General features: G+C 41.3%; 1 protein-coding gene across 3 annotated transcripts; it reads right to left on the reverse strand.

Annotated features, from left to right (window-relative positions):
* Positions 1 to 2021: 2021 nt before the first annotated feature.
* lmx1bb (LIM homeobox transcription factor 1, beta b) lies at positions 2022 to 48374 on the reverse strand. 3 transcript variants are annotated; one of them, XM_075468513.1, is made up of 9 exons: positions 48317 to 48374; positions 46314 to 46436; positions 45661 to 45847; positions 9509 to 9741; positions 7644 to 7819; positions 7056 to 7133; positions 6625 to 6691; positions 5761 to 5922; positions 2022 to 4657 (listed from the first exon to the last, which is right to left on the reverse strand). In XM_075468513.1, exons 2-9 carry the CDS (start codon positions 46381 to 46383, stop codon positions 4500 to 4502), a joined length of 1131 nt encoding a protein of 376 aa, XP_075324628.1. In that variant the 5' UTR covers positions 46384 to 46436; positions 48317 to 48374; the 3' UTR covers positions 2022 to 4499. The 3 variants fall into 3 exon arrangements, with proteins under 3 accessions (XP_075324628.1, XP_075324627.1, XP_075324626.1); XM_075468512.1 differs by lacking the exon at positions 48317 to 48374 and adding an exon at positions 46726 to 46964; XM_075468511.1 differs by lacking the exon at positions 48317 to 48374 and having other exon boundaries at positions 46314 to 46964.
* Positions 48375 to 59821: the final 11447 nt, after the last annotated feature.

Consider the following 59821-nt stretch of genomic DNA (forward strand, 5'->3'; position numbering starts at 1 on the left):
TCAGAGGTATATCCCACGCCATCTTTTCTCAGCATAGGAACAAGGATAGGAGGTGGAAAAACAGTTTCAGCAATGTTCTCAGCAATGTCTATGGAGAGGTTCAAATGGTCATTTCTTTCAAGACATGATTTCAAGAAAAATAATAAAAGATTGTACCTTAATCTTCCTTTGAGATGCAGCTTTCTTGTCTTGTTTTTTTCCTCTTCAGTATGGCACAAATAAAATCTTTCCCATAAAGCAGTGTCTAACATCTTCTAATCGGAACGCCAGCAGTTCAATTCCTGTCTTCCCCAGACCACATGTCAAAGTGTCCCAGGGAAAGACAGTGAACCCCATGTTGGCTCTGATGTGTCTATTGGTGTCTGAATTTGTGTGATAGAAAAAAAGCACTGCATATCCAATAATACTGTTCAGACAAGACGTTTTGTATGTGTGTGCATAAATGTGGCTTGTAGAGTAAAAGCGCTTTGAGTCGTCAACTACACTTGAAAAGTTCTGTATAGTTACAGTCCATTTACCTTTTACAATAACAGCCACCTTGTGTTTTTGAACTTGTAAAATGCAAATATTGCCTCATACAGTGGCAGAAATGTCTTGTGTATCTGACTGACATTGCATAGCATCCCACTGCTGTGAAGTCATGCTTGGATATTTGGCCCCAACCCCTTACTATGGCCCAAACTGTGGTAAACTCTCTGATTTGATTATACACAAGCCCACAAGGCTCAAAGAATATGTGTCAGACACTGGTTAAAAGTCTCCCCTAACAATTAACCACACGCCATGGAAAATGCCCAATGAAAACACCCAAAAGCTCCCCCCTTTCCCTCTGGAGACTGGCTGTGAACTCCTGTGAACCCTGTGAAATCATGAGAAGAAATCTAGACTGTACTGAACCCACAAGTGTCTGAGTGTCTTTGGCCTGGCAGGGCAACAATTAATTGGGTTTGGTTTCTTAAAAAATTTAATATTGGATTGTTGTAAATGCATTGTTGAGAAACGACAACTGAGAATGCCAATTACAAGTGCAATAAATCCAAAATAATAGCCATTTTATTGTTGAAGTTTTGCCTTGTTTGAATGAACCTCTGCCTGATGGAGTAAGTATGATGAAGTGAAGGTGGGATGTGCAGCCGTGTTGTTCTCTCTTCAGCAACTGTCTTAGTTCATGTTGAGTTTTATGGGACAGCTGGTCAGAAGCTTGTTTTATAGTAATATCCTCGGATAACAAACCAAACTCCATGTGTTTTTCATGAGCCAGGCAAGAGAAGTTAACAGTTAAGAGTGTAAATGAATCACAAACTTCCAATTGTGTCTCAGGTGACAAATTTCAGGATTTTGGTTATCTAATGAAAATATTGTCACTAGACTCATTTCCTATGTGGTGCCAGAACGGCAGAAGAGTAAATGTGTGAACAGGCTACTTAAGGGCCACTGTTAACTCATCGTGAGTTTGTGTGTTTCCAGCTCAGATTTCGAGGTGGCTGTTTTCATATTGAGGCCACACTTACCTCAACCTCTTTATCCCATTCACACCCAATTGCCAACGAAAAAGTGGCAACATAGCTGACATTCATCCACAGTCTTGACTGTTTGGTAAACTGGAAAGTCAAAGGTAAGTGAAAAACAGGAGGTGCATGGCCACACGGAGTGTGGAAGTAAATGGAAAAAAAACTGTAACTACTATTCTTTTTATCACATTCTGCTTTGGCTAATTCCATGGAAGCAAAATAAAGGCTTGAGCAATGTAAATGCAGTTTCTTAATTAAAAATAAATAAAAATGATAAAAAAAGATTATTTTACAAATATCTTTCTTGGGCATTGATGAAAAAAAATCAAGACTGGAGTGTTTATCTAAAAGTTCAGCTCAAAGTGTTGATGCTGTCCTATGCCAACAAGCTAGGGTCATACATAAGTGTGGCATCTAAGTTCACATCTAGAAAATGTTAATAAGTGATGATCACCACTTGTAATTAATTCATTCGTATTTTATACTGTTATATTTAGACAGTTCAGTTTAGCAGTTACATGGGCAAAAATACATTTTTATTCTCTGCAACAGTTTTGTTGAACAGTGTAATCACGTATTTACCGATAGATAAATAGATATACTTGTAAACTTCTCAAGTTTTAAAGTAAAGGTAGCAGTTAGCAGTTTAGAACAACAATACACAGTTATTTTAGCAAAATTGCCATGTAGGAGAATTTATGGTTTTCAAGGGTTTACTCGCACATGACAACAACAATGTCGGCAGAAGGACCTTCTGTCCTTCTCTTTACCTAAACACCTCTCTATAAGCTCACCTGGCCTGTCCTGAAAATTGTGTGTTGGAGCCAATTGTGCTATCTATTCCCTGCAAACACAATGTGTGCGTATCAGCCTCATCCATGTTTACTGTAAATGGGAGTCTTTGTCATGTCTGTTTACTCAGTCTTTCACACTTTAATCCACATACATACTAGAAACCTGATGCAAACACATCTATTGTCCTTATGGCTCGTGTCACATAAACACACACATGCTCCATGTTCATCCATTCATCTATCTATCTATCTATCTATCTATCTATCTATTTATTTATCTATCTATCTATCTATCTATCTATCTATCTATCTATCTATCTATCTATCTATCTACACTGTGAAATTGCCATGCCATCCTCATGTTGGACTGCAATTTTTTTTAGATATATTGTACAAGGGAGCAGTTATTCTCAGAAGCACAACACAATGACATCATCTCAGCAAGACTTTTTCATATGCTCCTTCATCTCATGGATAGCAGCAAAGATTATTAAACCCTGTTATTGGTATGATATAAGGAATATATTGAGTCACAGTTACACAGAACACCATGAATGCATTGTTTATCAATGCGTCAGGTGACTAGGCAGTGGGTGGAGGTTTGCCTGGCAACATTGAAGAGCTGCCGGAGAGATGACGCTTCCAGATGGTACTTCCAAGCAACCGCCCGACAAGCCCAGAGGTTATAGGCGGGGTTTGCTCTCTGGTTGTGCAGCTGCAATGGTATGTCACCTGAACTTATCCGACCTCATACTCTCTGCATGTGTATGTTTCTGCCTCAGTGCTCTCAATCCCTTACAGACATGTCATACACTGGAGCAGGAACACGCTGCATCATTAAGGTTATTCGCTGAAGTAAGAAACTAGATTTGGAAAAGCTCTTTGAGGGAGACTCATACTTGTTTTTTCTTAAGCACTCAGTAATTCAGATGTGTATAGGTATATATTCACCTTAGTCACAGTCCTATGCTGATTAAATCAGCAATAAACACAAGCATGATGCTAGAGAAAAAGTCAAGGAACCACCAGAATTACTACAAGTCACCCTTTTGGGACCATGAATGTCTGCTCCAGATACTTTGAAAATATAATCCAACGGCATGCTGACATTAAAAAATGAATGGGAAAACTTCAATGGGGCCGTTCTCTCAAGCAGATAATGCAGGACTGGAAATATTACTATGTAAATAGTCACCGATGGTATTTATTTAATGTTATCAGGAGAAAGACATTGTTTATTCATCACACCAGTCAACTTTGGTCAGTTAGCAACTTTAACATTTTGAGAATGCACATTGGACAATGACAACAAAAGGTTTATGGTTTGTACGAAATAAATAGCAAATTTGCTCATTTACAGCTTGGCTGAAGAAAAAAAACAAAAGGGTTAAAATTCATATTAAAAAAGGTATAGAGATGAGTTGTGATGCTCATGAACTCACTAACTGCTCAACAAAAAATGCTCTTCTTTTTAAATAAAGCTTTTCACTTTTAATATGTACCTTCAAGAGCCTGTTATAGTTAAATAAATAGAATGCTTTCCATTTTAACATGCACATCCAATTTGCCCGGGGAAAGTATTTACACGTCACTGATCCCACTCGTCCATCTAATTCTCGGCTATTTTCTCTAAACAATTCTTTCTCATCACAAACTCTCATACATACACAAATGTACAGTCACTCTTGCAGACATGCTGCACCTATTTACTATTAGCACGATATCTAAACCTATGGCAAGTGATCAAAATGCTAATGGTGAACATGGAAGTCCATGTAGTGTGAAGTAGAAACAGTTCAAACACCACATCTTAACCGAGGGTTGGGGCTTACAAAAAGTTTCAGTTTACAATTGATCATGCACTGTATAAACTCACTGTGTTATTTGGCTTGGGAGTGTGTAATCAGTGGCTTCAATATCTACTTGTTTTCTTTAAGTGAACAGAGAACTATCTCCTGTGACAAATAAGCAATCCTACCAAATAATTTCTAACAATATTTAAGTCTTCCTCCCCCCGATTCTTCACTCTCCTACAAGTGGTTTCACTATCTTTAAGTAAGCTTCCACACAACCAGGAGCTACTACAAGGGAGGTTTCTTCACTTATGTCCACTGTTGTGTAGAAACTCCTGGTCATCGTGCTTAGGTTGAGATGGGCAGTTTATTCTGTGCTGATGCTTGTCATTCCACTCTTTTCATGATGCAAAGTAAGAGTTCTGCATGGAGTAGAGGCGGTCGATGGGGTTTCCCACGCGGGCCTGCATGGAGTTGACTTCCGATGAGGCCATGAAGCAGTCACTAAGGCTGGTTAAAGATGTGTCACTGTCTATGTCATGGAATGCAGAATCATTACCTGCGGAAAGAAAGAACATGGAGATGGTTGTCAGTTTTTGTAAGGAGAGGAGACATTCAGAAAATCGCAACAACGCTACACTCTAAATCGGTGCAGTCTTGTACTTGAGATTTACAGCAGGGTTGGGAAATTATAATTACTAATAGTCACTTTGAGAAATTGCTGTTGTGTGTCATCACAATTGTGAGAACACTTTTGTTGGATATCATCAAAGCTCACTTTTTGCTGCCCTCGCTGGGACAATTGTGGTCTGTGAGGGAGCATGTAAACAAGGGGCATCCTTCTAAAAGATCTGGTTAATGGCAACTGTTTACGCCTTTCATAAAACCTCAACGTGTTATTTCTCTGGGGGGAATAGTTAACTTTATTACACTCTGGATCTTAATGATAGTGTTGCACAAAATGGGGACAGGGTTTTGAGACATATCTTTTAATGCCTTGCCAATATTGTTCTGTTCCCCAAACCAAAGGAGAGTGATGAGACGGGGGATTTGGTTTCTTACTACTGAGAAGAACTAAATGGAAGCAAATTATAAGGAAGTTATGAACTTCAGGAAATCGTCCCTCTGGGACATGTTGAGGACATCACTGAGAAATGTGTTATTCCAGTTACATCCTGTGGACTAACACTTGATTGACTGATTTCCCCCCTTCCTTGTTTGCATTTTAATTCCTTCTAGCATCAAATAGAAATTGGACACTTGTTGTTTTCCCATTCTGATTAATTAGCTCACACAGTCCTCAATCACTCTTTGGACTGCAGTTTATCTTAAGCCATCAAAACAAACCACATGTTGTTACCAACATTAGGAAACATAATCAGTAACAGGGCATGTCTTAGAAGCGGAGGCGAGGAGTTAGACCATATTAAACGGATTTGAAAATGCACTTCAAAACCCAAAAGCCCAACACTTGTGTTATCTCATGTGGGAGGAGAAGTTGCTTGGTCTTCTCTGATAGCAACTTAAATCAGGGAGTTGTAGTCTAAGCACATGTCCCACTCTATGAGGTTGATCAAGGGACAGACGTGTGGGTTTTCTGTTTTCATGTGTTGTATGAGAGTGGGGTGGGTGGGGGATGTGTAGGAGTTTCTGGATGCTCACCATATGGGTTCATATGATCCCCGGGCATCTGTGGGGGGGTGAGCCCCTGTTGGAACGGGTCTGTGCTGTAACCATTCTGATCCATGGCGACCAGCTGCTGCTGCGGCGGAGCCAGCGGTGTGAAGGAGTTCATCATCCCCTCCATTCGATTAGACATTACCTCTGCAAGACAATAAGAAAAACACTTCAGGATGAGGGAGAACTGTGAGCATTAAGGGAAGGGATGTGTTTCTCCCTGCATTTGTGCTTCAAATACCTTAACTGTATGCCTGTCTCTCTGGTGGTATTTCCATGGAAACCTACAGTAGTTCTCCCTGTGTCTTCTTCTCCCACAATTCTCTTTGCAAACACTCCTCTTACTTACTAGTGAGGGGGACACAAAGCTCTTGCAGCTTTGTCACTGAAGCCCATCCCCCTATGCTTCCTTTTGCAGCGGTTTTGCAAAACTATGTCTGCCATTTATTTTATTCAGCTTGCAAACAGAATTTCCAACTTACTTCTGAAGTGTCCGTGTTTACCCACTGGCATATTTAGAGGTTGATTTTTAAAACAGTAATAACAACACAAATTTGATTTCAGTCCAGCATAGTTTAGGGAGATGAAGCTCACATTTTCTGAGTCAGTGTTCGTTGAAGAGAATTACTCATGCACACCTTTTCACAAGCTTAATTACATTGTCATGGCCTCATTCAGACATATGTAATGACATGAAGCACGAGATACAACACAATGCACATGAGCTCAATCACTTATTCTTTATCTTTGATTGAACTATCCAAAATCTATGCTTCCACATCACACTTGTGGGCGTCGCCTGAGGTGACGAGCCTCCATTGCATGCGTTGGGCATGTGCAGCGTCGTACCTTGGCCAAGCCTTTGAGAATTCTGTTGTTCCTGTTGCTGCTGCTGTCTTCTTGCCAACTTCTTCATCTGAAACGAAGGAGTCAAAGTTGTGAGGAACTCCCAAAACTAACATACTGTTTTTAATTTAAAAATTATGCTCCTCGCTGTTCACCCTTGAATGAACTGTATGAAACCTGTATCTGAGTGCACTTCATTGTCAAATATCAAAGGTTTCGCCAGATAATCATCAGAAAAGAGGAGGATGTAGACATTAAATGCAACAGTGAGCTGGATGTGCAACTCCTAGCTTAGATCTTTGCATTTGGAAAGAATGCAGCGATTAGTTTGACACACATAGGTTTGATTTATTTGGTGGACTAAAATAAAAGGAAGCTGTTTTTTTATTTCTTTTTTAACTAAATGTAGTTAATCCTGCATTAGTAGCTCTCACCTTAGCTCTCTGGTTCTGAAACCACACCTGGACCACCCGAACACTGAGTCCTGTTTCTGCAGCCAACGTCTCCCTCACCTACAGACATCCAGGAAAAATGTTTTCAGCATCACACAAGAATACAAAACACTCCACCACACCCTGAAATACTTTGCCTCCTTAACATATCTGCCACATTTTCCAGCAGGCATACTGCCTCTTTAATTCATGTGGATTTCAGTGTACACTGAATCAGTGCAGAGGTCTTTTTGAGGATTGTAGGTTTTGCCTCTTCAAAGCATTGGATCGAGTGCAGTGCCTGTTTCAGGGCACAGGCTATGGAAGCAGTTCTCTTATCCCAGTGTGACATTTGCTGCAGACGGACTGCGTTACAGCAGTCTGTCTCAGTTAACGCAGAACAGAATGCCGCTTGCCACTTCAAAGCTCAGCTTGGAGGTGGGGGAGATTTTTTTTAATTTGAGAATTTTATTTGTCAAACTACTGTAGGGCTTGTGGTCAGCATCTAAATCTCTATTACCCCAAACCAAGGAATATAAAAAGAAAGAATTCATCGCTTTGTTGTAGCTGATTATTAACTCTTTGTCTTACCTTTCTGCAAGGTTTTGAGGACACCTCAAAGGAGGCCTTGAAGGCCCGTCTCTGTTGAGTGGTCAAGATAGTGCGTGGTCTTTTGGGCCTCCTTGGATCCTTCCCATCATCACCCTTCCCTTGGCTTCCTATGCCTTTCTCGGGCTTGATGTCCAACTCCTCATCATCACTTTTCTCTGCAGAAAGAGTATTTTTTGGGTGCCATCAGCACAAGCTTGAACCGACTATACCCTGAACTGACAGTTTGCTGATAAATATATTTTCACTCCTACCTATTTCAGGAGATTCACACAGCACAAAGGCGTAATCAAAGGAGACACATGTGTTTTTGATACTTTGTTATCAATTTATTATAAAAGGAAAAGGCCACATGTAGGATTAGACTTACAGAAGTCTGTGGAGAGCACAATGAAATTTGCCCATTTGTCACTGAACCGGACACAGTGTCATTAGTAATTTATTGCTCTCAGCTTTGTCTGATTTACACTAAATCAATCTCTGATAAAAATACAACATCAAATGTGACTTGAAAAAAAGTAAGACAGGCTCATGTGAGAAATGAATCTCCTGTAACACAGAAGGGAAATTCAACTTTTGTCCATTTTATGAATCAAAATAAATACAGAATCTACATGGGTTTGTACATTTTTCTATGATATGCAGAACATTAGAGTTCAAGATAGTAAAATCTGTGTTTCATAGCTCTATCACCCTCTCAAAAGAATTCATTACAAGTAATCAATATGTGTTTTGTAATGAAAAACAACAGCTTGGAACGTTTACAGCTCAGTTCAGTTTTCCAGTCACCAAACCCCTTAATCATTAATTACATATTATTGAATTATATCTACTTACATTTACAATTGTAAATATTTTACAGAGACTGAATTGATAAAATATATGAATTGTCACTATGTAAAGATAAAAAAAAAAAAACAATTGCTTTCAATCCTGAACCAACAGTGCTGTTAACAAAACTTAATGATTTTGGTGTTCAGTGGCTGAAAGGAGATACTCATATGTGATGCCTCACTGTCTCCTGTCATCTGGTTCTGATATGTGTCTACAATTCTCCCCTGAAAACCTTCATTTCGTCTTCCACATGCTGAGGTTAACCTCTGCTCATGTCGACATTGTCTCCATCTTTAAGATTTGGAGACGTGCACAAAAAGACGTGCCTGAGCGACGCACTGGGATGGAGGAGAACGAGACGGACGCGGAGCAAATATTCCCACAAGTTGACAAAAGTTGACATAGGCACAGATGTATTTGACAAATTCCCTGCTTTTGTGCATGTCTAAATGTGAGCCAGATGGTAGTGAACAGTAAGGCTTGGCGTGATGCCTCGTTGTGTGTGCAGTCTATAGACGAGGAACACTGGAGCTGATAAGAGAGGAGGCGCAGGCTTCGGCAGAAAGGCTCCAAATCCCTCTGTCACTCACTCTGATACAGTTTTTAATTCTTTCCAGCACCAGAATCTGCCCATGCATGGATACCTATTAATACAGAGTGGCTTGCCTGGTCCTGTTTCCTCTTCCTACTGTATTACAATATCAATATAATGTGATACAATATCAGCCTTTGAAAAGCTGCAGCTGTTAGAAGTCTTTACAGCCTCTGGTGCAGGCAAAATCTAAGGCATCTCAGCAACTAATGTAGCAACTAGAATTGTTTGTTTTTCTTAAAAATAATAATAATACAAAAATAAAGCCAGTGAGATGCGTTTTTTTATCCTTAAGGAGGACCTCTGTGTTGGCTGCCGCTGTCATGGAATAGAGCATCCAGAATACAACACCTCAGTGCCAGATGATGATAGCACCATGGTGCTGTTCTCACTCCTGTGTTAAAGGGTGCAGAGGACTCACCTGAATCTGAGTCATCCGGGCTGACCGAGCTGAGTAAGTCTTTCTCCCTCTCGTAGTCAATCTTGCAAAGCAACTGACCCTCCTTCAGGACAAACTCATCGCCCTTCCTTAGCTGGCGATCGCACACGCAGCAGCAAAAGCAGTTCAGGTGGTAGACGCACTCCAGGGCGCGCATCACAAACTCTGTGGGGGCGATCTTCTCCATGCAACCACTGCACTTGGTCGCAAACAACCTACCGAGCAAGAAAAAAGGAGGACCGTCAACAAGATTCAGCTGTTTAAAGAAACAAAATGTGAATTCTTGAGAAAGAACAGGAGCATTAATTATTCATCATTAAAACACCTGTGTTTTACATTTATTTCTATTTTTAGCATTTTTTTCCATGTAATTGTCTGTGGTCACAGTTCAGCAAAGCTTTAGCCTACCCATCAAAGTGTTTTTGAAGTTGGCTCGTTGACCCTGCGGTAAGCCAAAGAAGTGACTCCTTTGGCAACAACTCATCTGTTAAAATTTCTAGGGTGGGCCCTGCCCAGCATCATTCTAAAGTAAGCTCAGCCACTGGCAACCCCTCCCCACAAAATCTAAAAAAGAGGCTGGATTGTGTTTTAGGGCATAAATAACCATATCTGATGATCCAATCAAGCCTTTGATGGCAATTTCCACATTTCTTTCATATCCACAGTACTTTATATGCATCAGATACCATATCAGAGCGTATGATTCATTGCTGGTGACTGTTCATATCTCATCTTAGTGTCTAATATCATGCCTCTATGGTGCAACACTACCTCTATCACCATTTCCCTGACAACACCTCCATCTTCTTTTATATCCTTTCAGGGAAGATGTTTGCATTGTTTTATTGGTGACTGAGAGGCATTTAATTTGACCTCTGTTGTTCAGAAGAAGCCACATTAAATGGAGCAAGAAGGCAGGGAGTGTGGTTGATCTTGTCCAGCCGTAAAGCTGGATTTATTAGCGGCCTCTTTGTTTGCCCTGGTCTGGAAGACAGCTGGCAACCGCCTATCTATTTGTGGTGAACATCTATTTCATTGTGCAAGGCAGCGAGAGGAGCAATTGACATCATCTGCTGGTTCGGGACAGGGATGAACGATAGTGATGAATATAATGTGTAAATATGAGAGGAGGGAAACCAAAGGATGGTTTTGTTATGATAATGCGGTTATAGGTACTGATTGAGTGCTGATATTGTGTATGTGTTCACACGTGTGAGTGCCTGTGTATGAGCAGCTGTATGCGTGCTGAAAACAAGTGTGGTTTTTGTTGTCTCTGCAGCTTCCTAAAATAATTGCTCATCAGATCAGAATCAAGAGAACTGCACTTTATGTCGTTTTAATCACATTACAAGAATTAATAGGCTATTTTACCACTTTCTTGGTATCGATCCACTGTGATGAAAATTACAACCTGTATCCTTCAGCAGAGGACAGTTTGAGCGTCTTCTCTTTTTTTTCATCATATAGCTGCAACACAACAGAGATGTCAGAGCTGGCACTCTCAGGGTTCATAAAATCCTTTAATCTTTCATTTATTACAATAAGTTAAGAAGATTATTATTGAACTATGGAAAAACCTCAAGGATAATCCCTTAAAAAAGAAATGTTGGCATGTTTCTCAAACAAGCATGGTTCTCGTTGAAGTAAGCTGCCAACCTGGATTTGTCTTCTAAACAAACCACCAAGTTTGGTCACCAAAAAATAAAAGAGCAATTAAATGAAAAGATGAAGAAAATGAAAGAGAAAAACCTCCCATTGTCTCAATTCTGCAAGAACAAAAAAGAATATTCAGGGACTTGTCTCTAGTTTTTAGAAGGATTAGTGTCTTACATGCTGGTATAAAGGAAAAAGAAGTGATGAATCCGTCAAGACAAGTTCCCTGCTCAAACTCTAATGTTTAGCTAATGATTGTCGGCTTAGGCTCAGAAAGGGAGCGAAAAGTTGAGGAAATGACTTATTAGCATGGTTTTGATACGTCCAGGAGTCTGCATTCACCTACGACCACTCTCTCAAATCTTCTCATCTAGATGAAAACATTCTCATTCAGCCCTCTTTCCTTTCTTCTTTCTCCTCGCTGGGTCTAATCTTGTAAGCTATTATTTTTCTATTTCCCCTCTCTGTCACTTTGCATTATTTTTGCTGCTGTAATTCCTATTCGTCCCTTCTGGAATCTTCCTGTCCTGCTTTGTCCTCGGGTCTAATCCGGACTTTCTGCCTGTTTTCAGTCCCCGGTCTCCATTCTCAGTGGGGCTCAGATGGAATAGCCATGCATGACGCCCCTTCTATGGCAACCACACCTCCACAGGAAGGCAACGCCGACTTTTCGGATGGGCAGAGAAGGCCTTTGAGAAGCTGGCAGCAGAAGTAAATCCTTCTCTAAGGAACAAGGAGAATTAGCAGGGAGCAGTGGACTAGGGATTTAACCCTACCCCTCTCCTTTGAAAGGCACAGTCAGTCCCACTCCTGCGGCTAGCCACAATCAAACAGAGGAGGAGTGGGGAGGTGGCAGCGGGGAGAGGAGAACACAAACTCCCTGAATGACACAAGCAGTGGATTGTGGAGGAGCCTAATCCCACTTTAATACCTTTCCAAGTTCAGCTGCTAAAGAATGCTCTTTAAAACAACACCACTGTGTGAGCAGTGAAGGTTGACCAGGGGGAGGTACGCCATTCAACCTCCCCAACATTACCTGATTAGTGGTTTGAGGTCCAGACTGCTGGGCCAGCATGCCAACAGGGGACTGAGTAGATGATGTAAATTATGATTTTTATATATAGAAAAACATATGAACAGGGGTTGGTGATACCATTAGTAGCAGAGACTACACTGGCCTCTGTAAAGATCCACAGGGATATCAAAGATGCTGTATGTGTGTCTGAAATCAAACTTCAAGTGAGTTAGGTCGTCATTTACCAATTTCTCCCTCTACTTGATCCCAGAGACACTAAGCCTTGTATCCACCTACAATCAACTTTCTGGACTTTCAGCTGCTTCGGTAACATGACGCTCAGTGTTGCGTTGGCAAGCTAGTCTGTATAGAAAAGACACCACAAAGGGGACCACCAGCATGTCAACCCACATCCCGGCTTTTTCTTTTTTCTCCTCCCACACCTGAGCGCACAGATCAAGTGATGAGACCCTCCTGTGTGGATCAATGGCTGCATCTCAAGCAGAGAGACCTGTCAATATTTACCCAGGCCTCCCTGGAACAGGACTCATAAAAAAAAAAAAGAGCCCATCTCAGCACATACCTCAGTCCCGAAGGAATCATTACGTCCCTCTTTTTAATCCTGTGTTCACATACCTTTAATCCCTTGTCCACTCTTTCTTACATCATCTACGGCTGTCTCTCCCTCTCTGTGACAGATTATCACACTGTTGAGGCTTGTAACACTATAGCAAATAGACAAAAATGTGAACAGGACCAAAAAAAACAAAACAAAAAAAAAGCCTTATGAAGTAAACAAAAGCCAACAGAGTGTTGTTATGTCTGATGAACACTTTGGCTGCACAAAGTACAGCTGAGGGACATAGGCTCTTCTTCTTCCTCTCCTTTTCCAGGCACTTTGGAGACCTGTGCACTCTTCCTTTGAACAGATTACGGGCAACTTAAACTGTGACAACTTCTTAAGCTCTCACCACATGCTGCCAGTGATTCCTCTGCTACAGACATTACACTGAATGCTTCTGCCTCAGTGATAGGCATCAGGAGAACAGGGTGGGATAAAAGAAACGCAGAAGAATAAGAGAGGAGAAGGGGGGGGAGGGGAGAGAATGGGGCTGGTTATGGCTCTTGATAATCATGCCACATTTAGCAACACGTGTAACAGTCTCACCTACTCCCCTTTTGCTTTTGAACAACACTAAGAAATACCATAACAATTTAGGGGGAAGAATAGCCCGGGCCATTATGTCACCGCATCCCTTCAAAGACAGAGAGGATGATGAGGATTATCCAGGCGGCAGCTGTAAGCTATTACTTTGAAGATGGGCTCTTGTGTTTGGGGAAGAAACCTGTAGCCAAGCCAATCGAGCAGAGGTGAGAGATGAGGACTGTGGGGCAAGTCATAGATGAAGAAATTGACTGATTTTTCACAACTCTGTATTTTCTCAACAGCTAAACATGGCTGACCAAAAAGTTTTAGGGTTTCCCTTTCTTGAAAAAGCAGAACAGTAAAGCTCTAATTTTGGAGGATACGCTCACTTATTCTCTACAATGAGCTAAATAATGCAGTCAATATAATTTGCATAACAGTCTTGCTCGCTTCCATCGGCATAAAAACTGAAAATGTGTAAACATAACCTTGTTTTTAGCCAAAGGTAAAATTCACCAATCAACAAAGTGGTGGAACTAAGTACATTTGAAAAGTACCAAACATGTAGCTCAGTTGAACTTTTATGTACTTTACTTGAAACCTTATATAATCAAAATCAAATATCAGTTCTATCATTTGTTTAGAGCACTCGTGACTTAATTTAATCTATCTGTCAGTGCAGGGTGAAAATGATCAGCAGGTTAAATCATAATAGAGATTATAATTAGGTGCAGTTGGACATATTACTGTTCAAAATGAGCTGCATCTCCATCCACTACAATTGTAAAATTTAGATTTTACACTTGTGTTTTTGTTTTTCATAGATCTTCATTAAAATACTTTTGTTTGTAACAGATCATTTTTCTATTTTAATTTTAGTACCTTTACCTAACAATGTGGACAATTCAACCATGGATGCCTGTCCATGGTCATGACCTCTAAAGGTTGATACGTCACACTTTTTATGACATGTTAAATGGTGTTAAATAGTCTTTATACCGAGCTAATAAAAAACAAACAAACAAAATTTCTGTCGTAAAGTTTTTCACGTTTTGTCCTAACTACACAGATTTTTTGCCTTGAAGGTTCTACTGTATTTAAAGTAATTTTCTAATCAAGATTTTCAGGTTGAATCTTGTTCTGTTTGTTGCCTGGAAAGGCAACAAATGGCAGGGATCTCTGAACTGTCGCTAAGCCAGTTCTTAGCTCCTCCCGTGACACTCTTTGGTGTGTGGAAATTGCTTTTTAGCAACTGTATCAAGAGCTTTAGCTATAGAGGAAAACATTTGATCCCCAGATGTTTTGCTTCACATGGATGAACAAACTGTCTCAACGTCATGAAAATGAATTTGTTATGTATGGCTCTGTTGCCTTCCTCATTCGGTGGATGCTGGATGTTGACCATACAATCCCAAAAATAGCAGCTTGAATTCAGCTAATACAAGAGTGTGATTGCTTGCAGAGGCTAGGATGATAAAAGCAGATTTCAAAAAGAGAGTTGTGCTCTAATGCAACTGGTTTGTGAGTGTAAAGAAAAAAGTTTTTTCATTATTTTCATTTGACTGCTAGAAAAGCAAACTTTAAAGCCTGATTTATACTCGGAAACCAGGTCGTCTGCGTGTGTGTCGCAGTTAACGCAGACACTACGCAGACACTACGCAGACACTACGCAGACACTACGCAGACACTACGCAGACACTACGCAGACACTACGCAGACACTACGCAGACACTACGCAGACACTACGCAGACACTACGCAGACACTACGCAGACACTCTGGTGCACCTCCTCAAAATTGTAACTCACCGCAGACAGTGCCGCAGGGAGGAGAGAAAGGAGGCCTCTGATTGGTCAACTCTACATCCGCTCTACACTATGCGTATTTCCGGTTTGCTAACCGGCTGACGCTAACCGTGCTAACCGTGACGATTCTTTCCCTCTCTGCCAGCTCCAGTAGTAGCAATATTTCTTCTATTTCTAGATCGATCAGCTGCATCTCAATCAAAGTGCGCATTCGTCCAGTCGCATTGTTGTTGAATGACCTCCGTAACCGTAACACCCACAATCCTAGTTTGTTCGTGATTGTCCCTCTTGCGTTGTGGCGTGGGATTAACATAGCGCAGACAGCGCTTCAAGGCATAAATCAAAAATAACTGCGTCGTGTCTGCGACAAGCTCACTGCGACACACTGCTGCGAAGTATACACGAGCCTTAAGCTGCGTGAATAGTAAAAGACAAAAAAGGTAGTAGTGGTGATGCTGTTCGTATGAGCAATCTCACTGGCTGACCTTGTTTTATTGTATCAGCATTTCTCTTTGGAGCATAGATTCATGGAGAGTAATGAAGGCAAATAAAAAGTGCCATCCTTCTGCTCCCAAGGGCCAGCTCCAGTCAGCTCTAAAAGCTGCTTAATCACCATCCCTTGCTTACTACATTAGCATAATAATGGCCTTTAAATTGAGGCTCTTTGTTTTTTAATTAAACTCCCAGCAGGTAAAAGTAAAACACATTAACGGGAGATGTGTACACCACTAATGGCCCAAAGGTGCCGTCTTCATCACGCAGCTCTGGCCACAAGGTTCTGCTTGTTCCCTACACTGACACTCAGCATAGCCTGCCTGCGTGCCCACAGGGGAGGAATGAGACAGGCTGATTGCACTTGGCATAGCAAAGATAATCGCAGAAACGTGTTTGATGTGTTAAGAGTGTGCATATGCACCTGCCCTGCCTCTCAGAGGGAACACATTTAGTAATAGCTGCTGATCAGAGCAATACTAAATCTGTAAGACGACGCCGGTTACAGTTAGTATGGAGGGAAGTGTTTCCAGGATCATCTATACCACATGTCTGCTAGTGTGAAAATAAATATGGACACTTTATTTCTATGGCAGAATGAGCTCCTATGTGGTGGAATGTGCAGAGTCCCTGTACAGACGGACATCCCAGGCCGATCTGTGTGTTACGCTACACTGCACAGCTGCAAAAAGAAATCCTAACTTCATTCAAATGATCTCATTCTAAGGTTCACAAATTACTCAACACCTGAACCACAGCGAAGAAGAGTTATGTGTTCCAACTCACTGCAAGAGCCTAAAACATGCAAAATGTGTGTTGATTTTTAATCATTTTAACAAGTCTACATTAGATCAAATATTTCTGTTATTTAGAAGAAGGCATTGGGTATAAGTCAAACTGGTGTTGGACTAAATGAGATATAAGGCTACACACAATATAGTCAGTTCATACAAAGGCCCATACGCAACAGCAGAATGTCGAAAATTGTTTTGCAGCATCACTGCGCCTCCTTCACACATCCCTACTAATGAGTCACTACAGGAAAACAGCATGGAAATAATCCTCCCCAGCCACACAGGTAGAACAAAGCTCATGGAGTGAAAAGGACAGTGTATTGGGCAGCAGAGGAGGCTAAGTACACATTTAAATACAAGAGTAAGCAGGCAAGCACACATGATGCTGTTTGGACAGCTGCTGTTGCTGAGTATGTAAAATGAGAGCAACATCACATTTAAACTCAATTTTCAGAGCCTAGATCAAATAGTGTGACCCCATAATCTGCACAACAGCATCCCTAAAGAAATTATGACTGTCATGATTTTTTTTTGACATACACACACACGTGCGTCTAGTTTTACCTGTTCTCAAAGTGGAGTTGATCCTGAAACAAAGAAATTATAAGACTGTGCCTTACAAGGCTGTTATGGAGTTCTGTGCACTGCCCTTTATCTTTCCTGTAAGTAAAGCACTTTGTAAAGGCCATCACTGTGGATGTGACATGTTACAACACGAAACTGAGAAGCTCGGTTTGATTGGCCTCCACACAAATTTCATAAATGTTTAAGTGGCTCTCTTTGTTCTGCTTCAGTTGATCTGAATGATGAGAAGCAGAGCCGGCCACTGATGAGCCACTCTGAGTGATTATGGCTTATGAAATTGAGTGTAACAGCTCTCACGTGCTTCAGAACCTCGGTATGGCTAACTACAGCCTCCCACATATGGACAATTATTACTTTTATAATGAGAGATTGACACAGGAGTTAGCAACAAAACGTAATCCTTGCACAACTTTTGCAGCCATGCAAACAAATATGATTTGATGTCCAGTGAAAGACAAGATTAAATCATGGCGTAGTAAAGGCTTCATCCATCTCTAAGATGCTTTACTTTCTTTCTTGTAAGAAAATAAATGGACTCATCTTACAGATTCAGCGCAGGAATAGTTAAAAAACAACATTTGGATTGGAGGGCTTTATAATTACTATTGACCCAGAGGTTCTGGGTCTAAGAAATAAAACAAACAGTAATATGAGGTGTTCTAAAGCACAAGTCTGCAAATATGCAAAGACAGGGTCTGGAAGAGAGCATCACGCTTTGGCTTCTTTTCTCCACTCCCTAATCTGTGGGCCTACACAATATTAAGACGGCTTTGGAGCCACTTGTGACCCAGCTGTGCACTAATGAAAAATTCCACAGCTCTGTGCAGAGGCCAATGGAGCTTGACCCCTTTCCGTCCTGAACCAAGCAATGTCCATCTTGAGGAGTTTACCAGCACTGAAAGATACTGGATTAAAGGGTAGAACAGGAGATAGAGCGACAATCTGGGAGCGCCTTAAAAAGGCCTTGTGTGTTTCCCTCTTTTCTCTTCTTGCAATCTTTAGCATATTGGTGTGAAGTAAAGTGTTTGCTCAGGTTTTAATGGGTAGAGATGATCTGGAGATCCTTGTGACCGAGGACTGTTGAATGTGGGGGCTCTGTTTACTTAACAGAGAATCCATCTAAGCCCAAAATTAGTTTGGAGGGAGAGAATGTGAGGCAACCAGGAATTAGACGTTGTTCACAAGATCTGGATTCAAGTGTTTGTGATCTTTTCGCCCTTGATTCTCTCTGTCTGTGTCTTAACTAAGACAAAAGCCAGCACCATAGGAGATACTGAAAGAACACCAAGAGGTATATAGAGATAGCAATGTGAGTCATGTTAGCTACTCAGAAAGGTCAATAAGCAGTCATATTTTTCACACGGATGTAGATGTTTTGGTATGGTCTGTCTTTCATTATCTTCTTTTTTTTCTTGTCATTTATTTATCCAAACTTAAACATAATTTAAAGAACAACCACCCACTCATCTCCTGTACTTGCTAACATTCAGCTATGTAGATATATAAGTATCCAGATAACATCTAGGGAAAGTAGCCAAGAAATGCAGAGGAAAGAAGACAAACAGTACAGCTTGAAGGGTGCAAGAAAGGGATAGATGAGAAGAGGGAATTTTTATTGTGTTGCTTTATTCGGGACAAACGCATATCACAATATTCATAATCATATATCTAAGACTCCTGTATTCTAAGGAAACTAACTTATTTCAAGGGAGTACATTATAGGTGAATAGTTTTTTTTTTTAAACTAGTTGGCACAATGAAATTTCTCCAATTTATTATGTATTCTTGTATTCCTATAATAAGTGTTAGAAAATTGTATTATTTATTCTCATTAAACGTGTGTTAAGGCACATGAATGTCCAGTAAACAAAATGTGTAAAATAAGCACTAATGTGACTTTTGGATGTTTTATTTAAACTTCAACTTGACCAAATTACTATATAATTAGTTTAAACATAGTGGAAAATGAGAACATGGTGGCGATTGTGGTATGATAGATCAACTGACTGATACCCAGAGAAACCCCGGCAGCGACCTTCATTTTTTATAAGAATGACTGATAACAATCTGTCAAATAATCTGTCTCTCTAGGATCATCTAAATCATTCATGGTATGAAATTGTTGCATCCTTTAAAAGATGAATCCCCCATTCCTTGAGGTTACGGACAACAGAGCTAATATGCAGTGGTGGGATTGACAAGAAAATGAAAAGGAGAAAGCAAATGAAAAATAAACACTGTTATTGAAAGACAGGCTGCTTTAAGACCCGGGGGCCAGGGATTAACATTCGGCTTAGCATTCAAATAATTTATTTGAATATCTGATCAGCAATCCTCTTCAAAGAGCTAAATCCCAGGATTAGCAGGTGTTATGCTAAAAAGCTGTGTTTTTTTGTCGGGAACGTAGCTACACTAGCCAAACAAATATGTCTTTGAGTGTGAAGAGCTGGCATGGATGTATGGTTGTAACCATGGCGACTGACTGGTAGTTAGGAGCCTTGGAGAGGGGTGCGGTGTTGGAATGTGTCAAACAGACAGAGGGGCGCACACACACCGCAAAGCAAACCAAAAACCTGCTGTTTCACTAAAGACCATCGGCAACATTATTAAGACCACCTACAAATTCCAGGGAGCTTAAAGGTCATTGTGAATCATCTTTTTTTTTTTAAATATATGTTCATTTTTAGTTGGTTTGACTGAAGAGCTCCTGGCCTGGCCAAGGGAGTCAGAAATAAAAGTGATGAATCTAAACCAGACAAGTAGATGTATGCATAAGGATGAATTAAAGAATGTGCATCCCTTTTTGCCTATGAAGATTCATTCAATTACCTTTGACCTGAAGAAATTAAAGAGTTTTGAAATATATGATGTAATGCTCAGATCTGCCAGGGTACATACATAAGGCATGTTAAAAGTAACCCAATACATACATTGACTACTATTTACTTATGTTAATAGAGCTATAATACACATATAATACAACACGACACAGCTTCACAGTAGACGGAATAGCTTCAAATTCGACAGCTACAACCCTGAAATTCTGCTCATACTTAAAAGATAGAGCATATTACATGTATTGCACTGACTGGGGCAATTTCATTCTAACATGAACAGGCAACTTTTACCTGCGGGTGAGTTTCAACACAGGACTACAACATGGAAGAGTAATGTAAAAAATGCCAAAAAAAAAAAAAAAAAACTTTTACTTGTAAAGAGTGCATCCTTCATTACAACTCAAGCCAAACATGTTTATACTTGCAAGATTTGGTGGTTTCTCTGTGTATAGTCATTCACAGTCGAATACTCAGTGTTGTCTTTTTGTTGTTTTTTTGTTTTACTAAAAGAACAATAAATGGATTGTCTGTATGCTTGCTTCAACCTGCATTGTGTATGCAAGTGTTTGTGTGCTTAATCTTGAAAGTGAAATTCTCTCTCCATTGTTGCAGCTAAAGTTACTGTGAAACTATTTTGATCAAGTCTTAAAGTATTCAAGCATGCATTTTGCCCCAGGAGGTCTGGCAGAGGAGCTGTCTGATGCCCTTTTTGCTCTTTCTCTCTGCTTTCCTCTGTCTTTCCCACACACCCACACACATAGACACACATACACACGACATTTCTCTGTCATGTGGTTGGTGGAGTGTAAAATCTCATCTCTCCAGCTGGAAGAGAACAGGTTCGACAAAATTCCCTTTTCTCCACGTGGAGCCTTAAAGGCTCGGAGTGGAATGGTTGAAGCATGGCACGGCACGTCTGCTCTCTCCTCACAGACCAACTCACAGTGCATCTGCATGGCCCTGCGGCGCTTACCTCGAGTCAGCTCAGTGGCCTTAACCACAACCCTTCAGTGACTGCATTATGATCTCTAACAGAGCGCTGACACGGTTTATTTTCTTCTCTTTGGCTCTGAACTCAATAAACTGACACTGCATTGTGCTGAAGTGCACAGGGACACGTACAGATGCCTCGACTCGGATGATTCATGCATATAAGACCTGGTTAAATAGCCTGATATGAATTCTCAAGAGGGTATGATGTGCAGCAGCTGTAGTTATGCATATTTAACTGTGAACAACGCCGATCTCACTGGTGCCCCTGCTGCTCTTTGTCCAAATGACTCCGTGGATATGGATTCTTATTTGTCTTGTCTGATGACAATGTCTCCCGCCTCATTGACACCCATGGTCAGCCCTCTCAGCAAGGAAAAAGGTTTGCATTCACCCACCGATTTTACACTCTCTTTAAGTCCAGGAGTGTCTTTGTGTGCTGGGGAGCAGCCCATTCTCTGTGGCTGTCTGAAAAAAGCAGCTGTTTCTATAATGCTGTGGCAGCACTTTATGTTGTAGAATGATAAATGAAGGGGAAAAGGCAGAGCTGAGTGCAGCTGAAGCACACACACACAAAAACAATAGCATAGGAGGGCCCATGCACTACACGGATATGCTCTCTGTGCCTCCCTCTTGCTTACGCACTCTGCCTCTGTGCAGGTTAGACAACTGGAGCTCACCCATAGCTGGAGGTTATAACAGCGTGGTGGGGCAAGGGAGGGGGCTAACAGACTGACACGTCCCACCAGTCCACGTGCACACCCAGGGGAAAGAGAGGTCGTGGTCGCTGTCCCATCGAGACCTGTCGCATCTCTGTCCTCAGGGCAGTCATCTTCCTTTCCACCACCAACCTAATGACAGAACCCTGAGGCCTCATCACTCTGCCCTCCCCCACCTCCACCCCTCCCTCCCAGCTCCACGCTTCTCTCTCCCCGTTGTCTTGCACAGGTGCCTGTCAGAGGGGTGTCTGCTCCACGACTGGTGTAGCTGTCCACATAAAGGACGCCACCCCCACCTCCCGCCGTGCCTCCTCCCCATGGCCCCGGGCTCAGCCTTTCATTTTGAAGTGGCGCGGGCCAGCTCTGCACCAGCCTGGGCCCTCAGACTGCAGCCTGCTCCATTGTTTGGCCTCAGAGAAAGACTATTATTTCAACTCAATTTACTGTGAGTAAACACTGAGTGATAAGGCCCCTTGTCCTATCCCTCACACACACGCCTCTGTGATCCCTCCTTCCCTGACCGTGGGCTGTAATATACGCTGCCAACAAATCACTGCTCTCAGCCCATTTCTATCACCAGCTTCAGAATGGAGCTTACTAATTCACTTTCCAACACAGAACAGAGGACAGGCCTCATGTGTTTCAGAATATGGCTCCATTACTGAGCGGCATTTAAAGGGCTTGTGGCCCTATGGTTGACTGTTGTAAATTTTAAGCAACTGCATTCTCACATCCAAGGACACAATTCACATGCTAAACCTGTGCTAATCAGATGTAAATATGCCAAGATATCAACTGTGAAACAGTGCTGCTGCAGTTTATTAAACGAGAATTGTAATCATTTTTGGCATCAGTAATATCAAAGGCAAGCCATATGATGAATGGCTCATCTGCTCAGAGAGATCAGTTGAACTGAATAATCATGATGGTTGCTTTTTATGTGTCCTAGACAAAGGATGCGGAGTGACTCGCAGCTGCAGGAATGAGACTATGGATGAGTATAAGTAATATTGGGACTTAACATGCAGCCAAAGCAATGGACATGACTGAAGTTAAAATTCTGTACAAATAAATGTGACGCCAGGGTGATTCTTCAGTTGTGCATATTTTGCTTTAAAAGCAGCCTTATAAATGACACTACCTGCTTTGTTTTTCATTGTTTACCACAGTAAAAAGCCCTCAGCCCCTCTTCTATTCGAGGTACAGTGTTTTATCTTAATTATGCAGAATTATAAACCAGATTTAAAGAGCAGTCGTTTGCACTGTCTCTGCCTTATGTGGCTAATATAATTATTTGGGACCCACTTTGTCTTAGGCAGAAAGAGGCTGACACAGTAGCACAAACTAATGTGATAAAAGCTTAGCATATCACGGCTTGATTCAAATATTTTAAAGGTAACTGTTTATGACAAGGTAATAATGCCTCATGCAAACGGCTGGCCTGTAAATTGGTTAGTTAGGCCATGATGGATGAGGGGGAGCTTAACCTTATTTCCAATAGAGCCCCTTGATTTCTAGAGCTGAGGATAATGAATTTGATTTAATTAGACCATCCCTCATCTAATTAAGAGTGGGAGAAATCTGACCCTGTGTTTTTTCTTAAAACCCGGACTACTTTGAATCATATGGACATATCCCAACAAAGACTAAATTAACAGTTTTGATTGAAAGAAGTACCTCTGTAAAGAGCCATCACATTAGCATTGAATTATCCCAATTTATCTAAAACACCTTTTATGGAATAAGTAAACTTAATCAATTAAAGAAATTAAATATTGTGAGAAATAAAAACAAACGACCTGCCCATTAAGAATGGAGTTGAGAAGATGGGAGTAGGGATAAGGCAACAGCTATAAAGGTCCAATTGAAGTGGTGATTCATCATCAGATTATTAATGAAGCTTGTGAGGGTACCCCGCAGTATTGGTAATGGGCTGGTTGGCCTATTTCTCCCTAATTCCTGTGGGTAGACCTGCTCCTTCCTCTGCCAAGGTAATCTCTTTAAAGGCCAAGGAGATTCAGTCCACCAGGCCCCAAAAGGCACCCTTGTGTTGCGCTCACAGTGCTCTGCTTCACTTCTCGAGCTTGACAGCTCTCATTATGGTTCCAACTTTTCTAGCCTTCACCTCTAATAAAAAAAAAAGAGAGAAAAACTCTCAGCTTGATCATTCTGACAGCCACGAGTGTTGTATTTGTCATCCTCTGACTAAATGGAGAAGCTGGGAAAAATAATGGAAAGTCGGAATTGTCCAGAAGCGGATATCCAAGGTCTGATCAGCTTGAAGCTCTGATGATGTTTGTGGGTGTGGACAGCTTAAGTATCTCAAATCACCCATCACTACTGCAATTGCTGGAAAGCTTTACAATGCTTATCATTGGCAGTCCATCTCTTAGTGGCCTTTGTAAGCCAGGAAACCAAAACACAATACACCATAGATGCTTAGGTAGCCAACACACTGCAGATCCAATTACCTGTAATACACACTTTAGTTTATCTCACTCCCACTCATTATCTAAATTGCCGACATATTATTAGGGTACCTGCTTGAGAAGTGTGTGTTTCTCTTTGTCTCCTAATAGAGCCCAAAGGGAGTGTTGTTTTGTACGTAAGCCTCTGTAGCTTGTAAAGGAATGGGCTTTATAACCACTTTCCAAAACAGATACACGCGGGAAGCCCAGACCTCTTCACCATTATGCACCAAACACAAACGTATCTGTCATGACATGATGAGTGCTAGAATCAGGAGATTAATTATGTGATAGTAGAGAAAGGAGCCTGGACCTCAGTCAGAGTGGCCCCTCATTACATTACCTCTTCCTCCTGAGGAGCCCAATTGACTTCAGAGGCACAAGGCCCCTCCACAAAAGAGCTACACTGTCTGAGAACTGTGACAATTAAAAATGGCTGATAATGCAATATGTTATTAATAAGGCCCAGATGCCAGTAATAAGCAAACTATTCATGTTAGAATCATGTTTTCTTGTGATTGGGGAGTCAGATTCACTAAAGACTTTTATTGAAGCAAGGATAATCATGTGCATTACATTTGTAATGAAACTGCTTTAAATAACAATTTCATGGTGTGTGAGTTCATTGCTTTTAACCACATAGAGTCTTCTTAATATCACAGGTAGTAATAAAAATGCTCTAGTACTGGGAAATATCGTGACTTTTCTTTTTACCATCACATCTACAGTTTGTGGACAGACTCGTCCAGAATCCTTCCATTACAGTCACTGTGTTTTGTTCAGTGTGTTGGCACTCATCTAATGAGAAGACCGGTGCTGAGCCTGTCAGAAGCCCACGGAGGGAGAACTGAAGGCCAATTGCGCCTCGCATCATTCAAATCATGTCTATGCAAGTGAGACCTACTCTTGACACTGGCTGCTCCTCTGAGCCCCATATATGGAATTGCAGAATAGCTGCCGCGACTGAAAATGTCTCATCCATAGGGACGCTCACAAGCAATAACACACGATATGAGAGACAGACAGCTAGATTGAATAGAGAGACAGCTAGACAGGCAGAGATCAAGTCCAATCCCGCTCCCGTCATCTGGGTGTTCATTCACAGGTCAGGCTTAGTTAATCTAATTCCTGGGCTTTCCCACAAAAAGCCAAGTGCCACTCAGGAGAAGTGGCAGGGAGAGTAAAAGAGAGGGGCTGGGAAGTGGATGTGGAGAGGGCTGCTGGTGGCTGCGGTGGTGGGCTTGAATAATTATGAATCAGGGAGCTTAACCTTCTGGGGAGTTAATTTGAAGAGCACTGGGGATAGGGGAGTGGGACTCTTTATTTCCCTGGGGTGCCCCTAATGCCATTGTGAGGGAATGGAGAGATCAGGACACGCAGCAATATCGTGTCTGTTAGCCACCATATGACGAGCTGACCCCAGAGCTGTGCTCACAATCACACCTGCCGTCATCAGGGCTAATTTGTTAAACATATCAATAGCGCTCTGCTGGCCTTTTCTCTGCCACATTGGGCCATTGATTCAGCCGTGGTGATGAGTGACAACACCCAACCCCTTTGACTTCATTCTTTCCTTGCATCCACCGCCAGACATATTACACTTACAATGTAAAAAATATCCACGAAAAAAGCGGCCTAATTAAAGCAAAAACAGATTAATGAATTTAGTCGGGTTCACTGATAATCTTAAAATATAATACATTTATTAAATGCCTGTTTACATTCAGTACTTTTTTTCTTTGCTCCAAACTGCTAATCCCACATGCACAGCAAGCCAGGAGACACACACTAAAGGACGAAGGAAGACAAAGAGGGGATAGAGACACAAACCGATGCATAGATAAATCACAGCGTGAAGAAATTATACTTCTCAGCCCTGAGCTCTGTGAAGGCCGTGGGCTGGAATTCTTTTATTTCGAGTGGGGGGGCCTCTGTCCCTGGCTCTCACCGGGAGAGGCTCCTGTCATGTTTGCAAGCATGGAGCTTGAGAGATTGGTTGGCGGGTTGCTGGCTGGCTAGCTGGCAGAAAGAGCCTGTTGTGCGGCTGTGGCAGGAGCAGCGGCAGCAGCAGCCTATGGCGGCACAGACCTTGACATCTGGATCCTGTTTGCTGGGAGCACTCTTAGACAGGCCTTACCCTGCCAAGGAGAATCTCAGCCCTTTGATTTCTACTCCCATGGCTTGCTCTAATTGTCATTCCTCATTATTTAGTCAAAGGTGGAGGGATGAATCATAAACTATTGCAGAAAAATGACATTTTCTACTCAGAGAGAAATCCTCCTCGGCTCCGCTCCCCCTCTCATCTCAGCTGATAAGAACAATGAATTTTATACATGGCTGGAGCACAAACATCTCTCATGTGTGCTCATGTGATTAAGATTTGGCTGAGAGGGTCTATGTTCTTTTGATACCACAAGTGATGGAAGAGGAGAAGGGCAAAAGTTGCATGAGATTTGATGACAGTCCTCACTTTAGAAAAGGATTTTTTTTTTCATCAAATTAAACTCCATGTTCATACTAGAATTTAACAGAAAAAATTGCTGAGATCACTAATAAAAAAGTAAAAAAAAACAAATCTTAACCGATTTCTTTTAAAAGGGAATGTCTGATATCAGATCAAGACTAAATTAACAAAGCGTGACAAATGCTTTAAAAACCCTAATTTGTGGTTGCTTTAATCAGAACACCAACAGAGTCAAAGCTGATAATCAGGCTGGTAATGATAGATATGTGTCTGTGCTCAGTGGGCCAAGTGTGAACAGGTTTTGTTGCTCTGAAGTAAAGCATAAAGTTGACGCTCCTCTGTCTTTTATATTTCCTCTGTTTGTTTTGGAAACTCACAGATGTGTGAATATGTCGTATGCTGAAGTGTGTTTTCAGATTAACATGTGTCCTATTCATTACCCCTGAAGTGGAATGTGTGTTCTGCTTACTATGAGATATGACAGTGTCTGTCACTCATTCTATAGCAAAGAATTGCAGTGCTGACAGATCTATTTAGTCCTTTAAGCTTTTTTTTTTTTTTTATCTGAAGAGGGGAGCAAGTTGTTTTGCAGGACAAAGCGCTTAAAACTCTCCTTGCCTCTTTGTTTTCTCAGGCGAGACCAAGTTCCAGAGCAATGCACTATTTTTTTGTATATTTGCAGGAATTCAGAATGAGAAAGATGTGTATCAGCACCTTCTCTCTTACAAAGCTTTGAGTCTTGCTTTTATAGTGGCCATCATTCACTCACCAGCAGCTAGATGAGTCATTTTTCCTACTGAATGTTAAGCCCACTATCAGATTAAGCAGTCTCTGATTTCAGCGCTAATTGTGCACGTCCACTTAAGAAGCTGACAGCCCTGCGAATGAAGAGGCTTACAGGCCTCTGCAGAACGACACTCATCCATCACAGCCTAACCGATTGCATCCCTCTGAAGGCTCAACACGCTAACACCATTAGCTCTACTGCTGGGCATCTAACTAGCACATCACTCACATGGCTACATGCTAACAGAATTACAGCTAATGCTGCGCCTCTAACTAACACATCCGTCATAGGGCTAGAAATCCTACGGCTGTACGGAACCACACTGTCTCTCAGAGACAATCACCCACATTATTTTAGCTCTGTTACTTTTGTTGTTCTGTGGCTAATACCCTCATTTGTCTGTGAAGATGCTGAATGCCACTGAAAGGAAGTTGTTTTGATTCTGTTTTGTTCTGCCCACAACAGAGCGGGGCATTTGGTTAAATACACAAGCCCTTATGAAGGGAGCCATTCAAATCCGATTATGATTTCATATTTCACAAAGACAGTACACCACTAGGATGATTTTTAATTAGAACCAGAATCAGTAAAAAGAATGGGGCATGGAGACAATAAATGAGGAATGCATTCATGCATGGAATGATTCTCTAGCTTTATTTAAGATCTGTGCCAATGTGCTAACAGCATTAATGAAGTTATAAAGAATTATGAGGGGAAATCAAATTTGCCCCGCCACTTGAGCGCCACTAAAATGCCAAACAATAAACTACCAGATTGCAAATTAGATCAGTAAAAATATCAAACACATTGCGGTGCAGGAAAATCCATAATTGCATTTAGGGCCTGGCCTCTCCTGGGGGAAGAGACACTAAAGATCATCAGCAGGCTACACGGGAGCTGCTATTGACAGAGCGGTAAAAATCGACAGGCTAACTAAATAAACACTCCAGGCTCCATTAAATATTCAACTGCTGAGATTTGACAGTCTAGCATGCCTGCCTCTTCCCATTGCCTCCACTGACTTCTCTCTGCAGCACATCTTCTCCCTGCCTCCCCTCCTCCTGCACCCCCCTACACACTTCTCTCCCCCCTCCTCTCCACTGTGACTCCTGACAGCAATAAATGATGCTGTGCCTGAGGGCGCTGCTCCAGTGGGAGACCTGGGAGGATAGAGCAGGAGAGCAAAAGAAATAAAGGGGAGACAGCCTATGACCAATGACTATTAACCAAGGACTGAGACAGGGCCCTATGACATTCACTGACACCCCAGCCCTTCAACACACTCTCTCTCTCTCTAAGGTGGACTCACATGAGCACATTCACTGTTGCAAACCTGATACACAACAACCTACGCTCCCCATTTTGTTGTATATATTCTAATGCCACAAGGACAGCTGAGCCACAAGACCCTATTAAGACACAACAGTAGGAAGTTAGTGAAGCATAATCACGTCATCCAGTTTTTAAAAAAAATACAACTGGCACCTAAAAGAAGATTAAAAAAAACAACTCAAATCTTCAGGCATCTAAACTCTTGCTGCTTCCTGACAAGATCGTATGCATTCATCTGCTGTTGTGAGCCGAGCAAGGTTATGCAAATGAGAGATGACAGTGTTATTGTGTGAGGAATATCAATGGAGTAATTACTGTTCCATGTCGGGCTATTGGCCCTCTGCTGCTGTGCCCAGCCAGCGAGCTTCATTTCTCAGCAGCCCTCTCTGGGGAGAGATGAGCGGCGTGCTCTGGAGAGCAGAGCTAATAATGGCAGCTCGGATACAGGCAAGGCTTAGACGAGCCCCGGGGTCCTGAGCCGCACACTGCTAAACGTTGCAGGAGTCTCAGGAGAGCCCCCCAGCAAAGATGAAATGATTAAAAAACCAACCAACCTGACTGACAAGCTGACCAACCACCTATAACTCTTTGTGTGCTGGGTCAAACAATCTCTACTCTCCTCAATCACAACAGCAGCTGACCTTTTTGGACTTCAGCAGGCTGCTGAAGATGATTCTTAGTACAGAGTTGAGAGGAGAAGAAAAAGAGCAATCATAGCAGATGAGATTAAATGTTCCAGGTAGGTAATCAGTAGAACTGTGCCGCGCACAGAGGAAACAAATGGACGGCAGGGATTTGCAAATCAAAAAAGGGATGAAGGTGAGTAAATATAAAATCAAGCTGTAAGTATGCTGCTACACTGACAGTGCCTGTAAGATCATAGTCATCTCGTTTGTCTCTTGGCAGCTGTCCAATGAGCAAGCTCCTCTGGCATGTAAAGTGTCATTAAATTTTAAGCTCAAATTTGCTAGGGTGTTTAACAAAGCGCTTCTCCTTAATGTGCGAAAGTGGGAACTGTCTGTAACGCGTCGACTTTCTCATCTTTTACATGTTAGGGATTGTCTAATAAATAAAAATGTTGAGAGGCCGCAAGTTCAACTGATGGAGAAAAGACAGCACGAAGAGAAACTTCAAAGAGCGAAGGTCGCAACAGACCCCGGAGCTGTGAATTAACATACCAAGTAGGAGGAATGTTTCTCCCACAAACCTTAAGGATGCAGCAACCTAATCACTTTTTCTTTTCTGAAACAAAAAGAGAAGACATCTTCAATCTTATTTGTCTGAGTTCAACTAAAGCATTGTCTTTTTATTTGTTTGTTTTTTTAACATGGGAGCTAAAAAAGTTCAAATGCAGAGTTTTGTGGGGGAAATACTGAATTTTGGAATGATAATAAATATCACTAACTTTTAAATATTTTTGGGGATATTCTAACTTTTTTACTTTTGCTGGATATTTTTTTTCAATGTTCCCCAACTTAAATACTAAATGACTTTTCCATTAAATAACTATTGTAGAGTTTTTAATCGTTTATGCTTTGCCTCGTACTTATGGTGAACTGACATGTACTAAAACTGTTGCTGATGTTTTACAGGGAGCACATTGTAGTTCTTTTTAAGTCAAAGGGGAAGATCTTAATAAAGTATAATTAGTGTCTACAAGATATTTGCTTTTTTTTTTTAAATAAATGCTTCAACCTCCTACCTATAATATTTGCAGAGTTTCTAAACTTTCCATCGCTTTACTGCCACAAAACACAAAGTAGTCTTTTTTAATCCAAACACCAGATTAAATCTTATAAATGCTCTAATAATAAAAATATTTTGCCTTCTAATATCTGTGTCATGATCTGGGGTGTTGTGCTTACACAACCAGGGCCTGATGAATAAGGGGGTTCATGTGCTGCACTTGCACCTTCACACCATTCATTTCCAGGTCAGGTGCACCTATCGCCATATCCAGACACCTCATACATCATGCAGGCAAGGACCGGCTTATCTCCATACTTATCTCCCAAGCAATAATTCCCACTTAAAGCTGTAGCCGCAAGCAAATGACTGGGTAGGGCGGGAACTTCAGGCTGGGGTGGTACACGATTCCCATTCCTTTAGGACTCTGACAGACAACAGTCAGATAGAAGCTACGACAGAAAACTTCCACAAAGCATGTCAATGTGCAATACAGCAAGATCTCATAAAGGAGAGAAACTACAAAAACATGGTTTTAAGGTGAAGACATGAGAAAACAAAATAAAAACATGTAAATTAGTTCTGCTGCATACTAAAAAGTTAAAGGGCATTTATCAAATTTTACCTCAGTGCAATCTGGTACTAAACTCTGGGTTGGTATGGGGGATTGAGCAGGCAGGGGGCCATTTGTGAAAATACTCAACTAAAACAGTCAGCTCAATCAAAGTTCTCTCATAGACGAGCACCAGAAACAGCCCAAGCTGAGTCATGCACCAGGCCTTTTCCCCGGTAAGGCAGACAGGCTGCTGAGCATTTCCAAGAAATTCCCTGAATATGAAAAAGTCAAAAAGTTTTCATTTTCTTATTTCAGTATAGACAAGAAAAAGAAAATAACACAATAGCAATTTTAAGTTCCAAAAAAAAATGTATCTGCAGTATAAAATCACTAGTTCTTTCTTCCCCTCCTTGCTTATATTGCTCTTTTTACTCAGCTTCCCTATTTTTTGGACTTATTCTTTTTCTTTTTTGCACTACAATAAAGCATGTCCTGACAGAAATCTGCCTTTTCCTGACATGGTTTCTAGTTGTTATAAATCCCATTGTATGACTAACTGACTGTTTTGTTTATCATGCCTGTGTCTTTGCTTAATGTCCTTTCAACGAAGCTTTGATCCTGCTAACCTTATGGATCCTCACCATAAACACTTACCTCCTGAAGACGTTTTTATCGCCTTGCGGCTTGATGCCAGGCATCTGCGCGGAAGTACAGCAACAGATAAACTTGCCAGTTACCAGCAAGGGCAAAGAGGGCAACAGTCTCTGAGAGTGAAATGTTTTAAAACTCCTCTATCATCCCTCTGGTTATGGCTTTGAGCTCTCATGAACCGTAGATTTGGTATGAACAGATTTAATGCGTGTCTTTTATGTATTTTGCTGTTTGACCTTGCGATCATGTTGCGGTGACTGAAATCAACATCACAATAATCTATTTTAGGCTTGTACAAATATAAATAATATCCATATCCAGACATATTTCTCACAATGCATAACATTTTTTCAAGATGAAGATTATTCAGACCATAATTTTAGAAATGCTTTCAACAGACTAAAGCACACAATCACACATACAAACCCTGCATTTCTCAGCATACATGCAAACACATGAGCCACCCCTGAACACGCAATCGTTGCCAGCGATGTCTCTGTAAGCATGAGACCACAGGAATTGTTTATCACTGCGATCACAGTGACTAATCAAAAGCAGGCTATTCCTTCTGAACCTGTGAGAGGTTGAGATGTTTCCTCATCCCACACTGAGACATGTATGTGCCACGGCATGACCTCCCCCTCCTCCCCCTCCTCCCCCTCTCCCTCCTCCTCTGCTGTATCTTGTCAGTCCAGGTCCCAGCGTCAAACCCATCAGGGATACTCCACAGGAGACTACAAACAGCCACGCTCTGGGGTAGCAGAACATGGGGAACCATTCCTTACTCAAGACAAATGTTCCCTTTGGTTCTGGTTTATTTATCCCACCCTTAATCTTAATAATTAGCAGATAATGCATGATTTTTTTCCACTCCTCTCTCTCGGCCATCAGTTCATACTTAAATATATCAAAGACGCAAAGGAATAATTATGGTAAAATAAAAAAAGAGCAACCATGGCGAAGGGAATGAAATGTGATTACTAGGCAAAGTAAGAATTTCCATGAGCATTTGCCAAAGTCCCATTAAATGTTATGGGCACATCAAGGCCCACAGAGCATGTTGGTCAGCACAGTGGGAGTATGACATCTTACACTGTGCAGGGCCTCATTCTGGACCATGCAGACAGCTTCAAAAGAACTTTACCTTCAAGAAAAACAGTCTGTATGCCTAAACTGTGCTGCAAAAGCCCCTCTCACAACAAGATAAATGTTAAACTGACTTACCCTTGGGGAGAACATAATGCTTGATGTACTACAGTTAGTTACGCAACATTTCTTTGATATAAACAACAACAGGCTGATCATAACATCCAGACAAGGCCAGATGCTGTCAACAGACAAAAGCAGGCTCACTTCCACAGGAATAACGACACGGAGCCAATACACTGTGATAGCAATGATGGAGCTCTGTAGCCCATGAGGGATGTTTCAAAACCACTCGGACGCTTGTCAGTGCAGTTTATTGCTTCCTTGAAATATCTGTAAAAGAGGAACCATTGAGCAAAAGAAAACGGTTTAAGAGCAGGAGTGTAAATCTCTTTTAATGCTGCTGATCCCTGTGTAAGTGCCGCTTCCAGAAACCGCTCGCTGTTTCTTCTTCCCTACGGTTCCCTCATTACGCATCGTCTAGGAGAAATGGCTACCTTTTCACTTCGCCTTCTCGAATATTGCAAACTCTAAGCGGTTTTCTAAGTTATAACTCTAAGGGCTGTGTCTGCCAAGAGTCTGTCGCTTGTACTTAGTTTCTTCTTCCCCCTTTCTCACTGTGGCTGTTGGTTTCGAGAAGTCATGTTATAAAGCCAAAGTAATGACACACAGAGGCATGTTGTTGTAGTATAAACTGGATATGGATATTCTGACACCACAAGAACATCTTACACTATATTTTGAAGGTCTGTGGATCACAAACAGTCAAGAGTGATCAAGGAATCTTAATTTTGATGAATAGGAATGTTGTTTCTCTCTGTGTTTTTTCTTCCATTCAGGATAGCTTTTGACACGAATCCTGCGGCTCTCCATCTCTGCCCCTGGTTAGGTTAGTTCCTGGTGGGATGTTTTTGTGCAGAGAGGCCACCTCTCCTTCTTATCTTCCTGTCATCTCTGTGGGACGGCAGGGCACGACTCCCTCTCTGGCTCCAGAACCGCAGGCTTCCCCTGGACACCAAACCACTGCTCCACACTAGATGTACTCTTTGAGAGGGCGGTTGTTTAGGGTGTGTCAGAGCTTATTAGCGCCAGAATGTGCGAAAAAGACAGAGCTGGGCGATTCACTCATCCCAAGGGAGTGGGGTTTACCACAAAAAGCAGAGCGAGCGGACAGATTGTTTAGACAACGAATAAGTACACAAAGGTTAAGTTGCTTCGTTTATGACTGACAGCTTTCCAGACACAATTTTTATTGTGTGTGTTTGGGAGTTGGTAAACCTCATACCACTGATATTTGAAGCTGGATGAGAAAGATGACTTGAAACTAAATTCATACAGCCATTCTCATCAACCATTAGCGTTGGGTGGAAGTCAGTGGTAGAGTGCATAAATATCAAATTTCTGCCCCCTAAAGCTGCGTTTCTCAACCTTTTTTGTCAGAGGCACTCACACGTCCACGTCAGATGAACTTAGATCCCCTTTGCAACCACAAACTATCATGCTCTAAACATATTAATCCAAATTACATTAATAACAGGATACTATTCAACAATCAATGATATAAAAAAGTCAAACATAACTGAAGTGGATACTTTTTTAGGAGTTTCAAGGAAGTTAAGTTTTCAACAGTTTCAAGCATTTCTCTATTTCTAGACGACTATCCTGAGTTTTAGTCATTATTGTTATCTGTTGTTTTATATATATATATATATATTTTACCACTTCTAAATTACTTTGGAGTCCCCATCAACCAATCAAATTTATTGTGTATTGTTTTGTTGTTTTTTATGCCTCGTTCTTTATACCACCTGCTGTATGAAACAGCATCTGCTTAAAATACTATTAGGTAACGCAACAAAATGATTTTCTCTTTTTTGAGAGAAACTCATTTTGTTGCGTTACCTAATAGTACTTTAGAAGTGGTTGTTTTTGAAAATACTAAAATAAAATGACAATTCAAGCTGCACTCAGGGATGCTTCATGATCCATTTGAAGTCTTTCTTGTATTTTCATGTATTTCATCTCTCCCATTGGATTATAAACATGAATTCTGGTGGAGCTGCTGTGAAATGTGTGATGGTGCCTGCTCAGGTCTGTGGATCTGACCAATCAGAGAAGACAGTGAGAAGACAGTGGGGGATGGGAGGTCATGACCTCCCTTGGTTCACGTTTTACAGAAAACACATAAATATGTAGGAGCCAACATAGCTCTATATGTTTCATGGAAACTTCAAACTATTTTGACAATTTGTCATTACTGCTTGAACTGTTAGTTGCTCGAGCCATTAATCAATTCTGTGCAGCTGTCTGTTTAACACTCAAAACTGTTTAGTTTCTTAAGAGAAGGATATTTCTAATCAGATTCTCAGTTTTGTTTTCAAACGATTTTAGCCATCTCGCACTTTTCCATTTCGACACCGAGAAATCCCTGCCCCATAACATCAGTATATGCCAGTGTTTTCTGGTGTTTTTCTAATGATGACTCTCAGTTGCCCACAAGACATAAAAGTGATTTAAAATCTTAAATACACTCAGCGTGATGTATAAGTATTTTAAAGGGGTTTGCAAAATCAGAAAATGAGAGTGAGAGACAGCGAGCATTACTTATTCCCGTGTATAAATTGTGGTGAGACTAAAAGCTATTATAAAATCATGAATGGCAGCATGTGTGTAGATAGTCCCTCACATAGACATACTTGTGGGCAACAAGAAAAACATGGAGCGTACTGGGGCAATGAACCTGTACGCCGCTTGAAGAATGTGAATAAGGATTATGGTTAATGTACTTCTGATATTCTTCACAAGGATCATGGGTGCTTAGTCACCTCCTTTGAAGAGGTTGAGGCTTCTGCCAAGCAACACCAACGTTCATGTTTATGTTGGGGGAAAAAGAAGTTTCTTTGGGTCAAATTTAACTAAAAGAAAATGCAGCTTAAATAAGTCCGAACTCTTGAGAGAAACAGAAGGAAATACTGAACAGAACAAAGCTCTAACGGCTGTAACAATTTTTCTATAATGTAAGCCACAAAAAGATGCTGACGCCACAGAGTGTGCTGTGACCCCTCCGACCTTACGCCTGCTGCCTGGCTTCTGGTTAGTGTAAGCAGCGTCCAGCTGAAAGCTACCAGAGGCCTTCATGTGTATATGTGATGTTTCCAAAGAGAGATAGACCAATTAATCTGATTATAGTCGCAAATCCTCTGACATGTGTAGGCCTGTCCGAAACCATGTGCCGTACAGATGTGTGTTCATGTGTGTGTAAGTATTTATATACCTGTGTGTGTGTGTGTTTGTAGATGGGATGCACAAAGACAAAGTGAAGATATGGCTCCGTGCCAATGCACAAAACACAGAATCTTGGCAGAAAATATATGACCTGCAACATTTACAGAATACCACATGTGACATTTGTAAACATTTATCAAAGTGATAAATGGGAGTGGGTTTTTCTAGACAGCAATGGCTGCAAAGAAGCTGTAACTGTATGCAAATACACGCTTTGGGTGAGTGGTCCTTCCTCGGAAGTCAGAAAGCAACATTTAAAAGTACCTGAAATGAAATACTGGGTGAAATAGTAAACCATCTGTCAAAGCTTTTGCGGTCTGTTTAAAAACACAACACCCGAGCACTTAAACAGCCCCTTTTTATTTGGCAGGGCTATGAATATGCCTATTCTAAAGGGTGATCCTTTCATTTTCAAGTCAGAGATCTGACTCAGTCACAACTCAACGTATGTTTGTGTCACTGACTGCAGCCTGCGCTGAGGGGCGGGAGGAAGTTGAACGAGGAGCTGACAGACAGGGCCTGATACTTCACTTCCACCACAGGCCAATCCCCAGCTAACCCCTGTGCTGACAGCCAGGATGTAGCACTCATCCACAGGCCACAGCCCAGATTCTGGGGCCCAGAAAAAGGAGAGCAAGGAGCGGAGGGAGAAGGTTGTTCGGTTGATGATAGAGAAGAGGGGGCGAGTGTCTGGTGGTTTGGGTGGCACGAACCATTTATATGCCTCCAAAGCTGCACAACCGACAGGCGAATCAATAGACAGCAACAAGTCCAACATTCGGCTGGGTGACGTAATGCAAGTGGACGTACCACCCAAACAGTTATGGCTACATGCATGCGAGTACTTTAACATAAGACTTTTGAAAACACAGAATAAAACCGTCAAACAAGAACCAAACTGAGGATGGCTTCGTTGTATTTTCACTGACAGTGAAATTACTGACATTATGAATCACGCAAAACACTTATGTAGAGACATTCAAAGACAGACCTAACACCTTGGTAGTTTAGCTACTTAAACTAGAGGTTACTGATAATGTGACCCCATTAAAACTCCCGTTCTTTGACATTTGTTGAGAGACAGAACTTTGCAAGAACCAAAGACTCAGGGTCAATAAATAATGTGGTCCTACTTGGTACTGCGCAAGACGCTCGGCGGAGTGATGAAGACAGAAGGCTGAGAGGCCACTGGTGACCTGGTGACTACATGCAGTGAGAGGGCTCTGCTCAGGGCCAGAGCTTTCTTTCCAGCTGGGATCACAACACAACGATGGAGCTCCAGTTTCAGAGCAGAACTCCGGCCTGGGGCTGGGACAGCGCTCCCCTGTGAGGCTGCGCCTGCAGGGCCAGTGCTAAGGCAGACAGACAACCAGGGGGTCATTCAACCCACCTACTCTCAAGGGGAGGCAGAGACAAGCACTGAGACCAAGACTGATAGTTTTCTCCTCACGCTAATCATTTTCTGTTTTTAATGAATGAGTTTGGTTTTGCATCAAACCTCAGGCTATTAGAGATATTTTTGTTAATGGGATTTTCAGTGGCACTAAAACGGGCCAGAGAAGAACATTTTGATGAATAGAGCAAACAACTTGGCCCTTGCCTGCAGCAAGGCATTTATCTTATCAAGGCAGCCATATAGATATTTCCATTCCGACAGCACTATGAAATCACATCCGCACAAAAGACACTTTGAAAATTTTCTGTTTTATCTCCTTATCCATCCTCCTCATAGACACAGGATCATTTTGCAGTGTTCAGGAGACGTGGAATTTCCCAAGAAGACATATTGTGGCAGCTTTCTGGGAAATATTAATATCCAGCCTGCAGAGGAAAGGTAAAGGGAGAGGAGAAGGGATCGGGGGTGTACAGCAGGGGGGCGAGGTACAGACGATCCGTATCATGGCATGGTACCTGATGATAAAATGCCTCCTCTATTGCAATTCTTTCCAACCTGCAGAGAAATAGTTAACCCTCAACTGTTTCACCATTTTGATGCAGGCTACGCCATCTGTTTCCTAGGGGACGCAGAGGGTGGTGGTGCCTGGGTGGGAGGGCTAAGAGTCCAAAGTGGACAGTCATCTCCACACACACTCCCCTGTCATCACGGCTGCACTGCAGATTCTCCACATCTGCCTTGCCTTACACCGCATAGCCCTGCTCTTACCAAGCCCCCATCGTCTCTGCCTTACTCCCACGTCTGCACTCCCCCATCAGGATCATCCAAATATTTCCCCTCGCTGCTTTTTGAAGCTTCCATGGGTCACGGGACCTCATGCACAAATCATGCTGGCTTGCTGTGGGGGGGCCGGTCAGAGAGGACGGGAATGAGTCAGATGCACAGAAATCCAATCTGCACTGTTTTCATACAGGGTTGCTTTTCTTGCCAAGACAGCCATCGCCAATCAGCAGCTGGGTCTAAGCAGTGAATTTAGAGAGCGCTCACTGTAGATGCTGGACCTGGCAGCTGATCTCAACCATATTCCCTGGCCACGCCAAGGGGAAGGGATGGAGAGTAAATTCAGAGAGCCTGACAGCCTGCAGTGGTTTAACATGGGGGTTAGCCCCAAATACATAGCTCTGGGTCTGTGTTGATGGATGGATAACCAAATCCATTCCATTGTTTGCAATAAAACATAGATGTTGGTTTTTATACTGAGACACCACATTTGCTATGGTGCTGAATTATGATGTGGTGAAATAGAGATCTGACAAATTCAAACATTCAGGAAGCAACCAGTTCAGGGGCTATTTTACTCATGCAAAATAAAATAACAAACTCATTTATACAAGGATAAGACAGGATCAGATCTATGTTGTGTGAGCATCAGAGGCTCAATACCTATTGTAGCAATTTCATTACATAGAATTTTAGGTAAACACTCAAATCAGGGCCATACACAGGACAGACAGAGAGGGAATAACCAGCATGGACCTTCCCTCCAACCTGCAGAGCAAACCAGCTCAGGGTGAGAGGAGATGCTGGGCAGGAATCTGCAAGTGCTGGTTAAAGTAATCACATTGGTCTCACTGCATCTGATCTGAAGTCTAACAGACTTCCAAACAGTTGAATGAGTAAATAAAGTGCCCCAGGGGACTCCCGCTGAAGCTGGATTACCACAAGGGTGCAAACACAAAAGGAGCTGAAGCCCCACAACCCGATGTGAGCTGCAGACAAAAGCCTTGGGTTGGACCTCGACCAGGGAACCGGCAAACTTTATTAATCTCATCCTAGACTGAGCCTCCTGCCATCACAATCCATGCACTCATGGACGGACACAAGCTCTGCTGTCACTGTGAGCAGGTACACTCTCATAGCATCAGTGTATTTGTCTCTGAATATGTGTATAAGTATGTGAACATACTGCATGAATCTGTACATGAGACGGTTTATTTGTGATTGTGTGCAAACATTTAAACATACTGTGCAAAAATGAGCACTCGTGAAAGTGTGTCTGTTGGAGTACATGGACCACATAAAATGAGTCCCATGATCACTTGGCTGTGGAGGCCGGGTCTGGAGGGGACTAAGGGCCACGACATTCTGCAGTCCCAACCCACCCTGGCCCCATTCATTCCCTCTTTCTGGGCCTGACACAAATAAAAGGATTAGGAGCCCCAGTTTCCGTCAGACCCTCCATTCAAGACAAAGCTCCGACCAGCTTAGTGTCACACTTAATGATAAAAGTGCAAATCTCTGTCAGTCACTTTGGGCAGGAATACCAGTATTTGGGGGCTAATCTCATTTGATGAAGATTAAAAGGGTTAGAAAAAAAAAAAAAAAAAAAAGCAAAGAGCAATGTTTTGATGCATTTGTGCAAAAATCTACAGTTGTGTAAATTCACGCGACCAAATCTGACATACAGCAACTCAGCTATGGTACTGGAATGTATCTTTACAATTCAGGGAGCGAATGCAATGCAGTGAAAAAGCTTTGATTAGAGACAAAGAAAGAAATGAGCACAGAGAAGAAGCAAGTGTACATACGCATGCGCCCACACCCTCACAAAAAACCTGGGGTGTATGTAGACAAACACACTGCTCTGCCCATTCGCATGTACAGCTTGAATGTGTGACGTGAGTGTGAGAGTAAGCCTTGGGCACACAACAGTCTGAATGCAGCACTTGCCACTATGATGCCAGTCCTCTCTAGTGTATCTGTGAAAAGCCTACGTGTTGGAAAAACATTCCAGAGTGGGATCACATATACACAGTTGGGGCCAGCAGCCATACTGCGAGCCAGCAGCCGAAGCCATGTCTCAATTTCTCATGCACGTTTGACCGAGCTGCCTGAAGAAACAAGTGAGGGGTATTTCCAAATTTGTAGATGCAGTAAGAAACAAACACCTCTGAAATGGTACGAGAAACACTGCAAATGTGCAGAAATGAATGAGAAACGGCAGCACTTTCACAACAAACTGGGAAGGATAGGAATCGAATCATTTCAGCGCAGCTAAAATCTACCCAGTGAACATTTTCGCCATCCTGATTTAAACATGTAATCTAGCGAATCAAAATTGAAAGTATTTGCTGAGTGTGTGTATTCCTCGTCTTGCTTCTTCAAGAAGACTATTACAGTATTTCACAGATTTAGCCAAAATCTAATTTGTAGATTGCGTTCAATGGTTTGCGGTTGCTTTGCCTTTTGTTATGAAGAGTTGTCACGCTGTGAAAATAAACCCAAAGGCCCGAGGATTTGGAGCCAGTAATGAAAATCGCTGCAATGCCGAGCCGAAGGCTCTCTCTCTATCGTCACTGATTAGCATTCCCGATTGACTGACATGTCCACTGGCTGCCTAACAGCCGGCTTTAGGAGATGAGGTTAAATTGTGGCTACCAACAAATTGCATGCTTGAGTTCCTCTGCACCCCTCTGCTATCATCCAGTGTAATGTGAGCACACCAGGCAGATCCCTCTGCAGATCCTTCTCCTCCCATGCACAACAGCTCCCCCACACAAAGCCACGGAGACCTCTTTCCACATCCCTCGCCACCAGTCTGGCCTCTAAAGTGGTGATGGGCATTACCGTGCCTGAGCCTCTGTGGCTTCCCATAGAGTCCTGCAAACTGTTTTGTATTCAAACTGCTGCTACACACACTGCTCACCCCAGCACCGCTGCCACACACTCTGCAGCCAATCACTGTGACTAAAACGCACAGCGGACACTTTTACAGAAATAAATCCGAATGAAATCAGCAGATTTAAGGAGCAATACTTGACTTTTTTGATTTACTGAATCACAAAAATAAAAGTAAATAAATATCACATCTAAGGCACACACACCAACACAGCAGACTAATAACCTTTTAAAAATTTTACTCGTCCTTTTCACACATACAGTGTGAAAAGAATTGATGTAAAAATCTTATATTTATCACTTAAAGAAGCTGCTTATGGGAACCAGAAAAAAATAGACAAAAAAAATAGAACCCTATATGTTGCAGTGATGCAGATAAACACACTTCAACAGGTCTTTTAATGGTTATGACTGTTTTAGCAAACCATGAGATGACAGATGATGCACCCTCGGCTGCTGCTGGGACAGGCCGAGCCATGTTGATATAAAACCTAATACTTCCTTACAAAGGAACAGGGCCAGCTTCAGCTAGTTTCTTGCCGTGCACTAAAAATCCCACCAAGCTGTGCAATATCATCCGGCATTGTGTTTCCAACATTTGATTTATCTCTGTGTACCTAAGAGCAATGACTAAAGACGCCTTTTTATCATTTTCAGGGAGAATTTAAAATAAAAAAAGAGAGAATAGCTGAATAAGATAAAGTGTTCCACAAATGCAGCCACACGCAGCACTGTAACAGAGCTGCCTCTGAAATACTTTTGCAGGATTGAGGACAGTCTTTAATTAACGGCAAAACTCCTCAGCTGGGTTGACAACACAAACCGTGTCCCAGTGTTTTTCTATTCTTTTTTTTTTTTTAATTCTTGGTGTGCGTACGAGTATGCACAGAGCACCAGATCACGCGGGAGTGTCCTAAAGTGAGCAAAACACACACACACTGGGTGAGCCAACACAGAAACCCAGCCGTCAGCATCTATCCGGCACACACTGCGGCAGCGTCCCGAGCACTGCTAATTAAAAAACAACAATTTCACAGGAGGGCACTCCAAACAGTTCTAAAAAGCACCTCTCAGCACACCGGGGGATCGTGCAGAATACAAGGGAGGTGAGACAGGCTCTGGGAGCTCTGCTTTTATGGCTTCATCACTGCTGTGCTATTCTACTGCTCATTCTGCCGTGACCTGAATTTAAGTTTGTTTGTAGCACATGAGTTTGAAGATTGGAAAAAAAAAAAGAAAATCTGCTTGTTGATCTTTTTTTTTTTCTTTTTCTTTTATGTTTGGGATGAATTACAAATTAAACATTCTAAAATTGTATGTATGCTACACAGTAAAACTTTACAGAGCATGAAAAAGAAAAAACTGCCCTCTGGAATGCATCAGCAAGATCCAAACGCAGACAGCATGGTGTAAAATATAGTTAGCAAATGTTATGTTTTGTAGTTGGAGCCTGTGGCAGTTTCTAACAAGGCAGTCCATTACAGGGGTGTTGTCCAACACTTCGGTGGAGTGATAGGCCTTATTACACGGCTCCCTTCAAAGCATCTGCTTGGTTAGAGGAAAGGTCCCTGTGGGGAAAAGATCTCCCTCTTTCTAATGATGTATAATTGACCTCCAAACACCAGGGCACAGCAAACTCTCCTGGAATGGTGTAATTCCACTCTACCTTTCACATACCGCCCTTCTCGTTCAAGCTTGTTCCTCCTCTACGGCTACGGCTGTCGTCCAACTGACAGCTCTGCTGATATGCCTTCAGACTTGTATCATATATTTTCACAAAAGCCAGCACTACTGAGTTGTTTATATCTCTCCTCTTTAAATATTTATCTCATCAAAATCATCTCTACATTTAAGATGTTGAGGATCCTTAAGCTGAACCCAACAACAATATCCCTCATTCGTAAAAATGCTTGTTTCATATCAAAACAGAAATGACAAACTAGCTAAAGGCACACATATGGGGAAAAAGGCTAATGCAATCCAATCTTGTTACTACATAATTACAATATAAGGAGCATGTTGTGTTAAACTGGGTTGGTAGAAGTTCTAATAACACAGTAGACAACTGTTTTCCCCCGTCTGCACTTAAACCTCTTACAAAAGAGCAAAATAAAAAAATAAAAAAGCCTGCTTGCCAATTCCTTGATTTATTATAGCTAGTGAGGGCTGATTACGGGGCATGAATCAGTTGCTGTAGGAATGTAATTAGGCACGAAGACCTCTGTAAGGGTTGGAACTCTCTTCACAGCCCAAAGCAGTTTGTGGGCTGACAAATGCATCTTAAATGGGTGTCATAAAAGTCAAAAAGGTGCCAATTACATCTTTAAGTAACCCATCAAAAAATGGAATAAACAGCAGAAAAAAAGTGCGGATGCTTGTGTTGGTGTGATGAAGGGGTCTACCAGCTAATTCAACCTCGAAAAAAGGTTGAAAAAAAAGAGTAAGAAAGGCTAAGAAGAATTCAGATGTGACAAATAATAATGTGGGAAAGCAGGATGGCGCCCGGCAGCGAGATGTGTTTGGCTCAGGTGATCCCAAATGCCACCCAAACATACAGCATTCAAAGTACCAAGCAGGGAAACAAAAGGGGTGGAATGGTCACCGATATTCCAAATGCTGGTTGTTAAAGAGCACATCAGAAACAAAATACCAGGAGAGACTCTTTGGCTGTCAGATAAAATCCAGTCTGTCTCTGTGTGTGTCTCTTTATCTTCCTCCGTTTATACTCATCAAACAAATTCAAAAACTGCAAATGGACAGTGCTGCAACAAGCATGAGAAAGAGATCCCTCTCTCTGCCTGAGCGTCTCAGCTTCCAGCCACCTCTGAGCCATGACGCCGTGACTCTGGTATCCCCTAGTTACTGCTATGAATTTTCCATTGTTATCGGCCGACTACACTGCTGTCACAAAGCTGGATGAATGGCACGCATGGCAATAGATGTAACTCTTTGTTGCTTGCAAGGTATCTAGCAGAGAGCCATAATGTCCCGGTAATCGAAGTAGAATTGTTAAAAAGGCCGGACACAAAAAGCTGAAAATTTAGTGACAAGCATGAAAAGCGCTCATGCGATGAGAAACACAAGGCACCCCGGGGTCCTCACAGGCCAAACAGCAGCCCTGCAATACTCAGGGTCACTTTGCTTCAGTTTGCTTTAGTTTCCCTTTATCTGCCATCTCTGCTCATTTTATGAGATCATTTATTAATTCAATTCACTAATTCATCCCATGGCTGAAAAGCTAAAAGCATGGGGGGGAACCCCTCCCCATGAAAAAAAAAAACTAATAAAATCTATTTTGTTCAGTGCTTCCGGTTACAGACCCTAAATAGAATTTAAAATGGTTTAAATTGATAATAAGTAAATGACATTAAAAACAAATAATTAAATACGCAATAAATGCATTTCTTCAAATCATTAAAATATAATTCAAATGTATACAATTACAATAAATTATTCTATTATTAATAATGCTGTTTTAAGTTATTCTGTTGCTGTGAATCCTGCAGAGCAACTGACCAAATAAACTGTTAAGAATGAATCATTGAATGGTCTGTTGCTGTAATCACACCTCAGCATTTTTACCCATATATTTTCACAGAGGTTTGCATCACTGAATCTAAAGTTTATTTTCTCACGAGCGCGTGACTCTCCACTTGAGCCTCACAGGTTGGTATAATGCGTACAGAGTGTAGTGCGCGTGCTGGTTTATAATATACAGTCAAATTTTCGCCACGCTGCAATCGTTTTTCTCAAATAAACTAAAGCCCAAAATGATGGAAAGAAATAGAAAAACACTTATTGCTAAAAAAAAAAAAAAAAAAGCAACATTAAAGAATAGAAAATAAATGTAATTAACAGAAATGAGATGACTAAGCAAATATCAAATAAAAGAAACCGGTTCCTATATCTAAGGCAAATCAAGGCGAGTTATTTACAGCCCAAACAAATATGGTCTGATCGGAAAAATGTATCTAAACCGCGCTTTGGTTTTAAAGTGGTGAAGATTACCAAAAAAAAAAAGTTTTCCGTCGTTTGGGTGATTCTGAAACCGTTGGTGGTGGTGATGGAGGAAAAGGCCACGGAACTCAAGCGGAAAATATCCGACGGAGAGCGGAATAAAAACCGACAGAGCACGCCTCCACATTTTCGGGCCCGAGCAGGATAACATATTTTCTGAGGTGTGAAAACACCGTGGGCCACGGTGACAATAATAAAGCCAGGAAACAGAATAACACGACGATGTGTGAGCACTAATTTATTATAATATAAGTATAAGCGGGTGGAAAAAAACAACTTAGGTTGCTGCTGTTTTAAACAATATGCTGCAGGAAATAAATATTAAACTGTAGACTTTATCATAGCTCTATGCATCTCAATTTATAAAAACAAAAATAACTCATAGAATTTATAGGAGACCTCACACTGTAGCTTAATTACTTTTCAGACGTATGTTTGCACTGTAACACACACTCAAGGCCAAACAGACCATCCAAAACCATCACGATGCCCCACGTTTTTTTTTTCCCTAAATCGCTGCACACCAACTGAAACAATGTGAAGAAATGCAACAAGGAAAGAGAAAAAAAGAAAGAAAAGAGAGAGAGATAGAGACAGAAAAAGCAAAGCTCCCTCCCCGGACATGTGCTTACTGTTGGTAGTCGTGTTTGCAGTAAAGTTTCCTTTCTCTGAAGTAACAGCTGGTGGTGAGAGGCTGTTGACACACGGTACACTGCAAACACTCTTCGTGCCACGAGGAATCATTGACTCTCATCAAGAAGCGGTCGGAGATGGGACGCTGGCATCCCTCACACACGGATCTGTGGTGACACTCAGTCCCTGGAAGAAAAAGAGAAACAAAGCAAAAAAAACGCTAGAGGAGATGGGGTCGGTCAGGAAAAGAGGGAGAGGAATGCGACGCCTAACGACAACCTGGGAAATGTTCCAGGCCATAAATTATTATTATTATTCTATTCAAAATCTTCAAATTTAGGCTCCCTCTTCATTAATAATATTAATAATTATAATTATACAAAACAATAATGAGGCCTGCATCACCTGACCCACTCAACCTCCCTGGATCTTGACAATAATTTAGAGTAGGAGTGCACTTATATCTCTGTTATTTAAAGACGCATATTTTGTTTAACCTCTCCTCGCTTTGGCATTGTCAAAAGGTGGAAAATCAGGAAATAAAAGTGACGTGGGCCTGCGTGCAAACATCTACAATAGAAACAGCAGCCCTGCGCTCGAACTTGAGTGATTTGCAGAGATGTGTTGCGCGCATTAGACCAGGAGGACTCACCGAGCATGACTCCCAGCGTGGCTTGTCCCGATCGCAGCGGATGGTCTTCAATTTTAATGCCGTCCAGCATGATGCACGTCTCGGACTGTTCTCCCGCGGAGAGGCGCTCCAGTGACACCAGACCTGTTGCAATATCCATAAGAACACGGTTTAGACTTGACAAGCAAATCCCGGCCACTCAAAACTGTCTGGACTTTAGGGAGCACGAGAGAGGCTTGGAAACCTGTTGAAAACGTTTGAGCTCCGTGTGACACACAGCCCGCCGCTCGGAGGAGGGGAGCAAAAAAAGGAGGGGGAAATAAACTAGATGAAGTGGAGAAAAACTCGTCTTTGATGCAAGGAAGAGAATGTCTACGTGTGAGAGAGGCGCGGAGAAATGAGACAGCAAACATTAAACTCTCTGAACAGTCACCTGTTATGATCAGAGGAGCGTGGAAGCTTTATCTTCTCCTCCCCGAGCTGACGGGAGAGAGGGAGAGGGAGCTGGAAAAATGACTTCACCAAGTGACAGTCTCGCCGAGGAAGAGGAAAAAAGAAGCAAAAGTTGACAACAAATCCAAAGATAGCAGAGTGTGTGTGCAGATGTCCCGGCAGGAACTCTTTGGAAGTAAGAGACGGTTGGCTGGTTGTGCCCCTGTCGCTGCAAAAGTCTGAGATCAAGATTGAAGCGAGTAGATCCTCCCACTCCTGCATGCATGGCTACACTTTTTTTTTTTTTTTTTTTCATTTCCCCCATTCACCGCCATTGAGATGCTATTGGAGCAGGGCACACAGCGCTCCTCACAGTCCAATAACACAGCAGCCAAAAGACGATTGTGTCGAAAAGTGATATTTTACACAGAGCTGATAAATAATAATAATAATAATAATAATAATAATAATAATAATAATAATAATAATAATAATAATAATAATAATAATAATGATGTTATTGCGCTGTAACTTCACTGTTAGGTTTATTGGGTCAGCCTAGTATCTTCTGACAGCTGAATGCTCCAAGTTGAGACAAAAAAAAGAGAAGAAAAAAAATTTCAAGCCCTCATCACGAATTGCTAGATTTGCTTCTGTCATAAAAACTATGCAGATAGGAGTATGTTGTGTGTGTCTCTTGAAGCATCACGAGCTCTTTGTGTATTGTCTCCGCTGGAAGCTGCCGAACCCTTTCAGCTGATGCACCTGGCGATCAGCGGTGATAACAGCGCTGTGTCCGGCCCTGGGGTGGCCTGCAGACACGGCTGTCCACCCTTCGATCAGGCAGGAAAATTAGCACCGACAATAATAATAATAATAATAATAATAATAATAATAATAATAATAATAATAATAATAATAATAATCATTTTAATATTATTATTGATAATAATGATACTACAATCTCTCTTTTATTTTTTTGTAGGGACACAGTAAGGACAGATTCCTCGCGCACAATAAAACCAAAATAATCGGAATACTTGGAATTCCTAAAAGAGCCAAAAATAAGGATAATTTGAACTAAACGTAAAGGCCCAAACGGTTCCCGGCATTGAGGGTTTTGAAAGCGGATAAATCCAGGAACGACCAGTCAGTTTTTCTGTTCAAGATCGTTACACGCAGTCCACGACGGTATCGCTACGTTTGTGGAGGTGTGGAGGAACACAGCGCACCGAGGCCCGTCTGAAATTACAGGCTCGCTAATGGGATCGCGCGCTGCTTCCCGTGTCACGCTGCACGAGACACCGATTGTTATCAACGTCGGGAAAACAAATTAAAAATAAAAATAAAATCAGAAGGGGCCAGATGAGAAACGTTATATGTGCTCTGAAATCAGTCCAACATTTGTGGTGCTTTATTTTGACTTTGCAAACCACTCTGCTTTACGATTATTACGAATTTCAATAATAATAATGACAAGAAATGATCACATAATTTGGTTTTAAATATTGCATTAAAGCAGGAGAAATATCAAAATTGCTGATTGTGTTTCTGACTTTGTGACTGATGTGAAATCTATAGCCAGCGTTTACCTTGGCTCCTAAGGCCCCAGCTGCGCGTTGTTTATGATATCCTTTGTGCGGCATCGAGGCGATGACCTGTAGCCCGGTTTGGAAAACAGAGAAGAGATTGTTAGCGGTGCCCTCTGCTGGCCAAACAGAGTACTGCTGCAGTTATGAGACGCACAGAGGATATTTCAGAAACATATTTAACAGGGATCTCAACACGCCAGAAACGTGTTGCTTATACATCTCTAATGAACATTAACATCTTAATATTTTTCATTAGAGGACTCTTGCTCCGCTTAAAATGAATCCCAGGCTGTCATGGAGACATCCTCCCCCGGCTTAGCTTGGTTTCCTCCTATTTCCAGCACTTCTATCAGCATGGGGTCAATTACCTCCACCTCACGCTATATTGGATTATCTTACCACTAAGCGGCATTATGAGCTGAACACTATCAATACAATATAATCAATAGATTTTCAGGAACATATGAATCCCACCTTCCGCCCCTCCCTCCCTCCCGCCACTCATTCAGCAGTTATCGGCCAGGTCACTTATGGGAATGAGGACATCAAACATTCATTCAATAAATCAATCCGCCAACTTTCAGCCCGCGGAGCTTTAATGAGCCTCTACATGACAAACCCTCCCTCGCCTTCCATGGGGCAGAAAAATAAAACTCCAAGCAGCAGGTGTGCAGTACAGAAAGCAAGCAATTTACTTTAAAGTAACCAGAAGTGTTGCATCCATCGGAAAGGTAAGAAACCAGTATGATAACGCGCCTTTGGAGCGGCTCGCATTTCTGCACGAGCCTGCTGAGATTTCGGTTACTGTACAATCTTCTCCGTAACACCAAATTAAATTATTTCAGGGACAACGAGCGAAAACGCAATAATTTATAAGGGAAGTTTAGCGAAAAGAAATGCGCAAAAATGAGGCTGAGCCTCTCCTGAAATCAGAATTAGCTGATAGGGCGTTTGACTAGAACAGGCGCAAAGTTTAGAAAAATTAGGAAAGCAGACAAGTCTGACTGTTTGTGTTGTTTATGTGCATAAATAATGCGGGATTATGATCTCATAGGCCGCTTAGAACCACAGAAAGTTGCGCCTGAATGAATACATTAATAAACAAAAAGAGAATAATTGGTTAATTTCTTAATATATATTTTAGTGACTTCGATGAGTTTAAATAATATATAACAGGCGCTTTAATCAAACTGCAAAACTGGTCAAATTATAGACATATTTTTTCTGTATTAATGCCATTTACGTGCCGTTTGTCAACTGAATCCAGAATAACTCACACATCTGCAACGATGTCAGGCCTGCTCCGCCCGGAGGCTGTGTATGCAAAAACACAGAAAATATTCACTTCAGCGCAAATGAAGAATAGCTACATGAAACCAGCACACGGAAATTAGCGCTGCTCCCTTCTCATGCAAAGCGTTTTTCATCAACACCACCGCAGGTTTGCAGAGCTGAAATGTTCCAATTTCCAGCTCTGCCTGCAAAAACAAAGCGCACCGAGAAGCATTTTAAAATAAAATACCTTGGTGAAAATGGGAGGAACCTTTTCACATCCTCAAAGGAGACACTCTGGAAACCAAACACATAATGGCTGCTTGAAGCGCAGAACCTGAAGACTTTGATAGTTAACTCACTTTGATCTTTTAATGAGTGTTTTAGGCTCTCCATGATGCTTTTTCTAAAGCTCGAATGACTGGAGGGGATTAAATTTGTTCGCCACTTTTTAAAAAATGACGTAATGCGCCAGCAAACAATTTGTAATCTAAGAGATGTTCAAAAGTGTCGATACAAATATTGATGTCGCATTTTCTTCATTTCAAACCCGCACGCGCATTTCTTCCATGCTTGCATGTCTAATGTGATTACTGACTGGCTGGGGAAGCGTTTCAGGGGCCGAGCACTTTTCTCGTTTAGTCAACGGAACCGCTGACCGTCGTGGATCAACAGTGAGGCTTATTGGAGGCTTGAGCGTCGGCAATTTGCGACCAATCGGCTGTAATTGAATCTGAATTTGCTGAGTCCCAAGGTTTTCAAATTTTTTTCATTGCTTTCATCCCATAAAAATTAGGCTTATGGAGTTATTTTACTCAGCAAACAAACAGGCAGATCGCTGCTGTAATAACAAACATGCTATGAGAATGCCCGAGCCCCAAAGGCCTATGGGCCCCTGAACAAGCAACTAAATTTAACAACTCACTTTAGTTCAAAATTCATATGTCACAGAGTGGCTCCACCATTCTAAATGACTACAAGCGTCAGTGTATTTAGCCCTGATGGTGAAATGACATGTTGCCTAACTAAACTTCATCGATGCAGCGGTGCAGGATGAGCAGGGGATTTATTTGGGCCACACATCCTTTTCCCCTCTCGTGCACATAATTCAACTTTTCTCCTGCCTCAACCGTGCACACGGCCCTTCTAACCTTACAGAGGAAATCAAAAAGAAAAAAAAGAAGAAGAAGAAAAGATACTACTCGATAATCCCAAGTCCCCAAGGATTAGACCAAAGTATAATACAGCACTGTCAACCCATGGCTAGATTTGTTTACGTTATGATTTATTGGATTCTGTTTTTTTGCCCCTCCTTTCCACTGACAAATGTATTGAGTTCTTGACAAATGGCCTGACAGGGCCCTGTGTGACAGAAAGCTGACACACAAGTTTGAAAATACGCCTTTGAAATCTGTTTACCTGTGTCTGTGGGCCACACTCTGTTAAGGCATAGAGCTATAACTTGATTAACATGAAATCTAATTATAAAGTCATATATAAACAACCAAGGTTGCATTATAATGATAAAGAAATCAGTCTCAGTATAACAGTATTATTAGCTCTACTGCTGCTGAAATGTGCATTTCAGATAGCATAAATGAGCACAGGTACTTTAAAGTTGATAAATAACCATAATGTATTTAATTGTTGAAACATGTCAAAATAAAATAGAAAAACATGAATAATAATTTTATTAGATTTGAAAGGTTATTATTTCCTGCCTTACCCTGTCAGGAATTGAATCATTAATTAACTAAACTGCTAATTTTGGTGAACTGAATGAACTGAGAGCGAGTCACAGTCACATATAATATTTTTCTCTTAAGATTCTCTATCTCCTGTTAATCCCTGTTAACTCTATTTGGATGTATAAACAGGAGTTTCAGACAATCAAAAATTCTAGCAAAACAGGAGCGTAGTAAGAACCATTTAATCCCAATCTTCTGATTGCCATGAGACATTATTTTTAAATGTAGCCCTCCCATCTCCATGGTAACTCATCATTCCAAGCTGTGGCATTATTGTCCTGAAGATCCAGCTCATCTGATGACAGTGATCCCTGCAGTCAGATTTATGCTCCGGTCTCCCAGACTCGCTCTGAACATATACTAACTTACTCCACAGTTGCATAGATGCTGTGAGACCCATAAAACCAGCTGTCTGAATAACAACATCATCCCCTGCTGGACAAAGACAGCCAGTACAACCATCTCTGTTCCCTTCACAGAAAAAACTTTGTCCATCCCTGAAAAATGTCTTTACCAAATCAACACTGACATGAAGGCGCTTTCATGAAACTTTACCAGTTTAAGTGCTGTAAATACAGTATGTTAACCCACAAAACATATAGAATACTTTCTCTGAAGTGGCATAAACACTGTATCTTGCGCCTCTGTCTTTCATTGAAGTAAAAAGAATGTTGGAGCTGTGTAAAAAAGAAAACACACACACACACACACACACACACACACACACACATGAAAGTCTGTAAATACTGCGGCCATTTCTGAGTCTCTTTAGTAACTTTTCTGCTTAAACGTTTTAAGAAACCTTTAATAATACGAAAGGACACATTGTACACTGTTAATTTAAAAAGTTTAAAGAAATGTAAAAAAAGAGAAAAACATAGTTGAAAGTATTTGTCCCAAAACCAATTATTAAATTCTTGAACACTAATATGTCAGATGAAGCTACTTCATCATATAGTTTAAAATGATATCTGTACTCTCTGTGCAGGGTTTGAATGTATTCCCCATTATACTCTTTATATTTTGAGGTTTATGTCGGTTTTATGTTTTCATTTCTTTTTTTGAGACACTTTATATCCATCCAATATTTCTTAAGTTATTAGAAATAAGTTGTTTTATTCAAGTAACACATTTTAAGTAATAAATAAATCTCAAAAGGCCCTAAAAGGTATTAAGAAGTGTTTTACTTAAATTTCTTTCCCACAAGCGTTGGTGAGCAAAAAAAATGACGTAACGATAACAATGTTTGGAGAATGGTGTATATATGATCGAAGTAAAAACTAAATTTGGACTAAAAAAAAAAACACAAGCGACGAATGTCTGTTATTCATTTATCATAATGCCACCATGAAGTTAGTCACTCTACCCCAACAATGCAAAGCACATTTTCTTTTCTAAGCAATTATTTTAGTCTCATTACTGCATTTTGGTTGCTTTTTCTTTTTTCAACAGATATTAAAAATACTCACAACTTTTGTTGTGTCCACATCATAAAACATTTCTAAATTAGACTTCCTCTAAACTCCGCCAATAACATCGACAACAATAATAATACCAATAACAACAATAGTGGACTGGTGAAAGCCCAACACTTTCTACAAGATTATCTCCAAAATATTTTCGGAAGCTGCTTAAAATGGGATGAGAGGAAACAGATGACGTTTATGAAAGCCAGAAACAACAAAATGTTCCTGTTCTGTGATGTGGCGATCTCGCTTCCCTTCTGTTTAACTTCACACACAGGCGATGGCTAAACAAGTCCTCTTGCGAGCCTAAGATGTTCAGGGACGGTAGGAACAGCTTAAAGAATGCTCATTTTAAGCTAAACCATCGTTTTCAAGTGTCTACATCAAACACACATCTGTGTGTGTGTTTGAGACTCTCGCTATTGATGAGTGCAAAAGCAATTGTAAGACTTTGTCCAGTGATGACCATTTACAATCTCACGCCAGGAAAACCAATTATTTGAACTCTGAGAAAAGTTTTTCAAACCTTTGAGACACTTTGACTTGTGAGCTCCTTTAATGTTAAACTGTCGTGCCAGAGCTGGACACATGGCATTTGTTGTTACATGGTTACTCTCGTCATCAGCAAAAGCGTCTCTGCTCAGGCAGGATTTGCAGCTCCTTTCATCAAATGATCATGTTATTCAGTGGATTTGTTTCTGAAAAAATAATGTTTCCTCGAAGTGAAAAGTTTGACCTGCGGGAGGCCAGGGGCATGATTTTAGGACGAGTGCCATGAACAACAAGCGTCAGCCTTCATGTGGAGTGTAAAAATTCTGCTGAATACACTGCATGTGCTGGCAGATTTTGTGGCTTAAGTATTGAAAGATATTCCAAACACACCCAGATATATACTTTTATGTTGAGGTACAACTGAATGTCTCAGTTTTCAGGGCACAAGCAGAGAATCAGTATGCATGCATTAAATGTACTGAATGAAGGGCAACAGAGACAAAAAAAAAAAATAGATAGATAGATAGATGGAAAATAATTTTTAAAACTATGCAGAAAAATCTGCTTACCGAGGTCAGCAGCAAGTTAACGCCCCCACAATCATATATCTGCATATGCTGGATTATTTTTATTTCTTGTCTCAATCAAACAGAGTGGACATGTTTTTATGTACTGAATGTGTGTGCAATGTGCACATATATGATTGTGAATGAGTCATTAATAGGCTGCACTTCAGAGGAAAAGGTAGAAATCCTCCAGATGTTCTGCAGCTGGGTGGATCTGGTAGTGAGGATCTAGACAGCATCTGTCACAGGCGAACATTTCTAATCTGTCCTGAACATTAGGCAGAGAGCACTAAAAAAACCATCGCTCGCAACATGTGCGGCTTGGTTCACAATGTGCTCACCACAGGCTCTGAGAAAGTTCACAATTAAATGAGAACAAAAGTAATATCTATCACACTGAACAGAAAATAAGCTATTCGAACTGCTTCGAAATGCAGAGTGTGGCTGAAAAACTAAGCAAAGCGGCTAGCTGAAGTTATTATGGCAGAGCGCCTGAGGCTAGAGAAGAGGGCTTTGAACTAGAGGTCCAGCAGAGCTTAGTGAGGTCAAAATCTGTATAACAGCAAGCAGAACTAACGTCACAACTTTCTAGACAGATAGTTTCTTCAGAGAACTTCAGTTCTGCATTGCAAGGGAAACACAAAATATATATATAAACTGTGGTACACATCATCACTTGCATTTTAGCTTACTGCCGTCATCATGTCCATCACCTTCAGTGTGAAAGCAGATTGTAGATAGAAGCAAATAGATGCGTTGAAAGTGACTTTCACTATTTTCCTGGATATTTAGGTTATTACAGTTGTACAGCAGTAATACTACTGTACTGATGCTTCTAGCATTTTCTAAGCTTTTGGAACTGTGGGAGTCACAGCAAGCAGACCTTGATGGTATCTAGATATTTCCCTTCCTGGGTTCATGTGCCTAGTTACTACTTGGTCAACCTTGTGCCCTGTGAACTGACCCTGTCCTCCTGTCGAGGTTTGAAAGGAAAAGAAACCCAATCCTCTAGGGAGCGCTCTGACTAACAAGAAAACTGCTGGCCCGAATCTCTCAGAAGTGCTGTGTTTTCCCACTGGACCACTTTCAGCTTAATAAACATCTTAACTAGCCAGAGGTCCCACGGGAGCTGCTGGGAAATCCTCTGGGCAGCCAGAGCTCAGGAGCTGGCCCTTTATTGCATCCAGGTGGTTGTTAAAAAATGCTGGCTGGCCATAAATGTCCAATAAAATGCAAGTGGCACCTTCGCGGGTGGACAGGGTCAGTGCACCTGTCTGGGGACGAAAACTCCATGTCCGATCAGTTTGATGTCACACTCTGTGTTGTGCCACCACAGTGCAGATGGAGAGATTACTCAGCGGGGCAACCGGGTCCAGAGGTTTAATATTTTTGGCTGAAAAGTCAAAACACAAGGAAATGTAAAAAATAACTGCAAGATTGGCAGCTACAGGAGACTGAAAACTTGATATTGAGACAAAAACACAGAAAAGACAGATGTATAAGACACGAAGACAATAATAATAAAAAAAAAATAAAGGCCACAAAAGGACTAATTAAGTCAAATGTCGACAAATTAAATACAGAGAAAGCAACTATTACAAAACTATTACAAAGAAGAAAAAAAACAATTAAAAAAGCCAACAAAAACATGCCAAATGACAACAAAGAGACCTAAAACTACTTTTAGGAGACACAAACTAAGGGATACAAAACCACAACAACAATAAAAAAAAAAAAATCCCAATTCCACACTGATTGTGTGTATGTATACTGAATCAAAACAACGCCCAATCACACAGACACCCGTCATTGTGGGTGCCTTGCTCCCATGCAGGAGAGGTGGGGCGGTCTGTTATACGTAGTTTCCATGCATTTAATAATCTTTTCCTCTTTGTGCTCTCAGCAGATAAATCAGTCCTGTCATGCTGTTGCACTAATGCACAACTATGCTGTAAATTAGCGGGACACTGGTTGAAATTCTGTCCAAGAACATGTTTGTTTACGACCGCTTCACACGTAGGTGAACAGTGGCAGCAGCTTCCCCTCATCTGTCCACCCTGATCGCTGTCCAAAGGGAGAGTTAATTGTCCCACAGGTCTTGGTAAGACCCGGTCGGTGTATTGGGTCTTTGATCTGACTTGAAAGGAGTTAATTGATTTCTGTGTTCCAGGCTGTGTTAGAGGGAAGAGGGAAAAAAAAAGATGCTTGCTGGTCATTTCACAACATGTGCCAAATATCTGAGAGAGAACGACGGGTGGGGGTGGTGGGTGAAGAGAGAGATCACCTCACACCCGACTCCATCCCTGCACAATTATAGTAATGCGACTCACATGGGCAGGCTGCCGTGGCTGTGGGAGAGAGGGGAAGAGAGCGGCTGTCTGGGGGGGAAAGGGGGTTCCCTGCTCTGGGAGATCACTCATCTTACCTCGAGCTGAAGTACGGAAAGACAGATATGATGTGCAGCTCCCCTCAGAGTGCAGCCTGGGGGCTTGTTAAGGTGGCTGTACGGTGAAGACCACACGTCTAACCCCTTGCTTTCAGTCTCAATGGAGCACTCCTGCACTTGATGACGTCAGCAAGGAACAAAGAGAAGAAAACGGCAGGAGGAAAGCATTGAAATGGTAGATAAATGTTTGACTGCTTATGATCTCTGTGTATCTGTTTCTTACAATATTAGAACTTGATTAGTCGTTACTTTTTCTGACCAGCTTGTCCTTGTCATGCAGGTTAAACTTAACCAAGTGTGCACTTGGCTAAAGGAATCACACCAGGAAGCAGAGTTTATATGTTTCCTGTTTGTTCATGAAAATAAAAAAATGCGGGAGGAATTTAGTGAACTTTCTGGCTGTGTGATTTGCTGCATCACCAGCTCTTTTCAGACCTGCTTTGACAGGCCTCTTGCCTTCACTCCCTCACCTCACTCTGTCTCTGGTCACCTCAGCTCAGGGGGAAACAGGGCTGTCAGAGGGAGAGTGGCAGGCTAAGCCCGTCTTAACACAGCACCTCAAACCACCTCATAAATACAGGCTTCCTCTTCCAATTTCCAAGCGGCCCATCTACCTCTGTCTACATGCTTACACACTGCTGCATGTCATGGGCCAGGGTGTGAGTTTAAAAATGACCATGAGACATCTGGTGGACTCACAGAGGGTGGAGCTTTGATGTGAAGCTCTGCAGTTCAGTTTAACTTTAGCCGAGCCAAATCCTCTATAGGTAACACAGCAGCGGCGACTCAGGAGATTAAAGTGGGCTGGAGACTAGATAGCAAAGGAGTTCAGGTGTCTTGAAACAGATTTTGTCACATGTGAAAGGCTTAGACACAGCAGCATCTATCCGCAACCCCAGACTGATTTTTAACTGAAAATAGTACAAAGAAAACATCAGGCATAGTGTTGTGGTCTACAGTTTCTTGCTAGGGTCTATGAGTTCTGTTTTGCTCCTTGTTTCTCTGCTTTAGTGGGCTCTTTTGCTTTTCCATGTTCTGTATTGCAGTTTACTTGTTGACACTGGTTCACACCCTGCATCTCAGTTACCTTGTTTCCTGTTTTATTTATTCATAGCGTTCTCCCTTGTGTGTTGGTAAGCTTTTCAGTTTACTTCCATTCTTGTCTGCCTCACCTCCATCTTGTTTGTGATTATCCTCCTTAGTGTATATATTTCTGGGTTTTCTGTGTTCATTTATCCTTTTTGTAGCGGTGTTCAGTGCTGGTTTTATCTTGCTATGCTCAGCCTTATGTTTCAGATATTTTGTGTTCTGGTACTCCTGCCATTGCAACACCTTCAGTTTTAGTTTATTGGTTACTTCCACCTGCCCTGGGCAGTTTTGTTTTTGGACAAAAATGAGCTCATTTTTAATTTGGTGCTAGACAAATGAATCGGATGAGTTGGGACACGGGCATGTTTATCCTAGTGTTGTATCAGCCCCTCTATTAAACATTCAGTTAGTATTTTCAAAGTGAGGACACCGAGTTATGTAAGCAGAATGTTCTTGTTTCATAGCCCTTCAACAGTTTGGTACCTCCATCATTCTTTTTTTTCCAGAAAATTGTACCTCCCAGACTACAAAGATCATATATTTTTAAAGACGTGATTCTGTAATATGTTCAGAAGGTGTTTGAGTGTTTTTTTGGTTGAAACAAGCAGGATGTTGCCTGACAGGAAAGATCATACAGATTCTTCCTCCAAGACCTCTAAATATATTTCAGGAATGAAAGTGCCTTCACAAATGTGTAAGTTATGGGATGTGCACTACTCCCCACACTGTGGACAACTTGAGACAATGTGTCCATGATTTTGAAAAGAAAAATTCTAATCCTGGATTGTTAGACCAGAGGACAGTTATCCCATTAAACTAAATCAATATTGAACATGCTTGGACAAAAAGAGGGCAACAGCATTTTTCCAACTGTTTTTTTTTTTTTCATGTTTTTCTTTTTTTTTTTCAAGGTTGTATACTAACTTATATTTGTGGATACAGCGACAAACTGTTCTTTGACAGTGTCTTTTTAGAAGCGTTACAGAGTGATTCCTACCACAGAATCATGGCACTTTTTATTGCCATGCAGCCTGAGGAGCTGAAGTAACAGCAATTCACGAGTGGCTTTTAGCCCAGTGCCTGAAAATTGGGGTGATGAAAACCTGTAATTCAAAAATGATTCTTAAATTACCTATTTGTGAAGAAAATACTTCAGGGAGTTGGGAATCCCTGCAAATATGAAAATATTCTGCCCCTCTGGGATACTTGATACATCTTAACGACCTGTAGCGAATTAATCGAATTAGCTGATAGATATTCCTTGTGTTGTCCAGACTGTTCAGAAGTGTGTTCCTGCCATCAAATTCAAAAAGAGCATACACATCTACAAGTTTACTGGTCTTTTTTTTTCACTTTTAAAAAAACCCAAACATTTACAATAAAAATAAAAATCAGTTTTAACATTTGGATATGTTATCATTCAATTCAAAGGTTTAAATGATTTGATTTCTCATTCAGATTTTACAAGGCCTCCTGACTTTTCCAGTGATGATGCTCAACAGACAGAAATTATTGTTTGTCTCTTGATAAAAAATTGTGGTTTCTGAAAAAAGATTATTTTCTGCCTTGAAAGGAAAAGTACAAACATGTGAGGCAGCTTTTTGATGGGCAGGTTTCACGAGGGAGTTGCGGTGGTGACAGAGAAGCTGCTCCTTACCCATCTGGAGGCTTTGGCTACGCTGCTTCTCTTGCCATGAAAGCAAAACTGGTGATTAGCTCTAAACACTCACATCTGACCTGCACAGCTAACAGCAGACTCTACCTGCTGTCCATGTCTGGTTACAGCAGCACCTCGAATGCTGCTCACATGCAGCTCAGTGTTTTAGTGCAAGTCCTCCCGACAGCATTTTTAAGGACGTGGCTGGAATATATACAAACAAAAGTACATATATATATATATATATAGATAGATATCTGTATCTATAGATATAGACAAAACAAAGTAACAAACAACATATATATATATATATATCATATAGCTATATATATGTTGTTTGTTACTTTGTTTCCAGCCTATCTGTGGCACTCAAGTTTGTAAGATGAGTAAATACAGCAGGATTCTTAGGATTATTTAATTTAAGTATTACGTTTTTGTATTCAGTTGATGCTGAATATAATTGTTTTTACACTGATATGGGGCTCAATGGCTCAGAAAAATATAATTCAACAGGCTTAAGATACAAGCCTTTTTTTTTTGGTCTTTTTATTTTACTTTGACAAGGAAAATCAAACAAGATTGTATTTAGATGAATTAAAACTGAATAAAAAGTTTATGGATCAAAGTTGTTCAAAAACCTGAAGCATTTCAAATCTCACACGCTTTTCATAGATATTTTACAGTACATAAGCAAAAAAAAACTCTGGAAAATGAAGGGTGTGGAAATATGGATACATATGGCATACTGTACACTGCACTATATAAACAG

Source organism: Odontesthes bonariensis, chromosome 6, assembly GCF_027942865.1.
Source record: "Odontesthes bonariensis isolate fOdoBon6 chromosome 6, fOdoBon6.hap1, whole genome shotgun sequence".
Lineage (NCBI taxonomy): Eukaryota > Metazoa > Chordata > Actinopteri > Atheriniformes > Atherinopsidae > Odontesthes > Odontesthes bonariensis.

Coding starts and splice junctions, on each gene's coding strand:
- lmx1bb (XM_075468511.1), bottom strand. CDS start 46,452: ATGGATATTGCAACAGGTCTGGTGTCACTGGAGCGCCTCTCCGCGGGA. Junction 9,742..45,660: donor TGCAAACACGACTACCAACA/GTAAGCACATGT, acceptor CTTGCTCGGTAG/GTTGTTTGCGACCAAGTGCA. Junction 7,820..9,508: donor CCCGGATGACTCAGATTCAG/GTGAGTCCTCTG, acceptor CTCTTTCTGCAG/AGAAAAGTGATGATGAGGAG.